This window comes from Entelurus aequoreus, linkage group LG05, assembly GCF_033978785.1.
Source record: "Entelurus aequoreus isolate RoL-2023_Sb linkage group LG05, RoL_Eaeq_v1.1, whole genome shotgun sequence".
Lineage (NCBI taxonomy): Eukaryota > Metazoa > Chordata > Actinopteri > Syngnathiformes > Syngnathidae > Entelurus > Entelurus aequoreus.
This window is the reverse complement of record NC_084735.1, coordinates 84974063-85046151: the sequence shown is the minus strand read 5'-3', so window position 1 is coordinate 85046151 and position 72089 is coordinate 84974063. Positions and strand designations below refer to the sequence as shown.

Below are 72089 nucleotides of genomic sequence, written 5' to 3'. Positions count from 1 at the left end.
AATGAAACTGCCTAACAATAAACCCACATAAGAAACCCAGAACTCGCCCTCGATCATTCTACAGTTATGACGTCATTGGGCAGGCAAGCTGTTTATATTGTGGGAAAGCGGACGTGAGAACAGGCTGTCCCCACTCAGGTCCGCGTTGAGCTGGAGTGGGCGTGGCCTCCAGCTCCGGCTGAATACCGGGAGTTTGTCGGGAGAAAATTTCTGCCGGGAGGTTATCGGGAGAGGCGCTGAATACCGGGAGTCTCCCGCTAAAAACGGGAGGGTTGGCAAGTATGTTTTACTGCGAAGCCACGCTGTTGAAACACATGCAGAATGTGGCTTGGCATTGTCCTGCTGAAATAAGCAGGGGCGTCCATGATAAAGACGTTGCTTGGATGGCAACACACTGCAAAAACTGAAATCTAAGTCAGATGAAATATCTCAAATAAGGGTGATATTTGCTTATTTTCTGTCTGATAAGATAATTCTCCTCACTAAGCAGATTCAATGTTAGAGTGTTTTACTTGTTTTAGGGGTTTTGGTCCTAAATGATCTCAGTAAGATATTACAGCTTGTTGCTGAGATTTGATGACCTATATTGGGTAAAACATGCTTGAAACTAGAATATCAACTGTTGCAAAGCTGTGTCATCAACACTCACAAGTAGAGATGTCCGATAATATCGGCCTGCCGGGGGGGTATGGTATTTATTTATTTATTTATTAGTCATAAAAAAATACAATCATGTGTGCTTACGGACTGTATCCCTGTTTTTTTGGGTTGGTGCACTACTTGTAAGTGTATCTTGTGTTTTTTTATGTTGATTTAATAAAAATAAAAAATATATATACACTACAGTTCAAAAGTTTGGGGTCACATTGAAATGTCCTTATTTTTGAAGGAAAAGCACTGTACTTTTCAATGAAGATAACTTTAAACTAGTCTTAACTTTAAAGAAATACACTCTATACATTGCTAATGTGGTAAATGACTATTCTAGCTGCAAATGTCTGGTTTTTGGTGCAATATCTACATAGGTGTATAGAGGCCCATTTCCAGCAACTATCACTCCAGTGTTCTAATGGTACAATGTGTTTGTTCATTGGCTCAGAAGGCTAATTGATGATTAGAAAACCCTTGTGCAATCATGTTCACACATCTGAAAACAGTTTAGCTCGTTACAGAAGCTACAAAACTGACCTTCCTTTGAGAAGATTGAGTTTCTGGAGCATCACATTTGTGGGGTCAATTAAACGCTCAAAATGGCCAGAAAAAGAGAACTTTCATCTGAAACTCGACAGTCTATTCTTGTTCTTAGAAATGAAGGCTATTCCACAAAATTGTTTGGGTGACCCCAAACTTTTGAACGGTAGTGTATATATATATATATATATTTTTTTATTTTTTCTTTTGCGGCCCGGTACCAATCGATCCACGGACCGGTAACGGGCCGCGGCCCGGTGGTTGGGGACCACTGACCTACACAATACAACTTTAACATGGGCATAAATCAGGGGTGTCTAAAGTGCGGCCCGGGGGCCATTTGCGGCCCGCAGCTAATTGTTTACCGGCCCGCCACACATTCTGGAAATACTATTGTAAAAATAAAAAAGAACATTAAAAAAAGCGGAATGAGGTGAAATCTAACGAGAAAAAGTTGCAATGTTGACACAAAAGTTGCCATGCAGGCTGTTTTTTTTTCTTCTTTTGTCTTTCTTTATTTTTATTTTTTTGCCATTGCTCCAAAAATAATAATAATGACCAAAAAAATCCATGTTATAATGAATTATTTTCAGGGCTCCAATTACTTCAAATATTTCACTTTAAAATGTTTTATGTGGTAAATATTGCATGTATTGTGTAGTAGCCATATAAAAACATCAAAGTTTTCTTTGACAAAAGCGCATAAAACAAACAAAATAATAGTTCCAGCTTAAAATCGACAGATATATCTGAAGTTGATCTCGTAACTTAAGTGTTGAAAGTAAAAGAAAAGCCTAATAAAAATGTATCACTTTATGAGTGGGGCACCTTTTGGATCCCAAATATATTTAGTGATTTTTTTATTTATCTTTTCACTGTGATTACTCAAAAATATGAAATAATTAAAATCAATGGTGTCCTGCATTATTGATATTTTAGCGCCCTTATTACCAAATACTGCATATTTCAATTTTACTATAAAAAAAAGTTGTTTTTGACAGAAAAGCCATAAAACATTTTTTTTAATTTGTATTACTTTATATCAACTTGAAGTTGATATAGAGATTTACTGTGAGCGTTAAATAATTTAAAAATAATAATAATCTGACTTATTTTTGACATTTTAATGACTGAGACTCTTTATGGTTCCCGGGACCCCTAAAGGTAAAATAAATAAAAAATCCATATATTTTGTTATGGTTTGAAAATGAAAAATATCAAAGTGGCCCCCACATGCTTTAATTTTTCCGTGTGCGACCCTTAGTGGAAAAAGTTTGGACACCCCTGGCATAGATTGATGGATGGATGCTTTGTGATGACAACCCAAACAATCATCTAGCAAAATTATTGTTCCATGCAAATGATAGTGTGTGTTTGTGTTTGTGTGTGTGTGTGTGTGTGTGTTTGTGTGCGTGTGTGTGTGTGTTTGTGTGCGTGTGGCCAACCTGCACAATGACGACACTTCTGTAAACACTTTAACGTGATGGAGTGCAAGCACCGTGGGGGGTGGGGGGGGTTGTTTGGGAGAGGGAGGGTGTTTAGTGGGTCTTGATGGTCTTGGTGGGGGAGCAGGGGGTGGGGGTCAGGTTGTCTGCAAAATATTTAGTTTTCTGCACCAGCTGCCAGTGAAATGTGTAAGAGAGCAAATGGAGAATTTTGCTGCTGCTGCTGTATGTTTCCAGTCTGTATGCGATACAAAAACATCATCTTGTGTATGGACATGGCATGATAGGCATGATTGATTACTTGGGTGAGATTTTTGTATTGCCAAGTGGGTACATCTGTGACGTCGTGTTCTATGTGTTGATATATGGAAAGGCATTCCATTGGAGTCCAATATGCTTTATTTAGTAGAAAAAAACATATTAATTACAATCCTAAATCGATTCAAAATGTTCAAAAATCGATTTTTAATCGAACTTAATGCATAAATCTAATCCATTGTTATTATTATCATTATTATTACCGTATTTTCCGGACCATAGGGCGCACCGGATTATAAGGTGCACTGCCGATGAGCGGGTCTAGTCAGTTCTATTTTCATATATAAGGTGCACCGGATTATAGGGCGCATTAAAGGCCTACTGAAAGCCACTACTAGCGACCACGCAGTCTGATAGTTTATACATCAATGATGAAATCTTAACATTACAACACATGCCAATACAGCCGGGTTAACTTATTAAGTGCAATTTTAAATTTCCCGCTAAACTTCCGGTTGAAAACGTCTATGTATGATGACGTATGCGCGTGACGTCAATCGTTGAAACGGAAGTATTCGGACACATTGTATCCAATACAAAAAGCTCGGTTTTCATCGCAAAACTCCACAGTATTCTGGACATCTGTGTTGGTGAATCTTTTGCAATTTGTTTAATGAACAATGAAGACTGCAAAGAAGAAAGTTGTAGGTGGGATCGGTGTATTAGCGGCTGGCTGCAGCAACACAACCAGGAGGACTTCGACTTGGATAGCAGACGCGCTATCCGACGCTAGCCGCCGACCGCATCTATGATCGGGTGAAGTCCTTCGTCGCTCTGTCGATCGCTGGAACGCAGGTGAGCACGGGTGTTGATGAGCAGATGAGGGCTGGCTGGCGTAGGTGGATAGCTAATGTTTTTAGCATAGCTCTGTGAGGTCCCGTTGCTATGTTAGCTTCAATGGCGTCGTTAGCAACAGCATTGTTAATCTTCCCCAGGCTGGAAAGCATTAACCGTGTAGTTACATATCCATGGTTTAATAGTGTTGTTGATTTTCTTCCAGTCAGGGGTTTATTTCTTTTGTTTCTATCTGCAGTTAAGCCCGATGCTATCACGTTAGCTCCGTAGCTAAAGTGCTTCACCGATGTATTGTCGTGGAGATAAAAGTCACTGTGAATGTCCATTTCGCGTTCTCGACTCTCATTTTCAAGAGGATATAGTATCCGAGGTGGTTTAAAATACAAATCCGTGATCCACAATAGAAAAAGGAGAAAGTGTGGAATCCAATGAGCCAGCTTGTACCTAAGTTACGGTCAGAGCGAAAAAAGATGCGTCCTGCACTGCACTCTAGTCCTTCACTCTCACGTTCCTCATCCACGAATCTTTCATCCTCGCTCAAATTAATGGGGTAATCGTCGCTTTCTCGGTCCGAATCGCTCTCGCTGCTGGGGTAAACAATGGGGAAATGTGAGGAGCCTTTCAACCTGCGACGTCACGCTACTTCCGGTACAGGCAAGGCTTTTTTTTATCAGCGACCAAAAGTTGCGATCTTTATCGTCGATGTTCTCTACTAAATCCTTTCAGCAAAAATATGGCAATATCGCGAAATGATCAAGTATGACACATAGAATGGATCTGCTATCCCCGTTTAAATAAAAAAAATTCATTTCAGTAGAACTTTAAGAGTCATATTATTATAATTTTTTTCTAAATGGAAAACACTTCCTTGTGGTCTACATAACATGTAATAGATAGATAGATAGATAGATAGATAGATAGATAGTACATTATGGATTCCTTCAGGAGAGTTCCCTCAGGAAAATTAAAATTCCAGCAGCAGTGTACAAAATTAAGATCGAATTTAAAAAATAAAAAGTAAATAATGGGGGTATAAATGGAAACAAAATAGAAAAATATTACAATAGAATAAAAATAAAAAGCAACAATGAGAATAAAAATATAACAGTAAAATAAGAATATAACAAGAGTAGTAATGTAACAGGTGATGGTGGTTCTTTGGTCAAAATGTTACATGTATGATGTTCTACAGATTATATTCAAGCCGCTTTCTGACAGTCGCTATAAATAAAGCAGTTTGTCTCCTTCAATACCCACTGGCACCTGACAAATACTAATTATGTTCATCTTTACTCTTTGTGTAAATATTATATTTGCAATTCAAATGTTTCCAAGTAAACTCTTGCTTTATTTCGATTGTTTTAAAAGAATGGCGCTGCTGGCCGCAAGAGTTCTGTGCTCCTCAATCAATCAATCAATCAATCAATGTTTACTTATATAGCCCTAAATCACGAGTGTCTCAAAGGGCTGCACAAGCCACAACGACATCCTCGGTTCAGATCCCACATCAGGGCAAGGAAAAACTCAACCCAATGGGATGACAATGAGAAACCTTGGAGGGACCGCAGATGTGGGGACCCCCCCTGGGCGACCAGTGCAATGGACGAGTGGATCTAGCATAATATTGTGAGAGTCCAGTCTATAGTGGATCTAGAATAATATTGTGAGAGTCCAGTCTATAGTGGATCTAGAATAATATTGTGAGAGTCCAGTCCATAGTGGATCTAACATAATAGTGTGAGAGTCCAGTCTATAGTGGATCTAGAATAATATTGTGAGAGTCCAGTCCATAGTGGATCTAACATAATAGTGTGAGAGTCCAGTCTATAGTGGATCTAGCATAATATTGTGAGAGTCCAGTCCATAGTGGATCTAACATAATATTGTGAGAGTCCAGTCTATAGTGGATCTAGAATAATATTGTGAGAGTCCAGTCCATAGTGGATCTAACATAATAGTGAGAGTCCAGTCCATAGGGGATCCAACATAATAGTGAGAGTCCAGTCTATAGTGGATCTAGCATAATATTGTGAGAGTCCAGTCTATAGTGGATCTAGAATAATATTGTGAGAGTCCAGTCCATAGTGGATCTAACATAATAGTGTGAGAGTCCAGTCTATAGTGGATCTAGAATAATATTGTGAGAGTCCAGTCCATAGTGGATCTAACATAATAGTGTGAGAGTCCAGTCTATAGTGGATCTAGCATAATATTGTGAGAGTCCAGTCCATAGTGGATCTAACATAATATTGTGAGAGTCCAGTCTATAGTGGATCTAGAATAATATTGTGAGAGTCCAGTCCATAGTGGATCTAACATAATAGTGAGAGTCCAGTCCATAGGGGATCCAACATAATAGTGAGAGTCCAGTCTATAGTGGATCTAGCATAATATTGTGAGAGTCCAGTCCATAGTGGATCTAACATAATAGTGAGAGTCCAGTCCATAGTGGATCTAACATAATAGTGAGAGTCCAGTCCATAGTGGATCTAACATAATAGTGTGAGAGTCCAGTCCATAGTGGATCTAACATAATAGTGAGAGTCCAGTCCATAGTGGATCTAACATAATAGTGAGAGTCCAGTCCATAGTGGATCTAACATAATAGTGAGAGTCCAGTCCATAGTGGATCTAACATAATAGTGAGAGTCCAGTCCATAGTGGCTCTAACATAATAGTGAGAGTCCAGTCCATAGGGGATCCAACATAATAGTGAGAGTCCAGTCCATAGTGGATCTAACATAATAGTGGATCTAACATAATAGTGAGAGTCCAGTCCATAGTGGATCTAACATAATAGTGAGAGTCCAGTCCATAGTGGATCTAACATAATAGTGAGAGTCCAGTCCATAGTGGATCTAACATAATATTGTGAGAGTCCAGTCCATAGTGGATCTAACATAATAGTGAGAGCCCTTCCCATAATGGATCCAACATAATAGTGAGAGTCCAGTCTATAGTGGATCCAACATAATAGTGAGAGTCCAGTCTATAGTGGATCTAGCATAATATTGTGAGAGTCCAGTCCATAGTGGCTCTAACATAATAGTGAGAGTCCAGTCCATAGTGGATCTAACATAATATTGTGAGAGTCCAGTCCATAGTGGATCTAACATAATAGTGAGAGCCCTTCCCATAATGGATCCAACATAATAGTGAGAGTCCAGTCTATAGTGGATCCAACATAATAGTGAGAGTCCAGTCTATAGTGGATCTAGCATAATATTGTGAGAGTCCAGTCCATAGTGGCTCTAACATAATAGTGAGAGTCCAGTCTATAGTGGATCCAACATAATAGTGAGAGTCCAGTCTATAGTGGATCTAGCATAATATTGTGAGAGTCCAGTCCATAGTGGCTCTAACATAATAGTGAGAGTCCAGTCCATAGTGGATCTAACATAATAGTGAGAGTCCAGTCCATAGTGGATCTAACATAATAGTGGATCTAACATAATAGTGAGAGTCCAGTCCATAGTGGATCTAACATAATAGTGAGAGTCCAGTCCATAGTGGATCTAACATAATAGTGGATCTAACATAATAGTGAGAGTCCAGTCCATAGTGGATCTAACATAATAGTGAGAGTCCAGTCCATAGTGGATCTAACATAATAGTGGATCTAACATAATAGTGAGAGTCCAGTCCATAGTGGATCTAACATAATAGTGAGAGTCCAGTCCATAGTGGATCTAACATAATATTGTGAGAGTCCAGTCTGTAGTGGATCTAACATAATAGTGAGAGCCCTTCCCATAAAGGATCTAACATAATAGTGAGAGTCCAGTCTATAGTGGATCTAGCATAATATTGTGAGAGTCCAGTCCATAGTGGCTCTAACATAATAGTGAGAGTCCAGTCCATAGTGGATCTAACATAATAGTGAGAGTCCAGTCCATAGGGGATCCAACATAATAGTGAGAGAGTCCAGTCCATAGTGGATCTAACATAATAGTGAGAGTCCAGTCCATAGTGGCTCTAACATAATAGCGAGAGTCCAGTCTATAGTGGATCTAACATAATAGTGGATCTAACATAATAGTGAGAGTCCAGTCCATAGTGGATCTAACATAAGTGAAGTGAAGTGAATTATATTTATATAGCGCTTTTCTCTAGTGACTCAAAGCGCTTTACATAGTGACACCCAATAATAGTGGATCCAACATAATAGTGAGAGTCCAGTCCATAGTGGATCTAACATAATAGTGAGAGTCCAGTCCATAGTGGATCTAACATAATAGTGAGAGTCCAGTCCATAGTGGATCTAACATAATAGTGAGAGTCCAGTCCATAGTGGATCTAACATAATAGTGAGAGTCCAGTCCATAGTGGCTCTAACATAATAGTGAGAGTCCAGTCCATAGGGGATCCAACATAATAGTGAGAGTCCAGTCCATAGTGGATCTAACATAATAGTGGATCTAACATAATAGTGAGAGTCCAGTCCATAGTGGATCTAACATAATAGTGAGAGTCCAGTCCATAGTGGATCTAACATAATAGTGAGAGTCCAGTCCATAGTGGATCTAACATAATATTGTGAGAGTCCAGTCCATAGTGGATCTAACATAATAGTGAGAGCCCTTCCCATAATGGATCCAACATAATAGTGAGAGTCCAGTCTATAGTGGATCCAACATAATAGTGAGAGTCCAGTCTATAGTGGATCTAGCATAATATTGTGAGAGTCCAGTCCATAGTGGCTCTAACATAATAGTGAGAGTCCAGTCCATAGTGGATCTAACATAATAGTGAGAGTCCAGTCCATAGTGGATCTAACATAATAGTGGATCTAACATAATAGTGAGAGTCCAGTCCATAGTGGATCTAACATAATAGTGAGAGTCCAGTCCATAGTGGATCTAACATAATAGTGGATCTAACATAATAGTGAGAGTCCAGTCCATAGTGGATCTAACATAATAGTGAGAGTCCAGTCCATAGTGGATCTAACATAATAGTGGATCTAACATAATAGTGAGAGTCCAGTCCATAGTGGATCTAACATAATAGTGAGAGTCCAGTCCATAGTGGATCTAACATAATATTGTGAGAGTCCAGTCTGTAGTGGATCTAACATAATAGTGAGAGCCCTTCCCATAAAGGATCTAACATAATAGTGAGAGTCCAGTCTATAGTGGATCTAGCATAATATTGTGAGAGTCCAGTCCATAGTGGCTCTAACATAATAGTGAGAGTCCAGTCCATAGTGGATCTAACATAATAGTGAGAGTCCAGTCCATAGGGGATCCAACATAATAGTGAGAGAGTCCAGTCCATAGTGGATCTAACATAATAGTGAGAGTCCAGTCCATAGTGGCTCTAACATAATAGCGAGAGTCCAGTCCATAGTGGATCTAACATAATAGTGTGAGAGTCCAGTCCATAGTGGATCTAACATAATAGTGAGAGTCCAGTCTATAGTGGATCTAACATAATAGTGGATCTAACATAATAGTGAGAGTCCAGTCCATAGTGGATCTAACATAAGTGAAGTGAAGTGAATTATATTTATATAGCGCTTTTCTCTAGTGACTCAAAGCGCTTTACATAGTGACACCCAATAATAGTGGATCCAACATAATAGTGAGAGTCCAGTCCATAGTGGATCTAACATAATAGTGAGAGTCCAGTCCATAGTGGATCTAACATAATAGTGAGAGTCCAGTCCATAGTGGATCTAACATAATAGTGAGAGTCCAGTCCATAGTGGATCTAACATAATAGTGAGAGTCCAGTCCATAGTGGATCTAACATAATATTGTGAGAGTCCAGTCTGTAGTGGATCTAACATAATAGTGAGAGCCCTTCCCATAATGGATCTAACATAATAGTAAGAGTCCAGTCCATAGGGGATCCAACATAATAGTGAGAGTCCAGTCCATAGGGGATCCAACATAATAGTAAGAGTCCAGTCCATAGGGGATCCAACATAATAGTGAGAGTCCAGTCCATAGTGGGGCCAACAGGAGACCATCCCTTCAATTTCGACTCTTTAAAATTCAAAATTCAACCGAAAAAAAGAAGAGAAAAACGAGCTAATTCGATTCTTTTTGAAAAATATTTAAAAATAATTTATGGAACATCATTAGTAATTTTTCCTGATTAAGATTAATTTTAGAATTTTGATGACAGGTCAGCAGCACAGAGATGTCCCCAACCAAATGCACAGGCGAGCGGTCCACCCTGGGTCCCGACTCTGGACGGCCAGCACTTCCTCCATGGCCACTGAACCTGTGCCCCTTGGATAGTTTAGTGAGTGTCCAAAATGCAGCTTAGAGGCCAGCTAATTTTTCTACAGCCTGCGTAACATTTGAAAAGCATTGCTACAAAGGAAAACATCAAAAGTGGCATGAAAGAGCAAGCAGGTGTGAACTGAAATGTTGACATTAATAACACAAAGCTGACACTTGCATTTTTTCCACTCCTGTCTGTTTTTCACCGACTTTCTGCGCAAAAGGTTAAATTCACCGCGCGTTGTCAAGGTTGAGGAGTTAACGAGAACATGTTGTAATGTAAGTCCATGCTGCAGACATGAGTCACGTCACTCAGAACAATAATGTTGTATGACTACATGCTGTGTGTGCGCGCCTGTGTGTGTGTGTGTGTGTGTGTGTGAGTGTGTGTGTGTGTCGGTAGTAAATGCCACAACGATGACTGCTAAGATAAGTGTCCTGTCAAAGTGGGGCGCTTGCAGGACTTTGCCAGCAGAGAAAGCAACAATTGGAGCGAGCCGCCACTCAAGTTTTGGCAGCGGAATTGATGGAGTTCGACTGGTGAACGCTCGCCCGCCTTTCATTTATCAACATACTTGGACGTTTAGACATTCAAGAGCAGACTGACTGCCAGCTATGACTAACATGCCGAGAGTGTAAATGTCAACGTAGCAACAAGAAATTCAAGCTTATGTTAAAATGTGTGTGACGTCTTTAATCGACGAATACTGTCAATACAGTATGATGATGTGGAGCAGGGGTCAGCAACCTTTTTGAAACCAAGAGCTACTTCTTGGGTACTGATTAATGCGAAGGGCTACCAGTTTGATACACACTTAGATAAATTGCCAGAAATAGCCAATTTGCTCAATTTACCTTTAACTCTATGTTATTATCAATAATTAATTATATTTATCTTTGTGGAAACACTGATCATCTTAATGATTTCTCACAATAAATATATATAGAAACAGATAAATATCAATATGCAACACTTTATTTTTATATTTTCTCTAAGTGCACATTTTTCAAATTGAACATTTTCAAATGATCACTTCTAAGACAGTCTTGTGAAATCGCAATATCCCATTTTAACTAGCTAGCCACTAACATTTTTATAAAAGAGGAGAAAACACGAAAAAAATGAAAATTGAATTTTGAAACATAGTTTATCTTCAATTTCGACTCTTTAAAATTCAAAATTCAACCGAAAAAAAGAAGAGAAAAACGAGCTAATTCGATTCTTTTTGAAAAATATTTAAAAATAATTTATGGAACATCATTAGTAATTTTTCCTGATTAAGATTAATTTTAGAATTTTGATGACATGTTTTAAATAGGTTAAAATCCAATCTACACTTTGTTAGAATATGTAACAATTTGGACCAAGCTTTATTTCTAACAAAGACGAATCATTATTTCTTCTAGATTTTCCAGAACAAATATTTTTAAAGAAATTCAAAAGACTTTGAAATAAGATTTAAATTTGATTCTACAGATTTTCTAGATTTGCCAGAATAATTGTTTTGAATTTGAATCATAATAAGTTTGAAGAAATATTTCACAAATATTCTTTGTCGAAAAAACAGAAGCTAAAATGAAGAATTAAATTAAAATGTATTTGTTATTCTTTACAATAAAAAAAAAAAAATTTACTTGAACATTGATTTAAATTGTCAGGAAAAAAGAGGAAGGAATTTAAAAGGTAAAAAGGTACAGTACATGTGTTTAAATATCCTAAAATCATTTTTAAGGTTGTATTTTTTCTCTAAAATTGTCTTTCTGAAAGTTATAAGAAGCAAAGTAAAACAATAAATGAATTTATTTAAACAAGTGAAGACCAAGTCTTTAAAATATTTTCTTGGATTTTCAAATTCTATTTGAGTTTTGTCTCTCTTAGAATTAAAAATGTCGGGCAAAGCGAGACCAGCTTGCTAGTAAATAAATCAAATTTGAAAAATAGAGGCAGCTCACTGGTAAGTGCTGCTATTTGAGCTATTTTTAGAACAGGCCAGCGGGCTACTCATCTGGTCCTTACGGGCTACCTGGTGCCCGCGGGCACCGCGTTGGTGACCCCTGATGTGGAGTATGCATAAAAAATGTAAGGATGCGAGGGCCGCTTTGATACATTTTGAACATTAAAGGCCTACTGAAATGAGATTTTCTTATTTAAACGGGGATAGCAGATCCATTCTATGTGTCATACTTGATCATTTCGCGATATCGCCATATTTTTGCTGAAAGGATTTAGTAGAGAACATCGACGATAAAGTTCGCAACTTTTGGTCGCTGATAAAAAAGCCTTGCCTGTAGCGGAAGTAGCGTGACGTCACAGGTTGTGGAGCTCCTCACATCTGTACATTGTTTACAATCATGGCCACCAGCAGCGAGAGCGATTCGGACCGAGAAAGCGACGATTTCCCCATTAATTTGAGCGAGGATGAAAGATTTGTGGATGAGGAAAGTGACAGTGAAGGACTAGAGGGCAGTGGAAGCGATTCAGATAGGGAAGATGCTGTGAGAGGCGGGTGGGACCTGATATTCAGCTGGGAATGACTAAAACAGTAAATAAACACAAGACATATATATACTCTATTAGCCACAACACAACCAGGCTTATATTTAATATGCCACAAATTAATACCGCATAACAAACACCTCCCCCCTCCTGTCCATATAACCCGCCAATACAACTCAAACACCCGCACAACACACTCAATCCCACAGCCCAAAGTACCGTTCACCTCCGCAAAGTTCATACAGCACATATATTTCCCCAAAGTTACGTACGTGACATTAACATAGCGGCACACACGTACGGGCAAGCGATCAAATGTTTGGAAGCCGCAGCTGCGTATTCACGGTACCGCGTATCCAACTCAAAGTCCTCCTGGTAAGAGTCTCTGTTGTCCCAGGCCAATGGTAAAGCTTGACTGTCATCGTTCGGGAATGTAAACAATGAAACACCGGCTACGACGTAGCCGCTACGTGTTTGTGTTGCTGCAGCCGGCCGCTAATACACCGCTTCCCACCTACAGCTTTCTTCTTTGCGGTCTCCATTGTTCATTAAACAAATTGCAAAAGATACTGTGGAACTATTTGCGATGAAAACAGACGACTTAATAGCTGGCCACAATGCTGTCCCAAAATGTCCGCTACAATCCGTGACGTCACGCGCAAACGTCATCATACCGAGACGTTTTCAGCAGGATATTTCGCGGGAAATTTAAAATTGCACTTTACTAATCTAACCCGGCCGCATTGGCATGTGTTGCAATGTTAAGATTTCATCATTGATATATAAACTATCAGACTGCGTGGTCGGTAGTAGTGGCTTTCAGTAGGCCTTTAAATATACTAAAACCATTACAGCAGCGTTGGGCCGTGCGTTTCCCACCTAGGCCTTCAGTGATGTCCGACTTCAATGATTACCTCTCATACCATGATTGATGTCACCACATGACCATTGCTGGAGAAATCCTATACAGAAAGACATATATACAGATATATATATATATATATATATACTGTGTATACATATATATATATATATATATATATATATATATATATATATATATATATATATATATATATATATATATATATATATATATATATATATATATATATATATATATATATATATATATATATATTTGGATCCTCATTAGTTGTTCCCTTTAGATGTTTCCTAGGAGCAAAATCGAATCGGACGAATCAGGTTCGCCTATGGAAATCCTAGGGGAGAGACAGCCCTAGCGACCACTGATCTAGATACACAAGGTGGATCATCTTCTCGGCGATGCACCAGAGTTGAAGCCGACCCCGGCCGGGCCAATCTGAGGACTATATCACCAAACCATCCTATCTCTACTGTCCTTGTTTAAGTTTTTTAGCCATTTGGATGTGGAAAAAGTTGTAAATGAGACCTGTTTATTTGGATCCTCATTAGTTGTTCTCTTTAGATGTTTCCTAGGAGCAAAATCCAATCGGACGAATCAGGTCGACTAAGAAAATCCTAGGTGAAGACCGCACTTGTTTACAGGTGAAAACATTTCTTTACTGTCTTCTAGTGTTTTCTACCTCACGCACAATAGACCGCATGTTCAAACCCCACAAACAGTAAAAAAGGTGCCAAAAGTAGACAATTAATAAAAACTACTATTTGTAGAGGATTGGGACGTTCGTGATTAATTCAGTCTTACGCAAGATGATTATGATCGTCCTTCCTCAAAGTGAGTGTGGTTTTGAGGAAGTCTGTTTTGCATTCCTGACCTCCTTGTTTGTGCTGACTCATCATTTGTGAGCCTGAAAGGATCAGACGTCGCGGTGTGACATCAGCGTGCAAAGGCTAAGAAGAAGAGAAGACTTCAAAAGGGCCAATGGCGTTGTTACTCCCTCAATTCGAACCACATTGGCGGCAGGTCACCTTATAGCGCTGGGATTTACTGCCAGAGCCTCCACGCCAGGAATTTCTCCAAGTTGAACTGAGAAAACCTTACATGAGACCTGCGGAGCTAGCGGCAGTCTGAGCCCGTCCTGACCTGGGTCAAAAGGGGAACGGAGGGGCGATGGGGTGGCAACCCATTCAGGAAGAGATGATTTCACAGCTTGGGAATATCTCTCCATCCCGTCTGACTTGATGTTTGATTTACAGCAAAGTGGTACCACATTGTTACCTCTGACCCTTCAATGCCTAATGTTTGTGATGGAACATGTGGTACCGGTCACAAAGTACCGCCATATTGAAAATGAATGCAGCAGTCAGAGGCTGTGTCCGATGGAATACTTCTGTCAGAACACTTCAATAAGATGGCCCTGCGATGAGCTGCATGGCGACTCGTCCAGGGTGTAACGCGCCTTCTGGCCGAATGCAGCTGGAATAGGCTCCAGCCACCCCCGCGACCCCGAGTGGGACAAGCAGTAGAAAATGGATGACTGGATTTTGTACAGTGCACTTCACAGTACTCCACGGTTGCTGCTTCTTGATCTTAGCGCCGCTTTCGAGACCGTCGATCATAATATTTTATTAGAGCGTATCAAAACACGTGTTGGTATGTCAGACTTAGCCTTGTCTTGGTTTAACTCTTATCTTACTGACAGGATGCAGTGTGTCTCCCATAACAATGTGACCTCGGACTATGTTAAGGTAACATGCGGAGTTCCCCAGGGTTCGGTTCTTGGCCCTGCATTCTGCAGCATCTACATGCTGCCTCTAGGCAACATCATACGCAAATACGGTGTTAGCTTTCACTGTTATGCTGATGACACTCAACTCTACATGCCCCTAAAGCTGACCAACACGCCGGATTGTAGTCAGCTGGAGGCGTGTCTTAATGAAATTAAACAACGGATGTCCGCTAATTTTTTGCAACTCAACGCCAAGAAAACGGAATTGCTGATTATCGGTTCTGCTAGACACCGACATCTGATTAATAACACCACCTTAACATTTGACAACCAAACAACTACACAAGGCGACTCGGTAAAGATTCTCGGTATTATCTTCCACCCAACTCTCTCGTTTGAGTCACACATTAAGAGTGTCACTAAAACGGCCTTCTTTCATCTCCGTAATATCGTTAAAATTCGTTCCATTTTGTCCACTAGCGACGCTGAGATCATTATTCATGCGTTCGTTACGTCTCGTCTCGATTACTGTAAGGTATTATTTTCGGGCCTCCCTATGTCTAGCATTAAAAGATTACAGTTGGTACAAAATGCGGCTGCTAGACTTTTGACAAAAACAAGAAAGTTTGATCATATTACGCCTATACTGTATATACCTTTATATACAAATATATATATATACCTATACTGGCTCACCTGCACTGGCTTCCTGTGCACTTAAGATGCGACTTTAAGGTTTTACTACTTACGTATAAAATACTACACGGTCTAGCTCCATCCTATCTTGCCGATTGTATTGTACCATATGTCCCGGCAAGAAATCTGCGTTCAAAGAACTCCGGTTTATTAGTGATTCCCAGAGCCCAAAAAAAGTCTGCGGGCTATAGAGCGTTGGATGGGCTTCAAATCGTTCGCCTTTTATCGTGGGCAGCCTAAGGCACACCTGTGCAATAATCATGCTGTTTAATCACACCTGTGAGGTGGGATGGATTATCTCTGCAAAGAAGAAACGCTCACTAACACAGATTTAGACAGATTTGTGAACAATATTTGAGAGGACTAGGTCTTTTGTGTTTATAGTAGAGATGTCCGATAATATCGGCCTGCCGATATTATCGGCCGATAAATGCTTTAAAATGTAATATCGAAAATTATCGGTATCGTTTGTTTTTTTTGTTTTTTTTTATTAAATCAACATAAAAAACACAAGGTACACTTACAATTAGTGCACCAACCCAAAAAACCTCCCTCCCCCATTTACACTCATTCACACAAAAGGGTCGTTTCTTTCTGTTATTAATATTCTGGTTCCTACATTATATATCAATATATATCAATACAGTCTGCAAGGGATACAGTCCGTAAGCACACATGATTGTGCGTGCTGCTGCTCCACTAATAGTACTAACCTTTAACAGTTAATTTTACAAATTTTCATTAATTACTAGTTTCTATGTAACTGTTTTTATATTGTTTTACTTTCTTTTTTATTCAAGAAAATGTTTTTAATTTATTTATCTTATTTTATTTGATTATTTTTTTTAAAAGTACCTTATCTTCACCATACCTGGTTGTCCAAATCAGGCATAATAATGTGTTAATTCCACGACTGTATATATCGGTTGATATCGGTATCGGTTGATATCGGTATCGGTAAATAAAGAGTTGGACAATATCGGCATATCGGATATCGGCAAAAAGCCATTATCGGACATCCCTACAAATTAGGCATAATAATGTGTTAATTCCACAACTGTATATATCGGTATCGGCTGATATCGGTATCGGTAATTAAGAGTTGGACAGTATCGGAATATCGGATATCTTCAAAAAAGCCATTATCGGACATCCCTACAAATTAGGCATAATAATGTGTTAATTCCACAACTGTATATATCGGTATCGGTTGATATCGGTAATTAAGAGTTGGACAGTACCGGAATATCGGATATCGTCAAAAAAGCCATTATCGGACATCCCTACAAATTAGGCATAATAATGTGTTAATTCCACAACTGTATATATCGGTATCGGTTGATATCGGTAATTAAGAGTTGGACAGTACCGGAATATTGGATATCGTCAAAAAAGCCATTATCGGACATCCCTACAAATTAGGCATAATAATGTGTTAATTCCACAACTGTATATATCGGTATCGGTTGATATCGGTATCGGTAGTTAAGAGTTGGACAGTATGGGAATATCGGATATCGTCAAAAAAGCCATTATCGGACATCCCTACAAATTAGGCATAATAATGTGTTAATTCCACAACTGTATATATCGGTATCGGTTGATATCGGTAATTAAGAGTTGGACAGTATCGGAATATCGGATATCGTCAAAAAAGCCATTATCGGACATCCCTACAAATTAGGCATAATAATGTGTTAATTCCACAACTGTATATATCGGTATCGGTTGATATCGGTAATTAAGAGTTGGACAGTATCGGAGTATCGGATATGGTCAAAAAAGCCATTATCGGACATCCCTACAAATTAGGCATAATAATGTGTTAATTCCACAACTGTATATATCGTATCGGTTGATATCGGTATCGGTAATTAAGAGTTGGACAGTATCGGAATATCGGATATCGTCAAAAAAGCCATTATCGGACATCCCTACAAATTAGGCATAATAATGTGTTAATTCCACAACTGTATATATCGGTATCGGTTGATATCGGTAATTAAGAGTTGGACAGTATCGGAATATCGGATATCGTCAAAAAAGCCATTATCGGACATCCCTACTTTATAGTAACAGTTTTAGATCTGAGTTCAACTCATGAAAAATGGGAGCAACAACAAAAGTGTTGCGTTCAAAGATGAATGACGGCCTCCACATTTGATCCGCATGTTACGCTTCTGACAAACCTGCGGTGATTTATGAGGCTGCAGTTTGGCGGTGATGTCACACCTTGACGTCAGCTCACACACACACACACACACACACACACACACACACACACACACACACACACACACACACACACACACACACCTGGCACACGGGGACGACAACAACAACACACACGCACTAGCGCGCCGGCCACAAAATAAACAGCTCGTAATGGTCATCATTAGCCGTGGCGACACCATGTTGTTGGAGCCGCTACAACAGCTCTTTGTGTCCACCCTGGGAGGGACTCCGTGTCACGTGACACGAGGGCGGCTCGGTTCGCTCGCAGTGAGACGGTCGCCAACGCCCGGGGGGGTGCGATGCGGTCTGCTCGGGCGGGGAGCAACACAGCATGCATTCTATGTGAGGCGTGGAAGATCTTAGCATGTTAGCATTTACGGCCACGTTAAAACAGGTCGTCAAGTACACACCTGAAGAAAGTCATAAGTGGAAAAGACCAACTGGTCACTTTTTTCCTACTGGATATGAATATGATTTTCCGTCCACATTTTGTCGAGGCTACATCACATCGTCGTCACTTGCTGATGTTTGACTCCGGAGTATCAAGAGGGAGATCAAAGTGGATCCCGGCACTTCGGTCCCTTTCGGCTCTTTGAGACTTTTGGCCGCGCTTTGATTAGTGCCTGCTCTCCATCCGCTGGCAAAACAAACACGTTTGTGACCCTGTGACTCATACACGCCTCAGGCCACGCCCACGCCTCCTCCAATATATATACATTTGTATTTTATTTGTAAAAAGCACTTTACATTGAGTAAACAACCTCAAAGTGCTACAGTGTATAAAAAAATAAAATAAAAAATAAAACAGCCAAATAGCTAAAACTAGTATGCATATATCTAAAAAAAAAAGACTTTTTTAAAAAGAAGGGTTTTTAAGCCTTTTTTAAAAGCATCCACAGTCTGTGGTGCCCTCAGGTGGTCAGGGAGAGCGTTCCACAGACTGGGAGCGGCGGAGCAAAAAGCCCGGTCTCCCATTGTTCGTAGCTTTGTCCTCGGAGTGAGTAGTTCTTGGAGGCAGAGGGGGGGGGGGGGCATTTCCATGGAGGCAATGGTGGGTTAGTAGGCAGAGGGGGGGGGGGGGGGGGCATTTCCATGGAGGCTCTGGTGGGCTAGTAGGGAGAATTTCAATTCAATCCTGAGTGGAACAGGAAGCCAGTGAAGGGATTTGAGAGTTGGTGTGATGTGGTCATATTTTTGCATTCTCTTCGGGATCCTAGCAGCACTATTCTGTATGTGTATGTTCTTGCTGGGGATCCCGACAAGAAGTACGTTGCAGTAGTCGAGCCTCCAACCGGGACGCTCGGGTGAGGCGCGTTCGTCCCGACTAATCTAAAATCAAACGACTCTAATTAGTAGCGGTTCTGCTCATTTGTACTCTGTGAAGAATGTTAAAATAGCAACAGTAAAACACAATTGAAATGTGGGTGGTTGATGAGCCTTTTGTGTGCTTGTGGGTTGCTACGTCTCTCTAAGGCCATTCAGGAATGCAGCTCTCTGTGGTTTCTTACTTTATATATTATTATTATTATTATTATTATTATAATTATTATTAGACATATCCTATTATTAATATTATTATTATTATTTTAATTATTATTAGAGATGTCCGATAATGGCTTTTTTGCCGATATCCGATATTCCGATATTGTCCAACTCTTAATTACCGATTCCGATATCAACCGATACTGATATGTACAGTCGTGGAATTAACACATTATTATGCCTAATTTTGTTGTGATGCCCTGCTGGATGCATTAAACAATGTAACAAGGTTTTCCAAAATAAATCAACTCAAGTTATGGAAAAAAATGCCAACATGGCACTGCCATATTTATTATTGAAGTCACAAAGTGCATTTTTTTTTTTTAACATGCCTGAAAACAGCAGCTTGGAATTTGGGACATGCTCTCCCTGAGAGAGCATGAGGAGTTTGAGGGGGGCGGGGTTGAAGTGTGTGGGGGGTTGGCGGGGGTTGGGGGTAGCAGAAAAGTTAGTGCTGCAAGGGGTTCTGGGTATTTGTTCTGTTGTGTTTATGTTTGATTGATTGATTGATTGAGACTTTTATTAGTAGATTGCACAGTACAGTACATATTCCGTACAATTGACCACTAAATGGTAACACCCGAATAAGTTTTTCAACTTGTTTAAGTCGGGGTCCACTTAAATCAATTCATGGTAATGTTGTGTTACGGTGTGGATGTTCTCCCGAAATGTGTTTGTCATTCTTGTTTGGTGTGGGTTCACAGTGTGGCGCATATTTGTAACAGTGTTAAAGTTGTTTATACGGCTACCCTCAGTGTGACCTGTATGGCTGTTGAACAAGTATGATTTGCATTCACTTGTGTGTGTGAAAAGCCGTAGATATTATGTGACCGGGTCGGCACGCAAAGGCAGTGCCTTCAAGGTTTATTGGCGCTCTGTACTTCTCCCTACGGCCGTGTACACAGCGGCGTTTTAAAAAGTCATAAATTTTACTTTTTGATACCGATAATTTTGAAACGGATACCGATAATTTCCGATTTTACATTTTAAAGCATTTATCGGCCGATAATATCGGCAGTCTGATATTATCAGACATCCCTAATTATTATATTATTTTGTATTATTGTTATTTATCATTTTACTTGTTGGGGGGGAAATCAGCACATTTGTTTCAATGATGTGTCTGAAAACCAACAAACAAATGTTTTAAACAAAAAAAAAACAGGATGAATGACGCCACACTCTTTGGAACACTTGCTGAAAATTATTATTGATGAAACTAAGACATGAACATGAAAACATTGCAGGATTTCTGATCATGGAGGGCGCCACCTGCTGGGCTTCCGGGTTATCACGTTGGGAGGACTGGCAAGTACGTAGAATATAATGTTTAATAACGGCTAAATATTCAATCAATCAATCAATCAATGTTTATTTATATAGCCCTAAATCACAAGTGTCTCAAAGGGCTGCACAAGCCACAACGACATCCTCGGTTCAGCGCCCACATAAGGGCAAGGAAAAACTCACAACCCAGTGGGACGTTGATGAGAATGACTATGAGCAACCTTGGAGAGGACCGCAGATGGCCTACTGAAAGCCACTACTAGCGACCACGCAGTCTGATAGTTTATATATCAATGATGAAATCTTAACATTGCAACACATGCCAATACGGCCGGGTTAACTTATAAAGTGACATTTTAAAATTCCCGGGAAATATCCGGCTGAAACATCGCGGTATGATGACGTATGCGCGTGACGAAGTCCGAGTAACGGAAGTTATGGTACCCCGTAGAATCCTATACAAAAAGCTCTGTTTTCATTTCATAATTCCACAGTATTCTGGACATCTTTTGCAATTTTTTTAATGAACAATGAAGACTGCAAAGAAGACAGTTGTAGGTGGGATCAGTGTATTAGCAGCGGACTACAGCAACACAACCAGGAGGACTTTGTTGGAGCGCTAGCCGCGCTAGCCGCCGACTTCACCTTGACTTCCTACGTCTCCGGGCCGCCGAACGCATCGGGTGAAGTCCTTCGTCCTTCTGCCGATCGCTGGAACGCAGGTGAGCACGGGTGTTGATGAGCAAATGAGGGCTGGCTGGCGTAGGTGGAGAGCTAATGTTTTTAGCATAGCTCTGTGCAGTCCGGTTGCTAAGTTAGCTTCAATGGCGTCGTTAGCACAGCATTGTTAACCTTCGCCAGGCTGGAAAGCATTAACCGTGTATTTACATGTCCACGGTTTAATAGTATTGTTGATTTTCTGTCTATCCTTCCAGTCAGGGGTTTATTTCTTTTGTTTCTATATGCAGTTAAAGCAAGATGCTATCACGTTAGCTCATAGCTAAAGCATTTCGCCGATGTATTGTCGTGGAGATAAAAGGCACTGAATGTCCATTTCGCGTTCTCGACTCTCATTTTCAAGAGGATATAGTATCCGAGGTGGTTTAAAATACAAATCTGTGATCCACAATAGAAAAAGGAGAGAGTGTGGAATCCAATGAGCCAGCTTGTACCTAAGTTACGCTCAGAGCGAAAAAAGATATGTCTTGCACTGCATTCTAGTCCTTCACTCTAACGTTCCTCATCCACTAATCTTTCATCCTCGCTCAAACTAATGGGGTAATCGTCGCTTTCTCGGTCCGAATCGCTCTAGCTGCATTGAAAACAATAGGAAAATGTGAGGAGCCTGTCAACTGACTACGTCACGCTACTTCCGGTAGGGGCAAGGCTTTTTTTTTATCAGATACCAAAAGTTGCGATCTTTATCGTCGTTGTTCTCTACTAAATCCTTTCAGCAAAAATATGGCAATATCGCCAAATGATCAAGTATGACACATAGACTGGATCTGCTATCCCCGTTTAAATTTTAAAAAATCATTTCAGTAGGCCTTTAAATGCTTCTACTGAGGTAGCATCTCTAACTGTTACTGGGAGGGCATTCCATAGTATTGGAGCCCGAATATAAAACGCTCTATAGCCCGCAGACTTTTTTGGGGCTCTGGGAATCACTAATAAGCCGGAGTTCTTTGAACGCAGATTTCTTGCCGGGACATATGGTACAATATAGGGATGTCCGATAATGGCTTTTTGCCGATATCCGATATTCCGATATTGTCCAACTCTTTAATTGCCGATACCGATATCAACCGATATATGCAGTCGTGGAATTAACACATTATTATGCCTAATTTGGACAACCAGGTATGGTGAAGATAAGGTACTTTTTAAAAAAATAAAATAAAATAAGATAACTAAATTAAAAACATTTTCTTGAATAAAAAAGAAAGTAAAACAATATAAAAACAGTTACATAGAAACTAGTAATTAATGAAAATGAGTAAAATTAACTGTTAAAGGTTAGTACTATTAGTGGACCAGCAGCACGCACAATCATGTGTGCTTACGGACTGTATCCCTTGCAGACTGTATTGATATATATTGATATAGGGGACGGCGTGGCGAAGTTGGTAGAGTGGCTGTGGCAGCAATCGGATGGTTGCTGGTTACTGGGGTTCAATCCCCACCTTCTACCATCCTAGTCACGTCCGTTGTGTCCTTGGGCAAGACACTTCACCCTTGCTCCTGATGGGTGCTGGTTAGCGCCTTGCATGGCAGCTCCCTCCATCAGTGTGTGAATGGGTGAATGTGGAAATACTGTCAAAGCGCTTTGAGTACCTTGAAGGTAGAAAAGCGCTATACAAGTACAACCCATTTATCATTTATCATATATAATGTAGGAACCAGAATATTGATAACAGAAAGAAATGGGGGGAGGGAGGTTTTTTGGGTTGGTGCACTAATTGTAAGTGTATCTTGTGTTTTTTATGTTGATTTAATAAAAATAAAAAATTTAAAAAAAATAAAAAAACGATACAGATAATAAAAAAACTGATACCGATAATTTCCGATATTACATTTTAACGCATTTATCGGCCGATATCGGCAGGCCGATATTATCGGACATCCCTAGTACAATACAATTTGGCAAGATAGGCTGGAGCTATATTGGCAACATGCAAGAGAAAATGTCCAGATATATTAATCCCACCATTTAAAAACCTTACTAAAGTCAGGATGAGTTTTCTGCGTCTGTCGGCGACTTCCGGGACACGATGTAGCTCGCGGCGGCAGCGAAAGCGATGTCTAAAACTGCAGAGCTTTTGGGCTCACCTTGCCATTTGGCGTGCACTGCTACAAAAAATAAATAAACATATTTCAGCAAATCAATCGAAAGTAAAAAAAAGTGTTCACAAAATCTAAGCGACATTCCACTTTTTGATGAACTGTTTGTCTTTCTGGTGTCGGACTATCAGCCGTTGGCCCACACATGATCTCTCGCAAAACTAACGCTCCCAGTGTGTCCGCGATAAGATCCATTTTCTAATCTAAGGACAAATAACCCCACGCGGGGAGAAAGCGAGCATCGAGAAAAAGCCCACATGCAGATTACAGAGCGTTATTTAGCGTGTTGTCATTGAAAAGGTACAACATTTGACGACTCAAGAGCGATACGTGCCGTCGGCTCTCCCCTCCGCAAATACTTTCGGCATTGCTCACGTGGGAGATTATGCGCGGATAAACATAAATATTGTAATATGGCCCTTAAAGCTTTGATAATGCACTGAAGACGGCAGACTATTTTTCCTAGCGAGCAACAGTGCATGACGTGTGCACGTGACATGATTACATTAGGTCCAGACCTTTCTGCCGCGCAAAAAGTGAAGTCATTGGAGAAGAAGCATATCAGCACTGCGCTCGCTGCCTTAAATGGGAAACATTTGCCGGACCACAACATGGTTCTGATTAGGAACACACACGTACACACACACACACACACACACTACTCTGCTGGCGTCTGAGGCCGGATCAACATAGCCAGACAAACGCTGACAGACGTTGGCAACTGGGATGTTCTTCTCGCTGCTTCCTGTCTGTCCTCTCGCTGCTTCCTGTCTGTCCTCTCGCTGCTTCCTGTCTGTCCTCTCACTGCTTCCTGTCTGTCCTCTCGCTGCTTCCTGTCTGTCCTCTCGCTGCTTCCTGTCTGTCCTCTCGCTGCTTCCTGTCTGTCCTCTCGCTGCTTCCTGTCTGTCCTCTCGCTGCTTCCTGTCTGTCCTCTCGCTGCTTCCTGTCTTGGTGTGACCGTTTGAATGTCACATTAGAACATTACTTATTATTTTACGTGGGCCACTACATCATTTATGTGGTTCACCACTTTATTTTAAATGGTCCATCCCGTCATTTGAAAACACCATGGTATTTTATGTGGACCCTCACATCTTTTTATGTAGACCGCCAATTATTTTGTTGCCTGCCACATTAATTTATGTGATGTATCATATTATTTAACGAGGCCTGCCATGTTATTTTATGTGACCCGTGACATCACTTAAGTGGCCTGTCAAAATATTTTATGCGTTCCGCCACATCATTTATGTGGCCTGCCATATAATTTTATGTGGACTATCACTTTATTTTCATCACATCATTTAATGAGGTCCACCATGGTATTTTATGTGGCCCGCCACATCATTTTATGTGGTCCGCCACATCCTTTTATATTTTGTTTCCTGCCACATTGTTTTATGTGATCTATCACATTATTTAATGAGGCCCGCCATATTATTTAAGGGGCACGTCACATAATTTTATGTGGCCTGTCACAATATTTTATGTGGCCCACCATGTTATTTTATGGTGTCTGCCACATTATTTTATGTGGGCCTGTCATATCATTTTATGTGGTCCACCATTTTATTTTATTTGGTCCATCACATCATTTAATTAGGCCCACCATGGTATTTTATGTGGCCCGCCACATCATTTTATGGGGGCCCGTTGTGTTATTTTTGTGGCCTACTACATAATTTTACATGGCCCACTATATTATTAATTTAATGTAGCCTGCCATATTATTTTATGTTGCCTGTCACATTAATGTTTGTGATGTATCACATCATTTAAGGAGGCCTGCCATGTTACATGTTATGTGACCCATGACATCATTTAAGTGGCCAGTCACAATATTTTATGCGTTCCGCCACATAATTTATGTGGCCTGCCATTTAATTTCATGTGGACTACCACTTTATTTTCATCACATCATTTAATGAGGTCCACCATGGTATTTTATGTGTCCCACCATGACATCATTTTATGTGGACCGCCACATCTTTTTATATTTTGTTTCCTTCCACGTTGTTTTATGTGATCTATCACATTATTTAATGAGGCCCGCCATATTATTTAAGGGGCACGTGACATCATTTTATGTGGCCTGTCACAATATTTTATGTGGCCCACCATGTTATTTTATGGTGTCTGCCGCATTATTTTATGTGGGCCTGTCATATCATTTTATGTGGTCCACCATTTTATTTTATTTGGTCCATCACATCATTTAATTAGGCCCACCATGGTATTTTATGTGGCCCACCACATCATTTTATGTGTCCCATGACATCATTTTATGTGGACTGCCACATCTTTTTTTATTTTGTTTCCTGCCACATTGTTTTATGTGATCTATCACATTATTTAATGAGGCCCGCCATATTATTTAAGGGGCACGTCACATCATTTTATGTGGCCTGTCACAATATTTTATGTGGCCCACCATGTTATTTTATGGTGTCTGCCACATTATTTTATGTGGGCCTGTCATATCATTTTATGTGGTCCACCATTTTATTTTATTTGGTCCATCACATCATTTAATTAGGCCCACCATGGTATTTTATGTGGTCCATGACATCATTTTATGTGGTCCGCCACATCCTTTCATGTGGACCGCCAATAATTTTGTTTCCTATCACGTTGTTTTATGTGGTTTATCAAATCATTTAAATTGGCCTGTCACAATATTTTCGTCATTTTATGTGGCCCACCATGTTTTTTCATGGTGTCTGCCACATCAATTTATGTGGGCCTGCCATATCATTTTATGTGGTCCACCACTTTATTTTATATGGTGCATCACATCATTTAATGAGGCCAACCATGGTATTTTATGCGGTTCGCCACATCATTTTTTGTGGCCCACCATGTTATTTTATGGTGTCTGCCACATTATTTTATGTGGGCCCGTCATATCATTTTATGTGGTCCACCACTTTATTTTATGTGGTCCTTCATATCATTTAATTAGGCCCACCATGGTATTTTATGTGGCCCACCACATCATTTTATGTGGTCCATGACATCATTTTATGTGGTCCGCCACATCATTTTATGTGGTCCATGACATCATTTTATGTGGTCCGCCACATCATTTTATGTGGACCGCCACATCCTTCTATGTGGACCGCCAATAATTTTGTTTCCTATCACGTTGTTTTATGTGGTCTATCACATCATTTAATAATATTTTCGTCATTTTATGTGGCCCACCATGTTTTTTCATGGTGTCTGCCACATCAATTTATGTGGGCCTGCCACATCAATTTATGTGGGCCTGCCACATCAATTTATGTGGGCCTGCCATATCATTTTATGTGGCTCACTTACACTATATTGTATATGGTGCATCACATCATTTAACGAGGCCCACCATGGTATTTTATGTGGCCCGCCACATCATTTTATGTGGGCCCGTTGTGTTATTTTTGTGGCCCACTACATAATTGTAAGTGGCCCGCTATATTAATTTATATTGTCTGCAACATAATTTTATGTAGCCTGCCATATTATTTTTTATGATGCCTGCCACATCATTTTATGTGACTCATCATGGTATTTTATGATGTCTGCCACATCATTTTATGTTGGCCTGCCATATAATTTTATATGGTCCACCATTTTATTTTATACGGTCCATCACATCATTTAACGAGGCCAACCATGGTATTTTACGTGGCCCACTATATTATTTTATGTTGTCTGCCACATCATTGTATGTGGCCCACCTTGTTATTTTATGTTGTCTGCCATATCATTTTATGTGGGCCCGCTACATAATTTGATGTGGTCCATGACATCTTTTTATGTGGACCGCCAATTATTTTGTTTCCTGCCACATTGTTTTACCTGGTCCATCACATCATTTAATGAGGCCCGCCATATTATTTAAATGGCCCGTGACATCATTTTATGTAGTCCGCCATGTCATTTATCTGGCCCAACACATCATTTATGTGGCCGCCACGTCATTTGCGTGGCCTGCCATATTATTTATGTTTTCTGCCACAACATTTTGTGTGGGCCCGCATGTCATTTTATGTAACGTCATCATTTCCGTGGCCCCCATATTATTTTATGTTTTCTGCAACAAAATGTATGTAATGAGGCTATTATACATTTATGAACTTTATATTCCCATCTATATATTTGCATATCAACCATAACTGTGAGGTGGTCCTCAATAAAAAATGAGTTTGCATTAGAAAGTCTAATGTGTTCCTCCATTTGTAACAATTAACATCTCTCTGCTCCTCTGTGGTGGCAATAATGCTACTTTTTATTACTGTGAAAAGTAAATTAATTAAAGTTAATTGGGAATATTTCCAGTTGTAATTGTAGAGCAGGTTTCACATGCTAATGAAAGTGTTGGACTGTAAAATAATGGACAAAAGTGTATTTTTCCAAGTTAAGTAGTCTGATGTCATCTAAAAAGTAAAGCAAGTACATTTTAAAGGTGGGGAAACAATAGTAATGTGTGTGTCTTAGTACTTACACTCCTGGCACGTTTCTTTTTGTAGGAGGGGAGGTATGTAACCTATTTTAATGGGCTTTCCTCTTTGTGTTATACGCTGTTATACAGTTTATGCCTTGAGCTCTTATTTTGAAGGCGCTACGAGCGGAAGTGATGACACGTTGTACTGGAGCGGAGGTTTTTGAAATAAATAAAATAAAGTGGTCCTCGTGTAAAGCCGGAGCCTCCGTGTTTGTTATTTTGTAGTTTTATACAGTTAAGGCGACATTTAGAAACCCTCGGTTACAGTAATATGCGTCTTGGAGCGTCAAAGATAAGTTATATGTTCAATTTGTCTCTCTTCTTTTGCTGTAGTGACGTCATCAGAAGAGGCCGAGCGGTATGGCTGGCGAGAGAGGACGCCGGTGACCTTCCAATTTTGAAATAACTCTTAAACTATATCACAGGTATTGTTATTTTCCACACATTGGCACAACATAATAATGTTTTACACACATTGGCATGCTTAACAGTGTTCTGAATGTGTCGACCGTCGCCCTGTAGGCGCGACACGTCTGCTCGCTACTAGTTAGCCGAAGCTAACGTTAGCATCACAACAGTCGGCCATAATGACGATGTGCCATCCATCCAACCATTATCTACCGCTTATCCCTTTCGGAGGCGCGGGGGGTTGCATTGTCTGTCTATCTGTGTTGGCCCTGCGATGAGGGGCGACTTGTCCAGGGTGCACCCCGCCTTCAGCCCGTTATTCATGATTATTTATTGTGTGTGTGGCTTGCTAGTCTGAACCGAAACATAACTTTTGACCTGTCGGTTTTGTAGAGCAAAGATGTCGGTAAAGCAGGCGTCCGTCCACGCCAAGTGGATCATTGGAAGGGTCATCGGGACCAAGATGCAGAAGACCGCCAAGGTGCGCGTGACGCGGCTGGTGCTGGACCCTTACCTGCTCAAGGTGATGATACACTCCTAAGTACCTGCTCAAGGTGATGATACACTCCTAAGTACCTGCACAAGGTGACAATACACTCCTAAGTACCTGCACAAGGTGATAATACACTCCTAAGTACCTGCTCAAGGTGACAATACACTCCTAAGTACCTGCACAAGGTGATAATACACTCCTAAGTACCTGCACAAAGTGACAATACACTCCTAAGTACCTGCACAAGGTGATAATACACTCCTAAGTACCTGCTCAAGGTGATGATACACTCCTAAGTACCTGCACAAGGGGATAATACACTCCTAAGTACATGCTCAAGGTGACAATACACTCCTAAGTACCTGCCCAAGGTGATAATACACTCCTAAGTACCTGCTCAAGGGGATAATACACTCCTAAGTACCTGCTCAAGGGGATAATACACTCCTAAGTACCTGCACAAGGGGATAATACACTCCTAAGTACCTGCTCAAGGGGATAATACACTCCTAAGTACCTGCACAAGGTGACAATACACTCCTAAGTGCCTGCTCAAGGTGATAATACACTCCTAAGTACCTGCTCAAGGGGATAATACACTCCTAAGTACCTGCTCAATGTGATAATACACTCCTAAGTACCTGCTCAAGGTGATAATACACTCCTAAGTACCTGCTCAAGGTGATAATACACTCCTAAGTACCTGCCCAAGGTGATAATACACTCCTAAGTACCTGCACAAGGGGATAATACACTCCTAAGTACCTGCTCAATGTGATAATACACTCCTAAGTACCTGCTCAGGGGGATAATACACTCCTAAGTACCTGCTCAAGGTGATAATACACTCCTAAGTACCTGCTCAAGGGGATAATACACTCCTAAGTACCTGCACAACGGGATAATACACTCCTAAGTACCTGCTCAATGTGATAATACACTCCTAAGTACCTGCTCAAGGGGATAATACACTCCTAAGTACCTGCTCAAGGTGATGATACACTCCTAAGTACCTGCCCAAGGTGATAATACACTCCTAAGTACCTGCACAAGGGGATAATACACTCCGGAGTACCTGCTCAAGGTGATAATACACTCCTAAGTACCTGCTCAAGGTGATAATACACTCCTAAGTACCTGCCCAAGGTGATAATACACTCCTAAGTACCTGCTCAAGGTGATAATACACCCCTAAGTACCTGCTCAAGGTGATAATACACTCCTAAGTACCTGCTCAAGGTGATAATACACTCCTAAGTACCTGCTCAAGGTGATAATACACCCCTAAGTACCTGCTCAAGGTGATAATACACTCCTAAGTACCTGCACAAGGGGATAATACACTCCGGAGTACCTGCTCAAGGTGATAATACACTCCTAAGTACCTGCTCAAGGTGATGATACACTCCTAAGTACCTGCCCAAGGTGATAATACACTCCTAAGTACCTGTTCAAGGGGATAATACACTCCTAAGTACCTGCTCAAGGTGATAATACACCCCTAAGTACCTGCTCAAGGTGATAATACACTCCTAAGTACCTGTTCAAGGTGATAATACACCCCTAAGTACCTGCTCAAGGTGATAATACACTCCTAAGTACCTGCTCAAGGTGATAATACACTCCTAAGTACCTGCTCAAGGTGATAATACACTCCTAAGTACCTGCTCAATGTGATAATACACTCCTAAGTATCTGCTCAAGGTGACAATATAGCAGATTTAATGGGGAACGATGACGACTACTTTGGGACAAATGATAATCCAGAATCTCATATTTTTGATTCTGAATACAAGGAGGATGAGTTACAAGTTTTAAGTGACAAACAAGAAAAACAAATGTAATTTAAAATATAATTTACTGTACAATGTCTGCTCTCACTGGGATCACGATTGATCGAATGTTATCTTCCCGTTTAGAAGAATAATTAACTTTCGACATTTGCAAACCAGACTACAAAAAAGTGACCACCAATTATCCTTTATTAAAAACACATTACCAAAAAGTGTTAGTGCATCGTAACTTCAACGCTAGGGTTGTGAATCTTTGGGCGATTCGATCCGATTCCTGGGGTGACGATTCAATTCAAAATCGATTCTTGATTCAACACGATTCTTGATTCAAACCGATTTTTGCAATGTATTGTTTGGTATAATAATTATAATGAGACATTTTCAAAACAGGTTACAGGTTAGAAAAGCTCATTTTGGGTGCATGGAGATGGCCTAAAAACATATTTAAAAAAATATATATATATATTTTTTTTTTCAATATACCTGTATATACAGTCGTGCTCATAAGTTTACATACCCTTGGCAGCAGTTCCGGTCTCCGAGATGAGCAGTCGCATTTTCTTTCGCTCCCACTGTGGAATCCAAACAAAGGCTCGTATGATTCCACACTTCCTGCTTTTTCTATTGTGGATCACGGATTTGTATTTTAAACCACCACGGATACTATACCCTCTTGAAAACGAGAGTCGGGAACGCGTAAAGGTCGTTCACTGTGATTTCTACCTTCTCGGTAATTCTTCGGCGAAGCACTTTGGCTTCGGAGGTAACGTGATTACCTCGTGCCTGACAGCGGATCGAAACAGAAGAAACAAGCCCCTGACTGGAAGGATAGACCGAATATCAACAATTCTACTATTACTTCTACTCTCAGGAGACACTGAACTAAACCCTGGACCAGTAACCACCCGGTTAATGTTGTCCCGCCTGGCGAAGCCTAGCAATGCTGTTGCTAACGACGCCAAAGAAGCTACTTTCTTTTGTCATTTTGATTTAAAAAGAGTTTTGCGCACCTCGGGTAAACAAATCCTTGTCACGCTCTAAATTCTCTGACGAGCCGAACAACTTCTTTGTCGTCCTCAGTACTACAACAAGAGGAAGACGTACTTCGCCCATGATGCTTTGCAGCAGTGCACGGTGGGCGATGTGGTGCTGCTCAAAGCTCTGCCCGAGCCTCGGGCCAAACACGTCAAACACGAACTGGCCGAGGTGGTCTACAAGGTGGGTCAGGTGGTTGACCCGCTGACGGGAAAGCGTGTCGCGGGGACGGAGTTTGTGGAGCCTCCGACGGACCTTCTTCACTCTCCCGATCACCTGACCTTGTCCCAGAAGCTGCAGGAGTTGAACATCACTGAAACGCACTCATCACATTGACACTTTTGAATATTGTTGTCGTTACTTGCTTTGTTGCCCTTCAGTGCAAACTCATTTGAAAATAAAACATTACACAACAAGGAATTGCTAAATCCAAAAAAATGGTGTCTTTGGTATAACTCACTGATTGTTCCGTATCTAACATACTGAGTAGAAGTGTGGGGTAGTGCCTAAAAAACATTTAAATTCAATCCTCCTGGAGAAAAGAGCCTTAAAAATCCTTACTAGAAATGCATACAGGGAATCCACAAACCCAATATACAAACATTTATTACAATTTCATGAACTGGCAGAGTATAATATCCTTAAAATCATGTACAAAGCACATGCAACAATTCTACAAAACAGATTTGTAAAAAAGTAATTATAATCTGAAAGGAGCTGAGATCTTTGATGAATCTACATTTAGGACAGGGATAATGGAAATAAGTATTTTAATCAGAGGTGTTAGTTTATGGAACAAACTCGACAGTGGAATAAAACAATGTAAATCTCTATGTATTAAACAAAAATGTAAAAATCACGGTAAAAAGATATGACTGAGTAGAATTATTTCTTCATTATTGGTTTAAATCTTCTGAAATGAAAATATGGCATTGTAGTCGCCTACATTGAAAGTCAATTGTATTTGTGAAAATAGGATGGCAGATATACATTTTAAACTTCTTTCCGCTCCTTTTCATTCATATATTACTTTATATTGATTTATTTTTATTTCATTCCTTTGTTTGATTTTCATGAATGTAATAACTGAACTGAATATTTACACAAATATTACTCGATTGGTGGGAATTGTTCTGAAATATTTGCCGTGTTTTTTGTGTGTGTCATTGTAAACATTCAAAAGTGCAGTGACACTACTAGCTTGAATTTTCCCTCACCCAAGAAATGTGTAGCATTTTAACAATATGGGGGGGGGGGGGGGGGAATCACAATAATTATGAATAAAATGCATTAAAGGATATAAAAAGTATGAATAAAATTTAGAACATGATACAAATGTGAGTACAAAATTATACTACCGTCCAGACCTGGTGTTTATGCTTAATCTACTACCCTTTAGAACAGGACTGGGCAAATTAAGGCCCGGGGGCCACATGCGGCCCGTTAAGCTTTTCAATCCGGCCCGCCGGACATTCCCAAAAAATTATTTTAGATCTTTACGATGGAAACTGTATCAATCAATGTTTATTTATATAGCCCTAAATCACAAGTGTCTCAAAGGGCTGCACAAGCCACAACGACACCCTCGGTACAGAGCCCACATACGGGCAAGGAAAACTCACCCCAGTGGGACGTAGGTGTGAATGACTATGAGAAACCTTGGAGAGGACCGCATATGTGGGTAACCCCCCCCCCCCCGTCTAGGGGAGACCGAAAGCAATGGATATGTCGAGTGGGTCTGACATAATATTGTGAAAGTCCAGTCCATAGTGGATCCAACATATCAGTGAAAGTCCAGTTCACAGTGGATCCAACATAACAGCGATAAACTGTAGCTGCCATTTTTACAACAAAGTTCTAAAGTAGGGATGTCCGATAATGGCTTTTTGCCGATATCCGATATTCCGATATTGTCCAACTCTTTAATTACCGATACCGATATCAACCGATACCGATATCAACCGATATATGCAGTCGTGGAATTAACACATTATTATGCCTAATTTGGACAACCAGGTATGGTGAAGATAAGGTCCTTTTTTTTTTTTTAGATTAATAAAATAAAATAAGATACATAAATTAAAAACATTTTCTTGATTAAAAAAGAAAGTAAAACAATATAAAATCAGTTACATAGAAACTAGTAATGAATGAAAATGAGTAAAATTAACTTTTAAAGGTTAGTACTATTAGTGGAGCAGCAGCACGCACAATCATGTGTGCTTACGGACTGTATCCCTTGCAGACTGTATTGATATATATTGATATATAATGTAGGAACCAGAATATTAATAACAGAAAGAAACAACCCTTTTGTGTGAATGAGGGCTGCAAATGGGGGAGGGAGGTTTTTTGGGTTGGTGCACTAATTGTAAGTGTATCTTGTGTTTTTTATGTTGATTTAATAAAAAAAAAAAAACAATACCGATAATAAAAAAAACGATACCGATAATTTCCGATATTACATTTTAACGCATATATCGGCCGATAATATCAGCAGGCCGATATTATCGGACATCCCTATTCTAAAGCTTAGTGATATATCAGATTGTAAGTGGGGTTTTTTTACCCTTCGCGCTCATATTTCGCTGTGTTTGTTGCATTTTTGTTGCATTGTTTCGCTTGATTGTAAAATATGTCAATCGAGAGGGGGTGTGACATGTGATATGTTGTCAATATTCAGTTTTTTATCCTTTATAGTTCATATTGTAAATCCCACATTCTTGAATTTCATGTACATTCTGGGTGTCTCATTCAGTAAAAAAATGTAAAATTCCATTCTGTTTTTTTTAAGGCGGTCTGTCATAACGTTTTTAACTTTCAATCAGACATTATGGTGAGGTTTTGTATTAGTGTTCCTAAAAATAGATATACCGGCCCCCAGGCACATTTTTTTCCCCGAGGCAAAATAATTGCCCAGGCCTGCTTTACAATAAAGAACCCGAAAAGTGAATCCTGAGTAAAAAAAATAAACACGATTAAAAATGAATTACTAACGTATATATTTAAATATATTTATTTATTTTTGTTAAAAAACAACTTAATCCCAATTCTAAATGTCTTTTAACGCTTGATTGATTTTCGATTCCAGTTGCCAGTCGGATGGGCATTTCCTGGTGTTAAATTTGCATGAGTATAATAAACGGCTCCCAACAGGAACTCGGGTTTTCTCGCTCAATTAAAAACAACCCTTCAAAAGACTCGACTCGTTCGCGAACAGCCGAATCTTTACAGCCAACATGGCGGCGCTCGTCGTGCACACCGTGCCAAAGTACCTGAGACATATCAAACATGGACTTGGGACAAGTGGTCATCTTCATGTCTCCGTCAGGTTGGTGTTCTCGGAGATAAACTTAGCGATGGCCGAGTCGGTGAGGCAATTCGAAAGTGTTTATTCCAATGCGGAGAGGCAACATTGTCAAGTTCCGGCATGCTAAGCTAGCGGCTAACTGTTAGCCGCCTTCTTTTCAAACTTCATAACTGCACATTTTCATAGTTGTTTAAACTGCCGCTTGATAAAGTGATTCACACCTCCAATGGAAGTCAACTTAGTTATGGTTTTAAAAATAGTAAAAATAATTACGTCGCCTGGGTAGTTTGAGTAAAGCGCATTCAAGGTCAAAATAAAGCCAATTGTTCTGTGTAAATAAACACACTTAACTGTTTGCACTCGTGATTATGTGCACTTTATGGACGTTTACTCTAAAGGTCAACTTTGTTGGAATGAGTTGTCGCTTGTAAACAAGTTGACGCAACATTAAATCACGGTGTTATTTTCATGTGCTAAATAAAGCAGCATAGCTGAGATAAAGTACGGTGGCCGATGGAGGCAAACGCGCAGCACATTTACAGGCCATCAAAAACATTGTTTTATGGCGATAGGTGTTATTGGTTCTGTATGTTTGGACGCTGCTGAGGTCTAATGATATGAAACTAGGGCTGGGCGATATGGCCTTTTTTAAATATTTCGATATTTTTAGGCAATGTCACAATACACGATATGGTTGAGGGCGGACCTACGTCACTTCCGCCTACCAATCCCCTAGCAACCGGGATTTCGTTGAAAACAAACCAGCTCACAGCGAACACAGCATTGACAGAAAAAGCATTTAACGAGCGTTGTGGATTGGAAGTTGGCGTTAAATCCTTCATTTACGAATTTTTACTTATTTGCATATCGTGTGAAAAAACGAAAATGTATTATTTGCGTCAGACTCGTCTCAGTGAACTTTAAAGCTTCTCAGGCTTAGCTTAGCTTGCTAGTTAGCTTAGCCTGTGCGCTACTAAGAAAGAGACGCGGAAGTTATCAACAACAAGATCAAGTGTTAGTGTATAAAATATTGAGAGATTTGAGGGCTACATGTATTGAATGGCAACATGAAAATGATAGGGTTTATTGTTTTTTAAAAACCCAACTGTTAAGTGCAAATTTAAACAAAACCGGTTCTCGAAAATAGCTAGCTAGGCTATAGACTATATCAGGGGTCACCAACCTTTTTGAAAGCAAGAGCTACTTCTTGGGTACTGATTAATGTGAAGGGCTACCAGTTTGATACACACTTAAATAAATTGCCAGAAATAGACAATTTGCTCAATTTACCTTTAACTCTATGTTATTATTATTAATTAATGATATTTACACTTAATTGAACGGTTTAAAAGAGGAGAAAACACGAAAAAACTGTAAATAAAATTTTGAAACATAGTGTATGTTCAATTTCGACTCTTTAAAATTCAAAATTCAACCGAAAAAAAGAAGAGAAAAACTAGCTAATTCAAATCTTTTTGAAAAAATAAAAAAAATAATTTATGGAACATCATTACTAATTTTTCCTGATTAAGATTAATTTTAGAATTTTGATGACATGTTTTAAATAGGTTAAAATCCAATCTACACTTTGTTAGAATATATAACAAATTGGACCAAGCTTTATTTCTAACAAAGACAAATAATTATTTCTTCTAGATTTTCCAGAACAAAAATTTTAAAAGAAATTCAAAAGACTTTGAAATAAGATTTAAATTTGATTCTACAGATTTTCTAGATTTGCCAGAATAATTTTTTGGAATTTTAATCATAATAAGTTTGAAGAAATATTTCACAAATATTCTTCGTCGAAAAAACAGAAGCTAAAATGAAGAATTAAATTAAAATGTATTTATTATTCTTTACAATAAAAAAAATAAATTTACTTGAACATTGATTTAAAAATTGTAAGGAAATCCTAAAATCATTTTAAGGTTGTATTTTTTCTCTAAAATTGTCTTTCTGAAAGTTATAAGAAGCAAAGTAAAAAAAATTAATGAATTTATTTAAACAAGTGAAGACCAAGTCTTTAAAATATTTTCTTGGATTTTCAAATTCTATTTGAGTTTTGTCTCTCTTAGAATTAAAAATGTCGGGCAAAGCGAGACCAGCTTGCTAGTAAATAAATACAATTTAAAAAATAGAGTCAGCTCACTGGTAAGTGCTGCTATTTGAGCTATTTTTAGAACAGGCCAGCGGGCTACTCATCTGGTCCTTACGGGCTACCTGGTGCCCGCGGGCACCGCGTTGGTGGCCCCTGGACTATATAGTATATTACTTACTTAACTTAATCCTCTTCTTCCTCTGAGGGCCGACATCTGGGCAACTGAGCTACTTACGGGTTCTTCGAGCCATAGCAACCAGACTGGCGTTGAAAACAAACCGTTGCCATTACTCTTTAACCTGTCGACCTACGCTGGTTAAACCCGTCATTCTGCCTCCAAAATGCAGAAAAACTGTGTTGTTTTTGGTTGTGCTAACCACAACTGGAAACAGGGAAAACGAAGGTTGTATTTTGTTCTGCCAAAGCGTGATAAAAGCCCACAGAGACGAGACAAATGGCTCGCAGCTTTACACTGGGAAAACGAGGACGGTTCTCACTGGAGTCCCCCAAAGTCCCGGGTCGTGTGTTCGGATTACTTCGTTTCTGGTAAATATAAGGAACAAAAATCCACCTTCTTAACCACAACTTGGCTATACCGTCTGTGCTAATGTTGTACTTGTTGAATTTGTACCTTATAACGTTCGACAGCTGAAGTTGTTGTTGTACAAAAATAACATGCGGTATATACTATATCAGGGGTCACCAACGCGGTGCCCGCGGGCACCAGGTAGCCCGTAAGGACCAGATGAGTAGCCCGCTGGCCTGTTCTAAAAATAGCTCAAATAGCAGCACTTACCAGTGAGCTGCCTCTATTTTTTAAATTGTATTTATTTACTAGCAAGCTGGTCTCGCTTTGCCTGACATTTTTAATTCTAAGAGAGACAAAACTCAAATAGAATTTGAAAATCTAAGAAAATATTTTAAAGACTTGGTCTTCACTTGTTTAAATAAATTCATTTATTTTTTTACTTTGCTTCTTATAACTTTCAGAAAAACAATTTTAGAGAAAAAAATACAACCTTAAAAATGATTTTAGGATTTTTAAACACGTATACCTTTTTACCTTTTAAATTCCTTCCTCTTCTTTACTGACAATTTAAATCAATGTTCAAGTAAAAAAAATTTTTATTATTGTAAAGAATAATAAATAAATTTTAATTTAATTCTTCATTTTAGCTTCTGTTTTTTCGACGAAGAATATTTGTGAAATATTTCTTCAAATTTATTATGATTAAAATTCAAAAAAATTATTCTGGAAAATCTAGAAAATCTGTAGAATCAAATTTGAATCTTATTTCAAAGTCTTTTGAATTTCTTTTAAAAATTTTGTTCTGGAAAATCTAGAAGAAATAATGATTTGTCTTTGTTAGAAATATAGCTTGGTCCAATTTGTTATATATTCTAACAAAGTGCAGATTGGATTTTATCCTATTTAAAACATGTCATCAAAATTCTAAAATTAATCTTAATCAGGAAAAATTACTAATGATGTTCCATAAATTATTATTTTTAATTTTTTCAAAAAGATTAGAATTTGCTAGTTTTTCTCTTCTTTTTTTCGGTTGAATTTCGAATTTTAAAGAGTCGAAATTGAAGATAAACTATGTTTCAAAACTTAATTGTCATTTTTTTCGTGTTTTCTCCTCTTTTAAACCGTTCAATTAAGTGTAAATATCATTAATTATTAATAATAACAGAGTTAAAGGCCTACTGAAATGAATTTTTTTTATTTAAACGGGGATAGCAGATCTATTCTATGTGTCATACTTGATCATTTCGCGATATTGCCATATTTTTGCTGAAAGGATTTAGTATAGAACAACGACGATAAAGATTGCAACTTTTGGTATCTGATAAAAAAAAGGCTTGCACCTACCGGAAGTAGCGTGACGTAGTCAGTTGAACATATACGCAAAGTTCCCTATTGTTTACAATGATGGCCGCATGAAGTGAAAGAGATTCGGACCGAGAAAGCGACAATTTCCCCATTAATTTGAGCGAGGATGAAAGATTTGTGGATGAGTAAAGTGCAAGTGAAGGACTAGTGGGGAGTTGAAGCTATTCAGATAGGGAAGATGCTGTGAGAGCCGGGGGTGACCTGATATTCAGCTGGGAATGACTACAACAGTAAATAAACACAAGACATATATATATACTCTATTAGCCACAACACAACCAGGCTTATAGTTAATATGCCACAAATTAATCCTGCATAAAAACACCTGCGTGTTTGTTATGCTAGCTCCTAGCTCCTCTGCTAGCTCCTAGCTCCATAGAACACGCCAATACAATTCAAACACCTGATCAACACACACAATCACTCAGCCCAAAAGACCGTTCACCTAACCCAAGGTTCATAAAGCTTATATATTTTAAAAAAGTTACGTACGTGACGCGCACATACGGTCAAGCTATCAAATGTTTAGCAGCCAAGGCTGCATACTCACGGTACCTGATATTCAGCTGGGAATGACTACAACAGTAAATAAACACAAGACATATATATACTCTATTAGCCACAACACAACCAGGCTTATATTTAATATGCCACAAATTAATCCTGCATAAAAACACCTGCGTGTTTGTTATGCTAGCTCCTAGCTCCTATGCTAGCTCCTAGCTCCATAGAACACGCCAATACAATTCAAACACCTGATCAACACACACAATCACTCAGCCCAAAAGACCGTTCACCTAACCCAAGGTTCATAAAGCTTATATATTTTTAAAAAGTTACGTACGTGACGCGCACGTACGGTCAAGCTATCAAATGTTTAGCAGCCAAGGCTGCATACTCACGGTACCTGATATTCAGCTGGGAATGACTACAACTGTAAATAAACACAAGACATATATTTACTCTATTAGCCACAACACAACCAGGCTTATATTTAATATGCCACAAATTAATCCTGCATAAAAACACCTGCGTGTTTGTTATGCTAGCTCCTAGCTCCTATGCTAGCTCCTAGCTCCATAGAACACGTCAATACAATTCAAACACCTGATCAACACACACAATCACTCAGCCCAAAAGACCGTTCACCTAACCCAAGGTTCATAAAGCTTATATATTTTAAAAAAGTTACGTACATACGCAAAAAAAAGTTGCGCACATACGGTCAAGCGATCAAATGTTTAGAAGCCAAAGCTGCATACTCACAGTAGCACGTCTGCGTCTTTGTCATCCAAATCAAAGTAATCCTGGTAAGAGTCTGTGTTGTCCCAGTTCTCTACAGGCGTCTGTGTATCGAAGTCAAAAGTCCTCCTGGTTAGAGTCTCTGTTATCCGAGTTCTTCCATCTTGACTGCATCTTTCGGGAATGTAAACAAAGAAGCGCCGGCTGTGTACTGTTGTTGCTGACTACGTTCGAAAAATACGTCCATTTCGCACCGACAACTTTCTTCTTTGCTTGCTCAGCTTCCTTCTCCATAATGCAATGAACATGATTGCAACAGATTCACGAACACAGATGTCCATAATACTGTGGAATTATGAAATGAAAACAGAGCTTTTTCGTATTGGCTTCAATGTGGAAGGCATACCCGTGTTCGCCGGGTTACGTCACGCGCATACGTCATCCTCAGAGGCGTTTCGAACCGGAAGTTTAGCGGCAAATTTAAAATGTCACTTTATAAGTTAACCCGGCTGTATTGGCATGTGTTATAATGTTAAGATTTCATCATTGATATATAAACTATCAGACTGCGTGGTCGGTAGTAGTGGCTTTCAGTAGGCCTTTAAAGGTAAATTGAGCCAATTGGCTATTTCTGGCAATTTATTGAAGTGTGTATCAAACTGGTAGCCCTTCGCATTAATCAGTACCCAAGAAGTAGCTCTTGCTTTCAAAAAGGTTGGTGACCCCTATACTATATAGTCTATAGCCTAGCTAGCTATTTTCGAAAACCGGACAACGAGAGGATACCAAAGGCAGCGTTAAGATGGACACCACCGGGAAAACGTAAGCCAAGGCGGCCAAAGAACACCTGGCGAAGAACAGTTGAAGGGGAGCTGAAAGAGATGAAGCTTACACGGGGCAAGGCACAGAGACGAGCACAGCAGCGAGATGAATGGCGTCGAGTCGTCAAAGCCTTATTTCCCATCCGGGAAGAAGAGGATTAAGTTAAGTAAGTAATATACTATATAGTCTATAGCCTAGCTAGCTATTTTCAAAAACCGGTTTCGTTTAAATTTGCACTTAACAGTTGGGTTTTTAAAAACCAATAAACCCTATAATTTTCATGATGCCATTCAATACATGTAGCCCTCAAATCTCTCAATATTTTATACACTAACACTTGATCTTGTTGTTGATAACTTCCGCGTCTCTTTCTTAGTAGCGCGCAGGCTAAGCTAACTAGCAAGCTAAGCTAAGCCTGAGAAGCTTTAAAGTTCACTGAGACGAGTCTGACGCAAATAATACATTTTCGTTTTTTCACACGATATGCAAATAAGTAAAAATGCGTAAATGAAGGATTTAACGCCAACTTCCAAGCCACAACGCTCGTTAAATGCTTTTTCTGTCAATGCTGTGTTCGCTGTGAGCTGGTTTGTTTTCAACGAATTCCCGGTTGCTAGGGGATTGGTAGGCGGAAGTGATGTAGGTCCGCCCTCACCCATACACGATGTATATCTCGATATTTTGCCTTAGCCTTAAATGAACACTTGATGCATATAATCACAGCAGGATGATGATTGTATGTGTCTACATTAAAACATTCTTGTTCATACTGCATTAATATATGCTCATTTTAAACTTTCATGCAGAGGGAAATCACAACAAAGTCAATTGACAAACACTGTATTTATTAAACAGTTATTAAGCAGTGGCACAGAAAGTGCAAGATTGTCAGAGACATTTTAAAACAAGCTATTAGTGCACTTTTGTGCATGATGTCACTAAGAAAGTCAGTGACTTCACTATAAAAGTGGGTGACATTGTTATCACCAGGAAAGATGAGGTCACCTACCTAGGTTCCATTCTAGAGGCTAATCTTTCCTGTGATAAAATGGCAACCAAGGTAATCAAAAAGGTCAACCAACGAACGAGATTTCTCTACAGAATCTCCTCTCTGGTCAACAAAAGCACCATGATGATTCTAGCGGGAACTCTCATTCAACCCTTTTTCGATTACGCATGCACCTCCTGGTACACCAGCACCTCCAAAACCCTCAAATCTAGACTCCAAACATCCCAGAACAAGCTAGTCAGATTACTTCTAGACCTCCACCCCAGATCACACCTCACTCCTACCCACTTCTCCAAAGTGGGCTGGCTCAGGGTGGAGGACAGAGTAAAACATGGGGAGAACTGGTGCACAGACAGTCACCACACGGTCCTTGACAGAATCGGGTCAGGGTCCAGTGGCATGGAGTCCAAGACGACTGGGGACCCTTTTCTGCTGCAGCCTTATACCGCCATCGCAGCCGTTGTGGTAGTTCTTAAATCTACCGTCTTCCGCCTGCTCCGCCGTTGAGGTCTTCACCGTATCCCTGGCTAGGGGCAGTCAGGTACTATGCCTTTGCCAAGGGCCACCTGGGGTAACCGTAGTAAAGGGGTTAACCTCCTAGTGCCCCAAGACCTCATAGTGGAGCCTCCACTGCCGGATGCACATTAACGTCATGCCCAGGACACGATACGAGTATTACTATGGTGTTTGTATAAGGTAAGACATATTATCTGGCGTTTTGTTTCGCAATATTATGCAAAAGCAACTTTTCTTACCTTCTGGTACCTGCTGATCTGTATTTGGGATCTGCATAAGCCCTGAAAATTTGTGCACGTCCGCCTTTGTAGTCCGTCGATAAGCTTCTTCTTTTTCGCTGTCTTCTTGTTATGGTACATTCATCCTCCGCTGTTGCCATTTCTAATATAAAGTAGTGTAAAGTTCTTACTTATATCTGTCAGTAAACTCGCCATGAAAGCGCTAATACATACCGGTGTAGTGATTTTACATTATTCACCTAAGGAACTGTAGTTATTAGAGAGATCCGGTCGGACGGTTTTTCACGGGACACATTTCCGGCGTTGTCGTTCCACTAGTGAGCCACGGATGAGGAGATGCTGCTCCATTATTAATTGAAGTAAAGTCTGAATATCATTAAAACAGTTAGCTCCATCTTTTGACACTTCCACTCCCGTCCTTGCACGCTACAACAAAGATGACGGGGAGAAGACGCTGCCGAAGGTGAGCCACGTAAATAAGACCGCCCTCAAAATGGCGCATCCGGAAGAGACTGTCAGAAAGCGGCTTGAAGATGATCTTTAAAACATCATCTATGCAACATTTTGACCAAAGAACCACCATTACTTTAATGCGCCTTATAATCCGGTGCACCTTATATGTGAAAAAAGATCAAAAATAGACCATTCATCGACAGTGCGCCTTATAATCCGGTGCGCCCTATGGTCCGGAAAATACGGTACATTTTGTCATCTTGCCTGTTTTCATCCCAGGAACATGTCGGCGTTCCAAGACAGCTGGTTCAAGTCTCTCTTTGTGAGGAAGGTGGACCCCAGGAAGGACGCCCACTCGCACCTGTTGGCCAAGAAGGAGGACAACAACCTGTACAAAGTCCAGTGTGAGTGTCACCATGAATAACGACTACGTCTCACTGAGTCGGTTAAGTTGGAAAAAAAAAAAGAAATGTGTCACTTTTGTAGTTCACAACGTGAAGCCAGAGTGCCTCGACGCTTACAACGACCTCTGGTAACAAACTTGGCACTCATGTGGCTCACAGGTCCGCTCACGTCTGCTTAATTGTTGTGTGTGTGTGTGTTTTTAGTGAGGGCGTGCTGCCCTCCATCCACGCTGACCCCGAGTACCCCTGTGAGCTTGTAGGAACATGGAACACTTGGTATGGAGAGCAGGACCAAGCAGGTGACTCTCACTCCACTTCTTTACAGCGGAACTTCCGTGCAGGGCTGTCCAAACTTCTTCAGCAAAACAAAACAAAAACAAGTATGGGCTCATATCGGCTTGCGTGTAAAATGCGTGCTATCAGGTCTGATACATCAATCCTGCAGAGTGTTAACTTGTGCAAAGCGTGCGTATGTACATACATATAAACATATATGTATGTATATACCGTATTTTTCGCACCGGCCAAAAATGCATAATAAAGAAGGAAAAAAACATATATACGTCGCACTGGAGTATAAGTCGCATTTTTGGGGGAAATTTATTTGATAAAATCCAACACCAAGAATAGACATTTGAAAGGCAATTTAAAATAAATAAAGAATAGTGAACAACAGGCTGAATAAGTGTACGTTATATGTAGGGATGATACTCGAAACCGGTTTTCCCGGTTGTTTGATAAGAAAAGAACCGAGTCCTCGGACTCGAATCCCTTTTTGAGAACCGGTACCCGTTATCGAGACCACTATAGTAAAGGAAAAGAGTTGATTATTTATTCGAATCCCGTCCCGACCAGAAATGCTCCGTGGGACATCACAATAAATGACGTCACGTAGCTCAGTCATTAGGCGCAGATAGCGAAAGCAGGAAAACAATGGACGGGTATAAGCGCTCCAAGGTGTAATAAAGTTCAAAACAAAAGCTATAATCCATTGAATAACTTTACTGAGAGATTTGAGCAGGGTAAAACACATGACCAACACTTTTACGACCAACCGGAAACATAGCAACCAGGCTAGCAACGCACCTCCTTTACGGCAGCTGTCGCAACGTTCTTAAAACAACCGCAGCACATACATATATATACAACATATCTCCCTTTTTTAACTTTTGTTTTTCTTTCCTTGTAAACGTTACAAAATCACACTGTAGATGTGTTGTCGGTCTAATTATAAATAATGCAGACGAGGCGTGTTGGCTGACTTCTTGACGTTTACTTTCACAGCGTGGCAACATGCAACACTTTTCGGGGCTACCGCGCATGCTCGTAACTCCCGTTGCATGCTGGGTAGTGTAGTTGTTATATTCTCTAGCTCATAACATTTTTCCCCCATAAAGAAATAATGTTAACTCAATAAAGTGTATTTCTTTTTTTAGCTTTAGCTTTTCATTTATTAGCATTGTAACCACATTTGCAAACAACTTTTCTCTTCATAGAATTTTCTTTCAATAAAGAAATAAAGTGCAAAAATGTCAAAGCATCATAACAAACAGTTATGTCAAATAGCAGCAGAAGTGCACTTTTTGGAGAGCTGTATTATTTTCAGTTTTGTGCCCAAGGGACTGATTTTATTTAACACTATATTATTATTTATACACCTATAGTGATCACAGAGACAGCTTGTTTTTGTGTTACTGTATATATTTGTTTCTCTGAAAAATCCCACTTAATATACTTTGGGTAACAACAGTCAATATTTATTTATTTTATTTTATTTTTTTAGGTGGGTAACAGTCAATATTTATTTATTTATTAGATTTTATTTTTTTATTATATAATAAAAGTGAGCTTTTGTTAAACCAAATATTGTGTGTTTTTTTCCATATACAACAACCTATCTGGACTCCATAAGAGAATCGATAAGGAATCGGTTCGATAAGAGGATTCGATAATAGGCTCCAACTCGATAATTCCTTATCAAACATCATCCCTAGTTATATGAGGCATAAATAACCAACTGAGAAGGTGCCTGGTATGTTAACGTAACATATCATGGTAAGAGTCATTCAAATAACTATAACATATAGAACATGCTATACGTTTACCAAACAATCTGTCACTCCTAATCGCTAAATCTGATTAAATCTTCCTCGTTGTCGCTCCTGGTATGCGCCGCTAGCGTCCTTTCTTTCTGCTGCTCGGTCGCCGTTTTCTGCTGCATATTTCACTACGTCCATCTTGTAATCTGCAGTATATGATTTCCTTTTCGGTGCCATTTTTGTTCAGTTCTCCTAAGTTACCGCCAATGTAGAAATGATCCATTTTAATAGCTACGGCAGTAGCATACAGCAGTTAGCATCCCATGACCCACAATGCACTTCTGCCATGACCCTCCCCCGCCGAATTCTTATTGGTTGACGTGTGTGTGACGATTGCTGACATTTTGCTTCGTCTCTTCCGTGAATTAGATAAATAATATTATTTGATATTTTACGATAATGTGTTAATAATTTCACACATAAATCGCTCCGGAGTATAAGTCGAACCCCCGGCCAAACTATGAAAAAAACTGTGACTTATAATACGAAAAATACGGTATGTATTTATATGTATGTATGTTTATGTATTAGGGATGTCACGGTATGAACATTTCTTATCACGGTTATTGTGACCAAAATTATCACGGTTATTATCGCAGTATTTTTAAATGTGCTCAAAATTTTTAAAGTACTTATACTGAAATCTTTTTACCAAGTTTTATTAAAAAGAACACAAACAACTAGAGATGTCCGATAATATCGGCCTGCCGATAAATGCTTTAAAATGTAATATCGGGAATTATCGGTATCGGTTTTTTTATTATCGGTATCGGTTTTTTTTGTTTTTAAAAATTTTTTTTTTTAAATAAATTAAATCAACATAAAAAACACAAGATACACTTACAATTAGTGCACGAACCCAAAAAAACTCCCTCCCCCATTTACACTCATTCCCACAAAAAGGGTTGTTTATTTCTGTTATTAATATTCTGGTTCCTACATTATATATCAATATATATCAATACAGTCTGCAAGGGATACAGTCCGTAAGCACACATGATTGTGCGTGCTGCTGGTCCACTAATAGTACTAACCTTTAACAGTTAATTTTACTCATTTTCATTCATTACTAGTTTCTATGTAACTGTTTTTATATTGTTTTACTTTCTTTTGTATTCAAGAATTTTTTTTAAATTTATTTATCTTATTTTATTTTATTTAAAAAAACAACAACCTTATCTTCACCATACCTGGTTGTCCAAATTAGGCATAATAATGTGTTAATTCCACGACTGTATATATCGGTATCGGTTGATATCGGTATCGGTAATTAAATAGTTGGACAATATCGGATATCGGCAAAAAGCCATTATCGGACATCCCTACAAACAACACATTGAAAATGATTTACTCTGTAGAAGAAACATTATTCTAGATAAAAACACTGTTTCATGGACCTCAAGTAGAAATTGAATGTGCATATAAACGCTACATAAACAAAGAAATATGGTAGAAAAAAAATTATAAATGAATGTGAACATTGAGCAAGATAGCACTCTATGGACATAAGTGATAATAAAACAAAAAACAATGTAAGAATTTTGCAAGATGGCACCTGATGGGCATAAGACCTAACTGCACTTTTTGTCCATATAGATAAAAAAAGTGTTCATGTATGAAATCTAGTCTTACACATGGGGCTCCACGATTATGGCCAAAATAATAATAATAAAGATTATTTTTCATCAATATTGAAATCATGATTATTCATTGTTAGGTAAAACAGTGTTAGGGTGTGAACGTAATACCATCATGTAATTTGCAATGTTGAATATAAGGATATAGATAAACGTTACCCATATATCTAAAGACAAATATTTGTTTTTTTTGTTCATTAATAGTTAAGTATCAACATGTCATCTTTTTCTCATTACATGATGCCTTTATCTCTATTTTTACATTTTGATAGAAAGAGGTATTCTTCAAGTTATGTACATTTACATGTAATAATGTATGTACATGTAGACGCTGTATCGGGACAGATCCATTAAGAGTTTGCGTAGAAATGTGTCTTATAGGAATTAACTATACACCATAAAATATTAACGACATGCTACGTCACATGAATGGTTTTTAAAATACTAATTTTATGAAATGGAATGGGGGAAAAAAAACATAGTTGACTTTTTGATATCAAAATAAAACACAAAGCAGTTTGGTTAATGAAAATAAAGTCTAATAAACAAGCTTTGTTCTTCTCTAACAACAACAAAAATAAACAAGGAGTGATACCTCTCACATCGAATACACAATCGTCACAGCCTGCGTTCAATTTGACGAGATGTTAAAACATTTTAGCTAGTATTTAAGTTATTTGAACACCGATGAAGGTTGCAGTTCAATAAAGGACAAGTGAGCATCCTAGTAAACTACACAACGTTCCCGACGGGTGTGAATCTTTGGGCACTTAACGATTTGATCAGATTCCTGGGGTGACGATTCGATTCAGAATCTATTCTCAATTCAACACGATTCTCCATCCAAACATATTTCCGCGCTGTATTATTTGATATAATGATTACAATGAAACTTATTCAGGTTACAGGTTAGAAAATATACTTCTGGTTGCATGGAGATTGCCTAAAAATGTCTTTAAAAAAGGATTCTCATAAAATTAAAAAATATATATTTAGTTTTTTAAATTTGATTAAATAGATTTTAATTTGTTTTCAGGATTATTAATTAGAATCAAGATAAATAAGATTCGCAATTTTTTTTGCGCATCTCTACCAACTAGTTATTCCGCGATTAAATCGCATTTTTGAGGGCTTTAAAAATACTCAAACTTTGCAAATCTTCATTTAGTGGGGTTTGGACACTCCTGTACTATTGCGTGATCACGTGTTGCCCTGTTTCATTCTGCTTCACTCCTTTTTACACTCAAATATGACTGAAAGCATTGCCTGCGTGTTTAAAGCATGTTCCTCCCGGTGGTCTAGTTCACCTGTGGAGGTATCGAGGAGGTTACCCCGCCCTCACGGAGGTGATGAGCAAACTCAGGCAGAACAAGGTAACAATTGTTTTTGTTTACACCTGGTGCCATGGCAACAAAGAGAAAGTGTCATTGTGTGTTTGTGTGTGTGTGTGTGCAGATGTTTTTAGAGTACAGACAAGAGCGAGGCAAGATGTTGTTGTCTCGCAGGAATCAGCTGCTGCTGGAGTTCAGCTTCTGGAATGAACCCGTTCCTCGTCCTGGACCCAACATCTACGAGCTTAGATCCTACCAGCTCAGGGTGACGTCCCTTTTTTTTTTTTTTTTTACCTACTGCACAGTGTCTTGATGTCCTAATGTTTCCTCTGGCTGGGCTGATAAAATGGTAGCCATATAGATTGTGATAGACACGTAATTGATGTCAAAAAAAAAGATTTGTTTGATAGTGTGTGTGCGTGTGTGTGTACATACGTGTGTAGATGTGTGTGCGTGTATACGTACATGTGTAGATGTGTGTGTGTACATACATACGTGTGTATATGTGTGTATATACCAGGGGTCACCAACCTTTTTGAAACCAAGAGCTACTTCTTGGGTAGTGATTAATGCGAAGGGCTACCATTTTGATACACACTTAAATAAATTGCCAGAAATAGCCAATTTGCTCAATTTACCTTTAACTCTGTTATTATTAATTAATGATATTTACACTTAATTGAACGGTTTGGAAGTGGAGAAAACACGAAAAAAATGACAATTAAATTTTGAAACATAGTTTATCTTCAATTTCGAATCTTTAAAATTCAAAATTCAACCGAAAAAAAGAAGAGAAAAACTAGCTAATTTGAATCTTTTTGAAAAAATTAAAAAAAGAATTTATGGAACATCATTAGTAATTTTTACTGTTAAAGATTAATGTTAGAATTTGTATTACTTGTTTTAAATAGGTTAAAATCCAATCTGCACTTTGTTAGAATATATTACAAATTGGACCAAGCTATATTTCTAACAAAGACAAATCATTATTTCTTCTAGATTTTCCAGAACAAAATTTTTAAAAGAAATTCAAAAGACTTTGAAATAAGGTTTAAATTTGATTCGACAGATTTTCTAGATTTGCCAGAATAATTTTTTTGAATTTTAATCATGATAAGTTTGAAGAAATTATTCACAAATGTTCTTCGTCGAAAAAACAGAAGCTAAAATGAAGAATTAAATTAAAATGTATTTATTATTCTTTACAATAAAAAAAATGAATTTATTTGAACATTGATTTAAATTGTCAGGAAATAAGAGGAAGGAATTTAAAAGGTAAAAAGGTATGTGTTTAAAAATCCTAAAATCATTTTTAAGGTTGTATTTTTTTCTCAAATTGTCTTTCTGAAAGTTATAAGAAGCAAAGTAAAAAAAATAATGAATTTATTTAAACAAGAGAAGACCAAGTCTTTAAAATATTTTCTTGGATTTTCAAATTCTATTTGAGTTTTGTCTCTCTTAGAATTAAAAATGTCGGGCAAAGCGAGACCAGCTTGCTAGTAAATAAATAAAATTGAAAAAATAGAGGCATAAACAGAGGCATCTCACTGGTAAGTGCTGCTATTTGAGCTATTTTTAGAACAGGCCAGCGGGCTACTCATCTGGTCCTTACGGGCTACCTGGTGCCCGCGGGCACCGCGTTGGTGACCCCTGGTATATACATACGTGTGTATATGTATGTGTGTATATACATACGTGTGTGTATGTATGGATATACATACATACATACATACATACATACATACATGTGTGTGTGCATATATCTATCTTTTTTTTTTTCTTTTTTTTCTTTTTTTTTACTTACGAGGCAAGCAAGGTTGGTTGCATGAACAAAGGCACTCGCACTCTGGTAACCTAGCAAAACAGGAGGTGATCACTGAGCAATAGGAGGCGCAAGCTAACAGCCATTCACATAAACATATCGATTTTGGTTGCGCCATATTGCCGTCTCGCTGTTAATTCTTTGCAGGGAGTGAAAAGAGTAAGTAAAAATGAGTGCTGCAGAGAGCGAAGAAATAGTAGATAGAACCGGTAATGTCACTTTGACAGTGTGGCGTTTTTTATTTTTTTAAACTCGCTCGTTTATTTTATTTTCAACCCTCGTCCGTTCCCTATTCAGGTGTACGGGAACCGGTAGGAACTAAAGTGCTGGACTGCATAAATTAAATAATTGACGTTTGCTACTTTAAAATAATAATAATTTGGTCCAATAAGTATTTAAATAATAATTACTTTATAACATACATTAATTTCCATACTTAAATAAGAATAACAGACCAAATTAGATGTTGCACCGCCATAACTTCCTGGCATTAAGCCTGCAGAAAATAGTTCTCAAGTATTTCGGTTTACATTTTCGCACTTTGACCTACTTTGTTACACTTTACTAATCATTTCTTACATGCTCCTTATTTTTGCACGTTTTATTAAAAGTGATTTCACAATGTTGTTTTTTTGTTTCCCAGTCTTGTGTTGACATTTCCTTTCTTTTCTGCCTTGATGGCTGAGTAAGGTTACATTTTAAATAAAAATGTGTACTTTTTATGTTATTCTCCTCGTCCCTATTTTCAATAGAGCATTTAAAATAATAATTATCGATATCGACAGATATAAAACACTGATATTTCTCAGCCATTTTGCTCATCCCTAAAGTCACCTGACTTGACTTTTGTGTGTGTGTGTTGCAGCCTGGCACCATGATCGAGTGGGGCAACTACTGGTGAGTCCTTCCAACCCGTCTATCTCCTCCTTCATCCATACTGTCTGCTCTTTGGACACCTCGGCGTCTCACGAGAGCAGCCGTTGTTGTCGTCTTTGCGTCCCTCATCAACGATGTTTCATTGCTTTTGCAGATTGTAGCAGACATATATGAGTCTACGGTATTTTTATGCTCTCTGCATGACGTCAAACCCAAGGCATGAGCGACGCGACATAATTGTCATGTGATCCGTGACTGACCTATTAATTTGGACACATATACACACACGTTTGTGATTGACTGGGGTGCAATCAAACCAAGACATCAGCAGGATGCTCAGAGCTGATGGGGACATAACGTGAATGTGGCACTAATTGAAGGAACGATACGTGTGACCGGTCACCTGACGCGTGTGCGCCGTCCGCAGGGCGCGCGCCATCGAGATTCGCCAGCAGAACCAGGAGGCGGTGGGCGGCTTCTTCTCCCAGATCGGAAGCCTGTACCAGGTTCACCACCTGTGGGGTGAGACCACGCCTCTCTCCACGCTAACCTCCCGTTGAGCGTGATGTCATTTGAATTTTGCCGTCCTCCCTTCAGCCTACAAAGATCTTCAGTCGAGGGAACAGATCCGAAACGCGGCGTGGCACCGAGACGGCTGGGACGAGGTGGTTTACTACACAGGTGAGTCGGGCCGGACGTCACATGACTGCGCCCCAAACGCAACCTTAAAGGCCTACTGAAAGCCACTACTAGCGACCACGCAGTCTGATAGTTTATATATCAATGATGAAATCTTAACATTGCAACACATGCCAATACGGCCGGGTTAACTTATAAAGTGACATTTAAAATTTCCCGGGAAATATCCGGCTGAAACGTCGCGGTATGATGACGTATGCGTGTGACGTAGTCGGTTAAACGGAAGTTATGGTACCCCGTAGAATCCTATACAAAAAGCTCTGTTTTCATTTCATAATTCCACAGTATTCTGGACATCTTTTGCAATTTGTTTAATGAACAATGAAGGCTGCAAAGAACAAAGTTGTAGGTGGGATCGGTGTATTAGCGGCGGACTACAGCAACACAACCAGGAGGACTTTGTTGGAGAGCAGACGCGCTAGCCGGCGACCTCACCTTGACTTCCTACGTCTCCGGGCCGCCAAACGCATCGGGTGAAGTCCTTCGTCCTTCCGCCGATCGCTGGAACGCAGGTGACCATGGGTGTTGATGAGCAGATGAAGGCTGGCTGGCGTAGGTGGAGAGCTAATGTTTTTAGCATAGCTCTGTGCGGTCCGGTTGCTAAGTAGGCTTCAATGGCGTCGTTAGCACAGCATTGTTAACCTTCGCCAGCCTGGAAAGCATTAACCGTGTATTTACATGTCCACGGTTTAATAGTATTGTTGATTTTCTATCCATCCTTCCAGTCAGGGGTTTATTTTTTTTCTTTCTATATGCAGTTAAAGCACGATGCTATCACGTTAGCTCGTAGCTAAAGCGTTTCGCCGATGTATTGTCGTGGAGATAAAAGGCACTGCATGTCCATTTCGCGTTCTCGACTCTCATTTTCAAGAGGATATAGTATCCGAGGTGGTTTAAAATACAAATCTGTGATCCACAATAGAAAAAGGAGAGAGTGTGGAATCCAATGAGCCAGCTTGTACCTAAGTTACGGTCAGAGCGAAAAAAAACATGTATTTCACTCTAACGTTCCTCATCCACAAATCTTTCATCCTCGCTCAACTTAATGGGGTAATGGTCCGAATAGCTCTAGCTGCGTTGAAAATATGAGGGAGTGAACAACTGACAACGTCACGCTACTTCCGGTAGGGGCAAGGTTGTTTTTTTTATCAGAGACCAAAAGTTGCGAACTTTATCGACGTTGTTCTATACTAAATCCTTTCAGCAAAAATATGGCAATGTCGCAAAATGATCAAGTATGACACAGAATGGATCTGCTATTCCCGTTTAAATAAAAACATTTCATTTCAGTAGGCCTTTAAGGTGTGTCTCGCTCTCTCTGCAGTGCCCCTCATTCAGCACATGGAGTCTCGAGTCATGATTCCCATGAAGAGCTCGCCCCTGAAGTAAGCCCCGCCCCCATCTTGACTGCCAGAGGCGCCTTTTGCTACCTGCACTCTTCATCATCCTCCTGTGACGACAACACGCCAGAAGAAACGCCAACTTACCGATTGATTGACTAGATAGTCTAAGAATGACGAGCGCCGTGGCGATGTTGAGCGTCACGTGAAGCTTTTTGGGTTGAAAAAGTAGATGCTAGTAAAAAAATGATTGCCGCAGGTCTTCACAGAGTGCTAGTTACTTTGCTTGGTCACCAGGTATGTAGTGGGGGTAGGTATTCACACTCCTTTCATGGATGAGAGATTACTGTGCTGGAATAATAAGTTGTACATACTGAAATTAAACTCGTTGAAATGGGGGAAAAGTCTTGTCATATTTGTTATGATTGCGGCATAACGACAAACTTTGTTTCATCGCTGCTTTGTGACAAACGGGAGACGTCTGGCTGATGGAGATGTGACGTTCGCCAACCAATCCAACCCTTTGAACGGCTCTTTTAAGTCAACGATGAGAACCATTTCCCACACTGCAAAAAGGAAAGGAAAATAAATACAAAAATGAGGGGTATTTTACTTGAACTAAGCAAAATTATCTGCCAATAGGTTTTTACGAAATTCCAGGAATTCCTTAATACCATTTCTCAATCAAAAGTGTTACATTACTCGACCGATTTGGAGAAATTCCAACACCAACCATTTCAACTCATTGAGACCATTCAAGTTGTTTACCATTTTCTACAAAAATCCAGTTTTTCCCGAAATTCCCAAATTTTGGGGAAATTCCCATTGAAATGAATGGGACATTCTTCAAAGTTCCACAACTCCTACATTTTTCATCTGATTAAAACGGTTCCATCTTCAAACTGTTCAGCCTATTCGGGAATCCCTTGACCAATTCAAAAAATTCCCAGATTTCCCGAATTCCAGGTTTTCCGGCACATTTTTCCCATTCAAAATGAATTGGTCATTTTTCAAACTTCCACCATTTTCACATTTTTCAACCGATTTAAAACCATTTCACCTTCAACATATTCCACTCATCCTGTACATTTAAACTATTATTTTGGCGAGTTCAAAAAAATTCCAGGAATTCACAGAATTCACGTTTTTTTCAAGCCCTTTTTTGACCATTTTTTTTGGCGACTACTCCTTCCACAATTTTCAACCCACTTCAACCGTTCCACCGTCCAAACATTCCTCTTAATCAGGACAAAAAACTAAGTTTTTCGAACTGGACAAATTCCCGGTTTTTACGAAATTCCAGGAATTCCTTAATACCATTTCTCAATAAAAAATGTTACTGCTTGAACATTTCTCGACTGATTTTGAAAAATTCCAACACCAACCATTTCAACTCATTGAGACCATTCGAGTTGTTTACCATTTTCTACAAAAACCCAGTTTTTCCCGACTTTCCCAAATTTTGGGGAAATTCCCATTGAAATTAACGGGACATTCTTCAAAGTTCCACAACTCCTACATTTTTCATCTGATTCAAGCGGTTCCAACTTCAAAATACTCAGCCTGTTTGGGAATTGTGTGCTCTATACTTAGACAATTATAACAAAATTCCAGAATTTCATTTCAACGTCAGGATTGGAGCATTCACACGCAATTCCTTCAGGAATTGCCTCATCTAGTATGTAATGATTTTAAGATTTGGCACCGTTATTGAGGGGTTTGCAGACAGATTGCACCGTTATGGGGTTTAATTGCCCATGCTACTAGAAAATGAGTCATTCTTAAAGGAAACATAGCATTTTGGAATTACTTTTTTTACCCCAGAAAATATATAGATATCTGATTTTGTTTATCATTTTTAAATTGTATTTGTTTTTAATTTATATTATTTTTGGATTCTCTATTTTGTTTCATTGTTCTGTTACGCAGTAGTTCAAGTGTGCACACACCAGGTAAGGTAACACAATTTTGTACACACATTTTTATCATTATAGTTGTTTCTATATGTTTTGTATCCATTTAGACATCCTTGTCTTACTCATTAATTGTGTATTTATATGTATTGTTAAAGTGCTCTTGTGCTACAAAATTCGAACTAGTAATGTCACGGCCAGAGCATGGAAATATGGCACCGCCTTATGGAATGTTTACATAGAAAACAAAACAAAAATGTAATTTGAGACAATATTTCAGAATAATTCCCGCCAATAAAATAACATTTAAGTAAATAAAATATTGTCTTATAACTGATACGAGTGATTGTTTCCTTGATTAAACTAATAACAACGAGCCAGTCTTTTGAACGGCTCTTCAAGATCCGGTTCCTTTGAAAGAGCCGTAAATCCCATCTTTACTGGCTGATTAGATATGAGTGTTTTTTGATTGATTGATTGATTGAAACTTTTGTTAGTAGATTGCACAGTTCAGTACATATTCTGTACAATTGACCACTAAATGGTAAGACCCGAATAAGTTTTTCAACTTGTTTAAGTCGGGGTCCACGTAAATCAATTCATGGTACAAATATATACTATCATCATAAAACAGTCATCACACAAGTTAATCATCAGAGTATATACATTGAATTATTTACATTATTTACAATCCGGGGGGTGGGATGAGGAGGGTTTGGTTGATTTATTATTATTTTTCTTTATTTTTTTTCTTTTTTTTTAAACGTTTATTTATTTATTTTTTATTTATTTTTTTAACTTTTATTTATAAACTTCAACATTTACAAACAGACAAGAAACAATCAAAATAAGTACAAAACAGTACAAAAAGAGTACAAAGCAGCGCCAGGGGTTATAAATTCAAAGTAACTAAAATAGAATGCAAAATATATATATATATATATATATATATATATATATATATTATATATATATATATATATATATACATATATATATATATATATATAAAATAAACAATAAAGTGCAAAGCCATAGGCTCACTCAATTTCAGTAAATAACTTAAATTTGGAACACAGCATCATCGTTTTCACAGCTTTTTGGTTGTTAGAGTTAGAGTGTTTTAATGTAGAGTTCTAATTATTTTTTAAAGGCACAAAAGAGGGTTTGTCTGATAACAGCCCTTCAGTCATCAACAATTGCATCATCAGTGACAACATGTGGCCTTCAAATGATGTCGGAATTTTTATAAACGTTCCCAGAGCCTAATTAATAAATAAATAAATGAAACGCAGACAAAACTTTTTAAAGAAAGAGTCAATGGTGTTGAGTCAAATAAATCTGCTCCCACTGGACTGAGTAAAAAGGCACATGTGTGACCGTGTGATATAAACATATCAATGAAATAGAAAAGTTTCGAGTTTTTATTTATTTATAGGTTAAGTAAATTGAAATAATAGTGATTACTTTGTCAAAGTTGTGTCAATAAAACACAAAAGAAAGCCAAACGTCCGAGCCCAGCTGGGTTCCCTGAACGTCTCAAGAGAGCCCACGTGCAGCCTTTCTGGAAGCTTCCTTCCTTTTTAGTCCACTGAGCTTCACTTCGAGCGGCGCTTCTCGACTCTTAAGCTCGCCATGTCCGCCGTGAAAGCGCTCAACCCGAAAGCGGAGGTGGCCAGGGCCCAGGCGGCCTTGGCGGTGAACATCAGCGCGGCCCGGGGGCTCCAGGATGTGTTGAAGAGCAACTTGGGGCCGAAGGGGACCATGAAGATGTGAGTGCCGCGGAGTAGCCTTTGTGAGGGCGGGCTAGGCTAGGCTAGGCTAGGCTAGGCTAGGCTAAGCTAACCACGCAGCCTGTTTTATGTCTAAATGTGGCGTTCTTGTTTACGTGCGACATTACAAAGTTCTCCCCCCGTGTAGTGCCTGAAAAGTCGTGTCAAGTTAGGCAGAGTTTCTCTTCATTTTGAGGCCGCTCTGAGCTAACAAGAGTGCCGGCGCACGTTGCGCTGCCCAGTCATGATGCGCCTTAAATGGCTAACGTTAGCATGCTGGCGGCTGTCGTTGAGGCGTCACCTCCTCGTTAAAAATGTACATTTAGCAATATGTCAAAATTGACAGTCTTGTGGTTTTGGGGTTTTCATCGCCCATGGACGTGTCTGCAGTAAGAGGCGGGATTTAGTACATTATCACTTTCAGGCTTTTGTACACTTCAAAAATGAAAACGTGGTTCTTGTGCAGGCTGGTGTCTGGAGCAGGAGACATCAAGTTGACCAAAGATGGCAACGTTCTGTTACATGAGATGGTAAGATACTGTTTTTTCTCTAATAATCCCCGTTTTTGGTTGTACTGTGCAGTATTAAGCATGGGCCCTTGACGAATTTTGCTGAACGATGTATTGACGTACAAATTATGGCTGATTAACGACATTATTGTCAACTTTGTTTTAAGACCAAACTAACCACTGATGAAATGATATGTAATACTTAGGGCTGCGAATCTTTGGGTGTCCCACGATTCGATTCAATATCGATTCTTGGGGTCACGATTCGATTCAAAATCGATTTTTTTTTTATTCAACGCGATTCTCGATTCAAAAACGATATTTTCCCGATTCTAAAGGATTCTCTATTCATTCAATACATAGATTTCAGCAGGATCTACCCCAGTCTGCTGACATGCAAGCAGAGTAGTAGATTTTTGTAAAAAGCTTTTATCATTGTAAAGGACAATGTTTTATCAACTGATTGCAATAATGTAAATTTGTTTTAACTATTAAATGAACCAAAAATATGACTTATTTTATCTTTGTGAAAATATTGGACACAGTGTGTTGTCAAGCTTATGAGATGCGATGCAAGTGTAACCCACTGTGACACTATTTAAAAAAATGTTTTTTATAAATGTTTAATGATAATGTCAATGAGGGATTTTTAATCACTGCTATGTTGAAATTGTAACTAATATTGATACTGTTGTTGATAATATTAATTTTTGTTTCAATTGCTCTGTTTATTGCAGTTCTGAGTGTTGCTGGGTCGGGTTTGGTTTTGGGATTGCATTGTTATGGTATTGCTGTGTATTGTTTCATTGGATTGATTAATTAAAAAAAGAAATGAAAAAAAAAGATAAATAAAAAAATATTTAAAAAAAATCGATTTAAAAAAAAAAAAGAAAAAAAAGAAAATCGATTCTGAATCGCACAACGTGAGGATCGCGATTCGAATTCGAATCTATTTTTTACAGTTTTGTACCGTTTTTTTCCGGACTATAGGGCGCACCGGATTATAAGGCGCACTGCCGATTAATGGTCTAATTTTTATGTTTTCATTGCCGATATTCCGATATTGTACAACTCTTAATTACCGATTCTGATATCAACCGATACCGATATATACAGTCGTGGAATTAACACATTATGCCTAATTTTGTTGTGATGCCCCGCTGGATGCATTAAACAATGTAAGGTTTTCCAAAATAAATCTCAAGTTATGGAAAAAAGCCCCAACATGGCACTGCCATATTTATTATTGAAGTCACAAAGTGCATTCTTTTTTTTAACAAGCCTCAAAACAGCAGCTCGGAATTTGGGACATGCTCTCCCTAAAAGAGCATGAGGAGGTTGAAGTGGGGGTGGGTATGGGGTAGCGGGGGGTGTATATTGTAGCGTCCCGGAAGAGTTAGTGCTGCAAGGGTTTCTGGGTATTTGTTCTGTTGTGTTACGGTGCGGATGTTCTTCCGAAATGTGTTGGTCATTCTTGTTTGGTGTGGGTTCACAGTGGGGCGCATATTTGTAACAGTGTTAAAGTTGTTTATACGGCCACCCTCAGTGTGACCTGTATGACTTTTGACCACGTATGCCTTGCATTCACTTGTGTGTGTGAAAAGCCGTAGATATTATGTGATTGGGCCGGCACGCTTTAAGGTTTATGGCGCTCTGTACTTCTCCCTACGTCCGTGTACCACTCCGTACGGCGGCGTTTTAAAAAGTCAAACATTTTACTTTTTGAAACCGATACCGATAATTTCCGATATTACATTGTAAAGCATTTATCGACCGAAATTATATTATTGTACATCTCTAGTTTTTATATATAAGGCGCAGCACCTGATTATATTGAGCATTAAAGGAGTCATAGTATTATTTTTGTCTAAACTGAGAACACTTCCTTGTGGTGTACATAACATGTAATGGTGGTTCTCTGGTCAAAACGTTGCATAGATTATGTTTTACAGATAATCTTCAAGTCTCTTTCTGACAGTCGCTTCAGGATGCGCCGTTTTGTCGGTGGTCTTTTTTACGTGGCTCACCTTGGACAGGGTCTTCTCCTTGTCATCTTTGTTGTAGCGGTGTAGGGTACAAGGGCGGAAGTGGAAGACGTGTCAAAAAATGGAGCTAACTGTTTTAATGACATTCAGACTTTACATAAATCAAAAACAAAGCAGCATCTTGTCATCCCGGAAACAACACTGGAAATGTTGTTGTCCCGTGAAAAATCATCTGACCGGAACTCCCTAATAACTACAGTTCCTTGGGTGAATAATGTAAACTCACTATACCGGTACGTTTTAGCGCTTTCATGGCGAGTTTACTGACAGGTATAAGAACTTTACACTACTTTATATTAGAAATGGCAACAGTACAGGATGAATGTCCCATAACAAGAAGATAGAGAAAAAGAAGAAGCTTACGGACGGCGGACACACGCAATTTTTCAGAATTTATGCATATCCCAAATACAGATGAGGTTCTTTTAAGCTCTCGTAAAAGCAACTCTTACCAGAAGGTAAAAGTTGTTTTTGCATAATATTGCGGAACAAAACCCCAGATAATGTCTTACCTTATACACACACCATAATAATACTCGTATGTTGAAGCACATCAAGCGGTGCGGCTTCATAGCTTACCAAAGTCGTACTAAAACATTTTGATAGATTTTTGAGCGCCGTGTGTAATGTTCTATATTTTCAATGGAACGTGTTTACTTTAGTCATATTGCCATCTAAGTGCAGCCTACACTTATTTCTTATGTTTGACTGCCATCTACTGTTCACACTTATCATTACACCACGTACCAAATAAAATAGCTTCGAGGTGGGTAAGCTCAACCAAATTTATTCCTTACATTAGGCGCACTGTCGAGTTTTGAGGAAAAAAAGGATTTTAAGTACGCCTTATAGTCTGGAAAATACGGTAAACACTTTCAAATGCAATAAACTTGTATTTATCGTACATTTTAAAATTGTAATCGGAATGTAAACTTTAAAATATCCAAGTTAAGCAATATTAAAAATTAAATATAATCTGTTAGCAAACTTTAGAATTTGAATAAAAATCACAACTGAAAGCATTAAAATAGATTCTGTCTCTGTTAAGTAGTGATAAATAACATGGCTAAATAAAGGCATTGTGATCATCATCACAATATTGTTGAATGTGCTCATAAAGCACTTGGTTCAAAGATTATAGCGTGTGTACAAGTTTTTGTTTTTTTATTAAATAACAAAACTAAAAAGACACAATATGCTTTCTTGGCAGAGCAAACATCAAAATATTGTTCTGGCTTTATAAGAGCCATATTTTAATTGTTTTGTATATGTGTATCTTCCATCTAAAATTGTCAATGTTTTAAAATGTTGTTTTTTTTTTAAAGCAGATTTATGTGACGTCACGCAGTTTACTTCCTGTTGAACGGACATTTGTCCGTTTCAAGGCGACACTGTCGAGTATACATTGCCAACTTTGTACAAAGACAAACTTTATGTTCAATATGAATACTGTATCTTAGTTGTTTAGACTGGATATGATGTTTTTAATGGGGAAATATGTTAATGCCTCTTGTTTTCATGTCCATATTTAAGATGACTAGCAAGCCAACACTAGTCAATCCATAAATGTATCAAAGTGCGTTTTTTTGATCATTTTTAATTCAACACGGTAATGTTAACCGTTGCTAATCCGTTTTACAATCGTTTATTATTGTTATCGTTTATGTGCATGTAGTACAAACACCCGCAGCTGCTGAGACCAATACACAAGAGAGACTTATCGAGGCTGACAAACCTGTCGACTTTATTTTAATTTTGTTTAATTGACTTATGGAATACTGCCCCAAGCCTACATTCTATCACTATGTATACTCTGTGTGTGTGCACCTTGTCCCCAGTTGCACACGGTATAGAGAGCACTATGTTAAAAGGTCTTATTTGATGTTTTGCAGCAAATTCAGCATCCGACGGCTTCGCTCATCGCCAAAGTTGCAACCGCCCAGGATGACATCACGGGGGACGGGACCACCTCCAACGTCCTCATCATTGGGGAGCTGCTGAAACAGGCCGACTTATACGTGTCAGAGGTCAGACGGATGAGAGTTTAGTTATAGCAAAATAGTTTTATATACAATCCAACATTGGGGCTGGATACCTCACGATATCATTAATATTATTATGCCGCATAATTTACCCACAGTGCAACATAACTAAGCATGTGTAGTTGTCTTTGACAGTGACACTATTTTACACAAACTTAGAAAATGCAACATCTAGATCAAATATATTTATCAAATATCTATTGTTCTTTTGTTGCTGCTATTGTTCAATGTACTTTGTTCAAGTTTCTAGAGACTTCTCCAATCCTTAAAACAAAAAATCTATTTTTTTTCTGATATTAATGGAGACTACTCTTGTTAAAGACCCCTTTACTACCCTTTACTGCAGCAAGCCTGATGTCACGCTTGCTTCGCTCTGCTGCTCCATCCAGCCTTTCTCTTTTATTACCGTATTTTCCGCACCATAAGGCGCCCCGTGTTATTAGCCGCACGTTCAATGAACGGCATCTTTCAAAACTTTGTTTACCAATTAGCCGCCCCGTGCTATTAGCCGCACCTACGCTACGCTAAAGGGAATGTCAACAAAACAGTCAGATAGGTCAGTCAAACTTTAATAATATATTACAAACCAGCGTTCTAACAACTCTGTTCACTCCCAAAATGTAATGTGCAAATGTGCAATCACAAAAATAGTAACACTCAAAATAGTGCAGAGCAATAGCAACATCAATAACTCAAAGTTGCTCGTACGTTAGTGTCACACAACACACAAAATAAACATTTAAAGCTCACTTTCTGAAGTTATTACTCATCCACAAATCCCTCAAATTCTTCTTCTTCTTCGGTGTGCTTCACTTGTTTTTTGACACCATAGATGATGTGGACGCGCATGCAGTCGTAGATCAACAGGAACGGCGCTGTGTGAAAAAAGTCACCCGGTCTCTTCGCGTAAACGTCTATCAACCACTCGCTCATCTTTTCTTCATCCATCCATCCCTTCGAGTTAGCTTTTATGATGACGCCGGCTGGAAAGTTCTCTTTTGGCAAGGTCTTCCTTTTGAATATCACCGTGGGTGGAAGTTTCTGGCCGTTAGCATGGCAAGCTAGAACCACGGTGAAGACGACTTCTCATTCCCTGTGGTGCGAATATTCACCGTACGTGTTCCCGTTGTATCCACAGTGCGGTTCACAGGAGTATCAAAAGCCAGTGGAACCTTGTACGCGTGTCTCTTAGTAGGAGACATTTTGTGGTCTTTACAGAAACACACGAATGAAATGAAACGTAATATCCGCGCGCTTCCTCTTCTATGGGGGCGGTTGCTTACCGTAGAAGAAGAAGCGCTTCCTCTTTTACGGGGAAAAAAGATGGCGGCTGTTTACCGTAGTTGCGAGACCTAAACTTTATGAAAATAAATATTAATATTAATCCATATATAAGGCGCACCGGGTTATTAGCCGCACTGTCAGCTTTTGAGAAAAATTGTGGTTTTTAGGTGCGGCTTATGGTGCGGAAAATACGGTATTTGCATATTTGTTTATTTTGTAGATCGCTCTCCGCGGGTATATCTCGGATATATAAGACATGACGTCTCCTCTCCAGACAATTCCGTGCGTATTTCTTATGTCTTCACAACATCCGGTTTCGGCAATGCTGTGTCTGTGATCAGTCTTTTGTTCCGTGCGTCACTCGTCAATAGTGCACCGATAGGCTATATATACAGTATATCCATTTATACTGTAACGGCCTGCTGGTGTTAATGTTTATGTGCATGTGTTACTAATGTTCAGAGTTCCCATGATCGTGAACACACTGTGCCTGGAAGGGGATTGGTGGAGAATAAGGAAGTGTTGTGTGTCTGGGAGTGAAGCACAGAGATGAACGTGTGTACGCGTTGGAACTGAGCCCGTTGTTAGCATAAAATTGGAAAAAGTTCAAAATAGTGCCAGACTTTCTGACTTGACTTCTTCTGGAGGTTCAGTGTTTCCCACACATTCATTTATTTGTGGCGGCCCGCCACGAAAGAATTACGTCCGCCACAAATAGATTTATTTATTTTTTATTTTTTACTTTTTTGTCCTGTCCAGCTTCTCAGGCAAATCATATAGTTGATGTAGATGCCCATATCGGCTGTTCAGATTTACTTTACAAAAGAGAAGTGTAGGATACTTCTCTTGTTGCCTTATTTGTATTTGACTTTATTAAATGTATTTATATTATCATTTGGTGCAGCCGGGCCGGAGCAGGAGGGGATAGAAAGAGAGAAATTATGTTGCTGGTAAATAATATGGTTGCAGTAGTAGACTAAAGTTAAATTATTTAGTATGCACTAATTAAAGGGGCAGAGCTTTAAGAGACAGTTTAGCTTTTATATTTTATAAGATATATCTTTTGTAAGAACCACAATTAATAAATATATTTCAGTGAATAACTTATTGTTCAAATCTGTATATAAATATGTACATAAAGTGTTGTAATTATATTGTAGGATGGATGGATGGATGGACGTTTAAAACAAAACTGTTATTATTAATTAGTAAGTATACATTTATTGAGCCTTTTTAGAGAAAATCATATTGTAGTAAATTAGGCAAATTACTCGATGATGTCATGGTGACCACGCCCATAGCCACGCCCCCACCGCCACGGGTATCTTGGCAGTTTATGGGAAACACTGAGGTTTCAATGCTTTATTGATTTTATTTTGTTATAATGTAAAAAAACAAACACATTTTTAAGGCTTGGCGGTTTTTATTTTGCAATGGCGGGCCACCACAATCAAGTGCATGTCTGGGAAACTCTGGGATTATATTATCATTTAGTATAGGGATACATTATACTTAAGTATAGGGATACAATAAAATTTTATATAGAGACACAATATAATTTATTTTTAGAAATACATTATACTTTAGTATAGGGATACATTATGTAAGAATAGAAATATAATATACAGTAGTATAGGAATACATTATACTTTAGGGATGTATTAAACTTAAGAATAGGGATACATTATACTTTAGTATGGAAAGATAATATAATTATAGGGATACATTATACTTTAGCATAGAGATACATTATACTTTAGTATAAGGATACATTATACTTTAGTTTAGGGATACATTGTACTTTAGTATGGAAATAAAATATAACTATAGGGAGACATTATACTTGAGTATAGAGATACATTATACTTTAGTATAAGGTTATACTTTAGTTCAGGGATACATTATATTTTAGTATAGAAAGATAATATAATTATAGGGACTAGGGGTGTAACGGTACACAAAAATTTCGGTTCGGTACGTACCTCGGTTTAGAGGTCACGATTCGGTTCATTTTCGGTACAGTAAGAAAACAACAATATAAATGTTTGGGTTATTTATTTACCAAATTTGCAAAATATTTTTCAAAGTGGAATATTTGATGTGAAGTAATGGGAACCTTGGATAGGTCAATAATTCATAATAACATTGATTTTGATTCAATATTATGTTTTGAGCAATGACAGTTTGAAAGGAAAAAAAAACAGCTTTGTTTTATTAGTCAACATTGCAACTTTGTCTAAATTACATTTAACCTTTAAGCTTTTTTATTTCACGTTTATTATGTTTTTGTTTATTTTAATAGTATTTTTAGAATGTGCCGTGGGCCTTTAAAACATTAGCTGTGGGCCACAAATGACCTCCGGTGCACACTTTTGACACCCCTGCTATAGATAATAAAAAATCAAATCTGATAAATCTATGGATAAAAAGCAGAGCCTGGCGACGCATGCGCGTTTATCATAACTCTCTGTCTCTGCCCCTCCCTCACCGATGCTGCTGCGCGCACAATTTGTTTTGTTTTTAACCCCTTCTTAACCCTGAACGTACATTGAAAATACACGCAACCCTAACTCAAAATGCCGGACATTTGAGGCATTTAAGAAACTCTGTCCTGACAGCTCCGCAAAAGAGGACATGTCCGGTGAAAAGAGGACGTATGGTCAGTCTATCCTAGCCCGTTAGCTGCTAGCATGCCGTGTGTTGTCCCTCATCGTTTACACAACGTGCGCTACGCTACTTAATATGTCCGTGTGGAAACTCGTTTGGTACACTTCTGAACCAAACCGAAGCCCCCGTACCAAAACGGTTCAATACAAATACACGTACCGTTACACCCCTAATAGGGACACATTATACTTTAGGAATACCTTTAAAGTGTCACTTTCTATGTTTTAAAGTTGAGTTTTGTTTTTGTGCATCAGGGTCTTCATCCAAGAATCATCGCTGAGGGCTTTGATGCCGCCAAAGAGAAAGCTCTGGCCGTGCTGGAGGAGGTGAAGGTGACGCGTGAAATGGACAGAGAGACCCTCATCAACGTAGCACGCACCTCCCTCAGGACCAAAGTCCACACCGAGCTTGCCGACCTCCTCACTGAGGTCAGATTGCACGTTGTTACCTCCGCCAAGGAAGCCAAAGTCACATAGAAGATGCTAGCAGACAAAAGTTTGGAAGCCTTGTTGATGATTTTGTTGTTGTCTCTCCAGGCTGTGGTGGACGCAGTGTTGACCATCGCTAAGCCCAACGAGCCCATCGACTTGTACATGGTGGAGATCATGGAGATGAAACACAAGACCGACTGTGACACTCAGTGAGTCGTCTTCTCTGCCGACCTCTCACCTTGGACTGCTGTTGATGCGTGTGTTCGTGTTCAAGGCTGATCAAAGGCCTGGTGTTGGACCACGGGGCGAGACACCCTGACATGAAGAAGCGTGTGGAGGACGCCTACGTGCTGACATGCAACGTGTCCCTGGAGTACGAGAAGACGGAGGTCAACTCTGGCTTCTTCTACAAGAGCGCCGGCGAGAGGGAGAAGTTTGTGGCGGCAGAGAGGAAGTTCATCACAGAGCGCGTGCACAAGATCATCGACCTCAAGAACAAAGTGTGTCCTGACGGGGACAAAGGCTTCGTTGTCATCAACCAGAAGGTAAACTAATCAGGTGACGATGCGTGCGTGTCGGTCGCCCGGTGGACGCGTGCTCGTCGGTTGGGTTTCTGTATCCTAAAAAAGCACAGTGAACACCCAGGCGGTGCCAGCGTGGTCCCCCCTGGTCACATGACTGTGCCAGAGTGAGTGTGATCTGTAACTCTGCGTGAGGGGACCCCTGCCCCCCCCATCACGTATTCAACAGATCACAACAAAACTAAAGTGAAGTCTGCTTGTGTGCTGATGTTGTTTGCTGCTCTCTTAGGGAGTGGACCCTTACTCTCTGGACGCTCTGGCCAAGGAGGGCATCATCGCTCTGCGCCGAGCCAAGAGGAGGAACATGGAGAGGTGAGGTTCTCCCGTTCTCATGACTTGATAGCACAGCGAACACGCGAGGACGCCATAATTGGCGTTCTCGTCTCTCATGCGTGTGCGACAGCAACTTAGGTCTTACCCTCTGCACCTGAGCACTTTTATGTCTGAGTGTATTCGTAAGACCAAAACATAAAGCACACGAGAATAATTAGAAGGCTAAAAGACGTTTGCTTCCTGGCAGACTGACGCTGGCATGCGGCGGCATCGCCATGAACTCCGTGGACGACCTCACGCCAGACTGTTTGGGCCACGCCGGACTCGTGTACGAGCACACGCTGGTGAGTTGTCATCCCCGCGGTCGCGTCCGCCCAAATGTCCCGTCGGTGACGTCCCGTCGTGTTTCAGGGCGAGGAGAAGTACACGTTCATCGAGAAGTGCGAGAACCCTCGCTCGGTCACGCTGCTCGTCAAAGGTCCCAACAAACACACGCTCACGCAGATCAAAGACGCCGTCAGGGACGGCCTGCGTGCCGTTAAGAACGCCATCGAAGACGGTGAGACCAAGAATTATGTGCATAGAACATGAACATATTTGTTACTGTGTGGTGACCTCTAACCCCTGGTGTCTTTTCAGGCTGCGTGGTGTCCGGCGCCGGCGCCTTGGAGGTGGCTCTGGCCGACGCCCTCGTCAAGCACAAAGCTAACGTGAAAGGAAGAGCTCAGCTTGGCGTACAAGCCTTCGCCGACGCTCTTCTGGTCATTCCCAAGGTAGGCACACATAATGTAATATAAGTTGGATATGTTAAACTGCATGTAGAGATGTAATGATGTTGTTGATAACCGCGGTTAGTATTACTGCTTTGAACAGGGTTTCCACGGGGCATTACCACATTTTTCGGACTATAAGTCGCAGCGGCCGAAAATGCACAATAAAGAAGGAAAAAAACATAAGTCGCACTGGAGTATAAGTCACATTTTTGGGGGAAATGTATTTGATAAAAGCCAACACCAAGAATAGACATTTGAAAGGCAATTTAAAATGTCTAAAGAATAGTGAACAACAGGCTGAATAAGTGTACGTTATATGAGGCATAAATAACCAACTGGTATGTTAACGTAACATATTATGGTAAGAGTCATTCAAATAACTATAACATATAGAACATGCTATACGTTTACCAAACAATCTGTCACTCCTAATCGCTAAATCCCATGAAATCTTATACGTCTAGTCTCTTACGTGAATGAGATCAATTATATTATTTGATATTTTACGCTAATGTGTTAATAATTTCACACATAAGTCGCTCCTGAGTGTAAGTCGCACCCCCCGCCAAACTATGAAAAAAAACTGCGACTTATAGTCGGAAAAATACGGTACTGATTATTTACATTACATTTGTACATGTACTACACAAACCTAGAAAGTATACACTTGTCCCAGATTTTACACTGTGCTCTCAGAACAGATTATTAACACATTACCGTAAAATATCAAATATTATTTAGCTCATTCACGTAAGAGACTAGACGTATAAGAACTGGTGTTTTTATGGTGCGTTCAAGAACCACTGAACAGAATAGGCCGCCTTAAAGAAATAATAGATTTTATTTGTTATGCACTTTTTATTTAAAAAAAAAAAGTGCTCAATTGCAAACCAATGTTTAAAACAATAAAAGTTGAGCCATTAAAACCGATGAGACTAAAACACAGCGAGGCATGAGAAACACAAAACATGCAAAATAGTGGATTTTCTAAGTTATTTTTGTTATTAAAAATAACTTGGTCAAAAGATTTAGGTTTAAGTACTTTTTTCAGCACATTCAACAATGTGATCATTTTGGTTATAATTATTATTATAATAACATATGTATTAATCGCATTTTTGTATGGCGTATGCATAAATTATGCACACAAAGGCAAAAATGCATATACTGTAAACATTACACAAATGTTAAAACTATTTATTGTTTATGTATTTAAATCCATGTTTTATATTATAAATCATTTTTAAATGTCAGACTTTAGGGATACTAACAATATATATGCTGCCAAGTATAGCGGTGTTGTGCGCCTCCTACAGGGCAGAGAGAAGAACAAATTGGCAACATGAGGTGCATTGTGGGAAATCCCTCTATAGTCACGTGATAACTAATTCAACTGTTGTAGAAATGCATTTTGAACGTGTGATTGCGTCATCAGGTTCTGGCCCAGAATTCAGGCTATGACCCTCAGGAGACGCTGCTCAAGCTGCAGACGGAGTACAAAGAATCTGGTCAGCTGGTCGGCGTGGACCTGAGCACAGGTGAGAACATGTCCAGGTCATGTGATGTCCTTTAAAACGACAACGATGGTAATGACGATGATGATGATGTCATTAGGAGAGGCCATGGTGGCGGGGGAGGCAGGTGTGTGGGACAACTACAGCGTGAAGAAGCAGCTGCTTCACTCCTGGTGAGAACAACGCTGACATCCACTCACCGAACAACCTTTGACCTTTTTGTATTTGTCTCCACAGCACGGTGATCGCCAGTAACATCCTGCTGGTGGACGAGATCATGAGGGCAGGAATGTCTTCTCTCAAAGGTTAAAGTGGGCTCACATCAAGCAGTAAACAAAACATCATCAAGCTATTCATGGTTTTTTTTTTTCTACTCCCTCAATCATCGGATTTGTTTATTTATCACATTTTGTTGAGATGTTCATAGCACTGACTGACTCTGCCAGCAAGTTCTCTTTGTGCCCATTAAAGATGTTGCACCTCCAACTGACTTTTTATTCACATGACAAAATCAATCCACACTTTACTTTGTCAATACAAAGTGGCCTTTTTATATTACTAAAAAAACAAACAAAGTTGAAAAAGATGTTTTTCTTAAGAATTGCCAAAAAATAAAACATCCATCCATTCATCTTCTTCCGCTTATCCGAGGTCGGGTCGCGGGGGCAGCAGCCTAAGCAGGGAAGCCCAGACTTCCCTCTCCCCAGCCACTTCGTCCAGCTCCTCCCGGGGGATCCCGAGGCGTTTCCAGGCCAACCGGGAGACGTAGTCTTCCCAACATGTCCTGGGTCCATGGGTAAATATTGAAATGACCCCCCCCAGCATCATTCCGTGGGGAAAAAAACAATATTACTAAATCTGTCTGGAAAAAGTCCTGGCTAATTTAGTGATATTGTGATTTTCCAATGAATAAAACAAATGTTTTAAAACTTTTTTTTAAAGATACATTTTTTCTACACACTATTTTTATTCTGAAACTTTACCTGGTGGTTGGAAGGTGGAGACCTACTGGAAGAGAGTTTAGAAACCCTAGGCAGAGCAGGGATGACCACGCCCCGCGCTCATTTGATTGGTCAATACATTACGTGCAAAACTTGCAAAATGGCCGAAATCTGTAGTTTTTCCTCACAAGAGATCTCTATGATGAGCTCAACAACAAAAACTACAGAATGGTGACCAAACGTAGCTATGGCCCCAATCTATACATTATCATTCTATGCGCTCCCAATTATGACAGAAAGAAATGTGTGCTGAGGTTATAATCCACGTTATAATGAACACACACACCAGAATGACATTTTCACAGTACAAAGTGTTTATTTGGTTACACTTATAGACATCTTATAAGTAGACGCAGCATTAGCTGCTGTGACGCGAGAAATTCGGCCGCCATCTTGAAGTGGTGATGAGGAACCGGCGAGCAGCCTAAACTGGTAGAAAACAGCGTTTTCCTGCTCAAACGAGCGGACTGTTGAAAATAGGAATCGGGGGATTACTTTTCACAAGTAAGAGTTAACATTAACGTACTATTGGTTGTATTTTGTGAAAAGAATATCACCACGGAGTTGAGAAGGAGCAAAGATCTTCAATAGTACTGAGATCGTAGCCGCCAGCAAACAAGAGTATGACCATAATATAATTGCTTGTCAATGAAATTAATTACATTTTAAAATGTCATACTTGAATAACATAAAGTTGAAATAAATTATGAAGATAAAGATTGTAAAAGCTGAACACCAGCCTGGCATTTTTGTTTTCTACCTGTCTCAACTGTCAGTTTAGGCTGCTCGCCGGCTCCTCGTCACCACTTCAAGATGGCGGCCGAATTTCCCGCGTCACAGCAGCTAATGCTGAACTCGCTCGCTGCGGCGGTCCCCCTCGCCGGAAGTAAAACCGTCTGGGCTGAAACAAACCGGAAACAAGAAATGGATGCAGAAAACATTCAAATAAAAGCTACACGTTCACGTCACTTCCATGCCAACAATTAAAACGGACCAAATCGTAGAACATTGATGGGTTTTGTTGACATATGAACGCCTATTGTTCATGTTACCAAAAGGGTAATTTAAAGCGGAACAATTTATTGACGTCGTGTTTTCGACCGAGCACATTTCACCGTCGTACTTGCATGAGTAGAATGAAAGCGACACATTTCTTCAAGTTATCTTCGAAACTTTAGTTAGAATCAATTTAACGCTGCTATGACAGACAAGGCGGTAAAAATGTTGCGCTTTCTTTTTTGTGTTTATGTTTGTTTGCCGTTCGTGACCGCAACAGGTGAGACAATTTGACCATATTCTAACCATGAATTGATTAACGTGGACCCCGACTTCATTATTGCGGTGTTACCATTTAGTGGTCAATTGTACGGAATATGTACTGTACTGTGCTATCTACTAATAAAAGTCTCAATCAATCAATCAAAAAGTTATTGTGACTCAGTTGAAATTGTAGCGAAGACGTTATGTTGGTGCTAAGAGTGTGTTTGTTGTTACCAGCAGAAGAGGAAGAAGACGTGATGGCGTTGATCCCTGCGGGGGAAATGGCGACCAGTGACGCAAAGTCAGTTGAAATTGAG

General features: G+C 39.3%; 4 protein-coding genes across 4 annotated transcripts in view; all 4 read left to right on the top strand.

Annotated features, from left to right (window-relative positions):
* The first annotated feature begins 28407 nt into the window (after window positions 1-28407).
* Window positions 28408-32351, top strand: mrps17 (mitochondrial ribosomal protein S17). Its single transcript, XM_062049150.1, has 3 exons — window positions 28408-28606; window positions 28983-29112; window positions 31956-32351. Exons 2-3 carry the CDS (start codon window positions 28990-28992, stop codon window positions 32244-32246), a joined length of 414 nt encoding a protein of 137 aa, XP_061905134.1. The 5' UTR covers window positions 28408-28606; window positions 28983-28989; the 3' UTR covers window positions 32247-32351.
* Window positions 32352-35083: 2732 nt separating this feature from the next.
* On the top strand, window positions 35084-54123 carry LOC133651166 (protein NipSnap homolog 2-like). Its single transcript, XM_062049148.1, has 10 exons — window positions 35084-35241; window positions 43779-43903; window positions 43986-44031; window positions 44108-44202; window positions 48942-49012; window positions 49095-49235; window positions 51658-51689; window positions 52096-52190; window positions 52266-52349; window positions 53692-54123. The coding sequence occupies exons 1-10, from the start codon at window positions 35150-35152 to the stop codon at window positions 53754-53756; spliced, it is 846 nt and encodes a 281-aa protein (XP_061905132.1). The 5' UTR covers window positions 35084-35149; the 3' UTR covers window positions 53757-54123.
* A 3045-nt stretch (window positions 54124-57168) lies between these two features.
* On the top strand, window positions 57169-69997 carry cct6a (chaperonin containing TCP1, subunit 6A (zeta 1)). The gene is made up of 13 exons (XM_062049147.1): window positions 57169-57392; window positions 57859-57922; window positions 61839-61973; window positions 66194-66367; window positions 66476-66579; window positions 66645-66915; window positions 67181-67263; window positions 67472-67568; window positions 67636-67783; window positions 67864-67997; window positions 69433-69535; window positions 69612-69684; window positions 69749-69997. Exons 1-13 carry the CDS (start codon window positions 57256-57258, stop codon window positions 69819-69821), a joined length of 1596 nt encoding a protein of 531 aa, XP_061905131.1. The 5' UTR covers window positions 57169-57255; the 3' UTR covers window positions 69822-69997.
* A 1476-nt stretch (window positions 69998-71473) lies between these two features.
* Window positions 71474-72089, top strand: part of sumf2 (sulfatase modifying factor 2) — a 9493-nt gene continuing 8877 nt past the window's right edge. The window contains exons 1-2 of the mRNA XM_062049145.1: window positions 71474-71788; window positions 72007-72089. The exon at window positions 72007-72089 is cut by the window's right edge and continues 44 nt beyond it. Coding sequence (XP_061905129.1) covers window positions 71713-71788; window positions 72007-72089 — 159 coding nt within the window. The 5' untranslated portion in view covers window positions 71474-71712. The remainder of the gene's footprint in view (window positions 71789-72006) is intronic.

What these genes read in the sequence shown, in the direction of transcription:
- mrps17 (XM_062049150.1), top strand. Translation starts at nt 28,990, where the DNA reads ATGTCGGTAAAGCAGGCGTCCGTCCACGCCAAGTGGATCATTGGAAGG. An exon ending in TGGACCCTTACCTGCTCAAG is followed by an intron (nt 29,113 to 31,955) that starts GTGATGATACAC and finishes TGTCGTCCTCAG; the next exon opens with TACTACAACAAGAGGAAGAC.
- LOC133651166 (XM_062049148.1), top strand. Translation starts at nt 35,150, where the DNA reads ATGGCGGCGCTCGTCGTGCACACCGTGCCAAAGTACCTGAGACATATC. An exon ending in CATCTTCATGTCTCCGTCAG is followed by an intron (nt 35,242 to 43,778) that starts GTTGGTGTTCTC and finishes TTTTCATCCCAG; the next exon opens with GAACATGTCGGCGTTCCAAG. An exon ending in CCAGGTTCACCACCTGTGGG is followed by an intron (nt 52,191 to 52,265) that starts GTGAGACCACGC and finishes TCCTCCCTTCAG; the next exon opens with CCTACAAAGATCTTCAGTCG.
- cct6a (XM_062049147.1), top strand. Translation starts at nt 57,256, where the DNA reads ATGTCCGCCGTGAAAGCGCTCAACCCGAAAGCGGAGGTGGCCAGGGCC. An exon ending in ACGTTCTGTTACATGAGATG is followed by an intron (nt 57,923 to 61,838) that starts GTAAGATACTGT and finishes GATGTTTTGCAG; the next exon opens with CAAATTCAGCATCCGACGGC. An exon ending in TAAGAACGCCATCGAAGACG is followed by an intron (nt 67,784 to 67,863) that starts GTGAGACCAAGA and finishes GTGTCTTTTCAG; the next exon opens with GCTGCGTGGTGTCCGGCGCC.